The following is a 72,089-nucleotide window of genomic DNA, read 5'->3' on the forward strand; positions in this document are numbered from 1 at the left end:
TTTTTGGAGAACCAGCCATCCGATGGCCTGCATATTCTGACCAAAGGATAATCCTATCCAGAGGGAGGATCGATCCAATTTTGGGGTCAATCAGACCACTGGATCTGCTGAAGTGAACTGTCAAGCAAATCTGGCCGATTGTCAAATCTGCGCAGATTTAGATTCTGTTTTCTGTTCTGTATTACTGTGACATTCTGGACTATTAGCATCTGTGATCTGAACCTGCTGGAGGTGTTATATTGTTATTAAAAATTCTGGTTTAATCCTAAGACTGCTGCTGATTTATTTCGCTTCTGGTTACTGTTCATTGAGATCGTTTATCAATTCTGGTTTGTGGTTGAAGTCTGATTTTGTGCTATAAGTTTGCTATTGGTTTTGGTTGTTCTTAGTTTAAAAGTTCCTGCAGTTTGGGGCTGGTTTGGTTGTCAAATCCATTCCTACATTAATTATACACAGTCAGAATTCAATTGAGATTGATGAATTCAAGTAATTACTAAAGTCCTACATGAGCAATATTTTACAAGGCTTATAATAAGCCAAGAAAAATTATTCAAATTCAAAGAAGTTGCAAATTTAATGGCAAGCTATTTCATTGTAAATGTTTTCGAATTGGTACAGCAAATTATTGGACAATCCAAGAAATATACAAGTCAAAGTAATTAAGCATCCCATTTGAGAACTGTCATCAAGAGCTTCGTACCTTGTAGAATTCTCAATCTTTCAAATGCATTAGCACCCATTGGGATGACACCAAGATTTACAAGAGCTTTCCAGACAGATCCAGCAGCAGCAGGCGACAACAACAAAGAAAACCCTTCTTCAAAAATCACACCGCCAACACCCACAGTTATTGGCATTCCATGCACCTGTGAATTATAAAGATTCCAATAAGATTCTATGTTAAAAGAATATAACAGTAAACTACAACACTACATACAGAAATAACAATAATGATCCTTGGTTTTCCCTTGCTGACATTAATGTCAGCATATATCTTTATCAAGTTCGATAACTATATCAGCATATACCTTTTGTTTAAAGTGTAATAAGGCCTAAATTATAAGTCCATAGGGGATACATGAAATTTTTGCCTCAAGTGTTTGAGTTAGATTAACATACCTATTAGATAGATATAGTTCAGGTTGGAGTCTAATTAATGTTTTTAAGTCTAGTTGGGGATAGTGCATTACTGTATTAGTCCATAAGGTTACTTATTGGTTATTTAATTCTATCAGAAACTGTTTGAAGTTTACTAAATCTCGCGTTCTTTTTATCATAAGAAAAATCATAAATCAAGCAAAGAAACCGAGAAATACCCCCCCCCTTTTTTCTTTTATTCCTCGCATCCAGGATTATGCCTGGATATTAGAAGGACCCAAAGAGAAGAGCGAAAAAAAAAATATCACTACTGCGTAAACAAAGAGTTTGAGAGTATCTTACAATCTCCAAGATCTTTTTGGGAGGAAGGGGAGCATAGATTTTCTATTTTTATGCCACATATCCTATTTTGAAACCAAGAAATCAAGTGGTTTAAACACTACTATTGAGTTTTTTATATAAGGATGTAACTCCCTATCAAATTAGACAGTTGAATAGAATTTCATTTGTGAAAGTGTGTAAATTCTGAGCTCTTCTCACCTACCCCTCTCTTCTCTCTCGCTTCTCTTTTCTTCCTATCTCTTCTTTATTCTCTCTTTCTTTCCCCATTGCCGGTTGCTGGAATATCAAAACCAGCAAGCATTTCAGCCCTTGATTCAACAAAAAAATCTGCTTATAAGTGGGTCTATGTTGTGCCATTCATAGCCCGTATTTATAAATAGAGATCTTCTACATCAAAGAAGAAAAATAATCAGCGAGTATAAGCAAATTTGCAAGAAAAAGATAATAGGAAAAAAAAAAATAGGAATTTTCTTATACTAGAGTTAAATAAATTTTAGATGTGATCCAACAAATTTATAAAAGAGTAAGAGTACACACTATCAGAAAGTAGAATATGCCTCCATACGAAACATAATAAGCTATTCCATAGAAGACGCAACCACAAGAATAAAAACTCAAGCTTATTAAAAGAAAAGAGAAAAATGCAATCTTGAGGACATTAACCTTGGAACAAGGCAAAAAAGTTCAATGGAGAATGTTGAACTTACACTATAATGTAGATGTGTGCCATATGGTTTCCCAACAAGATCACCAAGGCCTAACTCCTCCATTACCTTAAGTCAGCATAATAAAAAGCATCAGAACCAATCAAAATCCAGAATCCAAAGGGGAGAGGAGAGACAGCAAAGAAAATTCTCAAAACCCGACATAAGCTGAATCAAATTTTGGAGCATAACACAAATGCAGTACTTTGTTACTCTTAGGTCCAATGAGTACGAAAAAGCATGTTTGCTTTGTGATGTCCTGAACTTCTACCTTATCAGCAAAAAATATGTACCTATAATCATCAATAAAGATAAGAATGACCATTACACATAAATACAGATTACATATTGTCCAAAGAATACTGCCATCTATAAAATTTTATCACTAAAAGCATCACATGCAGGCTCCAGGCCACTGCCGTCTTCACATATCGAAAACACCTGGGAAATAACTTCTGCAACACATCCAAAAAGCCAAACACCCCCCACAACTGCATATGCCCAAGCCAGCCTGGTTGATGTAGTTCAATTAAAGCCCAAAATACTTAATAGGCTGGCCCATAGTTGTCAAGGTGTCATCTAGGCATCCAGGCGCCTTCTTGGGGACAAGCTGGCAGCACACCTTCTTTGATGCAAGAAAGGTCAGCGCTTTAGACGCCTTGGCATCACCTTGGACGCAGGCATCGTCTTGTGGTCTTGTGACAGCAAGTCTTAGATTTTTTGTACACTTCACAAGTTTGCATTGATCTATGTTTATTGCTCCTCTTCTGCGAAGCAGGGCTAAGGCTGCATACACTTTCCCTAGCCAACCCCATTAAGTTGGGATAAGGCTGAGTATGTTGTTGTTGTTGCTTTTTTTTTTTTTTTAATAAATATGCTTATGTTATATCCTATACTTTTTTTATTATATATTGATATTCTCATATTAGGTCATTACTAGCATAATCAAAACCAGGCTCGAAACCGTGAAATTTCGGTCGAAACCTAGAAGGTTTTGGTTGTTGGTTTCGAGGCACAATGGCCAAATTAGTTCCCAAAACTTCTAAGAAATCCTATTTTAGGCCATTTGAACATAGTGGAACCCTTAGATTTTATTTAAAAATATTAATAATAATAATTAAGTAATTAATTAATTAAAAATTAAAAAAATGGTACTTTGAATTTACAATCTAGGTTAGTAGTGTACGTTGTATGATGTTGTATACACAAAATTTAGCACTAGAACACACATAATTCAGTTAAAACAACTAAAATATGCTTTAGGAATGAATAGTTATAAAATTAGAAACCATTTCATAATTATCAAATGTTATACATGGTTCATTACAAAGATGACATATTCGCGAAATTTCGGTCAAATTGCATTGATATGGCTTCCATGTTTCATAGAAGCATACTTATATAAAATTATCATATTACATATATACTATACGCCTAAGCGGGCACTTGTTGCCTAGGTATGCATCTAACGCCTTTATCCAGTCACATTGACAACTATGGGCCGGCCCATGAACACCCCCCCCCACCACCGAGGAGGGGCTTGGATATCTACCAAAGTTGAACCTTCTAGAAGAGACCTCACAGTCTAGACCTGAGGTCAGGATTTCATCAATGGTCTCTAATCAATATGAACAAAGTAAGGATTCCTGCAAATAGACCACCAAAGCTACTTAATGGACCACTCAGCTCTGTTTTCATGCATTTCATGCAGTCCCAGAGCACAAATGTCAACACAACATGACAAGGGTTTGGGTGTGGGAACATGTGTCCAACACAATACCAATAGTTGGAAACTAGGAAATATCTTAACCAATTAGTCACACATCCACCATACTTCTAATTTGGCACATTTTAGCTATGTTACTGTACCCATACGCATACCTATACCTATACCTATTTTTGGACAGATGTCCCTGTGTCCTATTTTGGGGTCAGGTGGATCTGACTCCTCAACTCGTGCTGTAACCGATTCCCATACTGGAACCCATGTAATATAACCCTAGTATGCATCCTACTGATGACTACTTCCTTCAAACTAATTCTGTTCTACAATAGCCTTGCATTCAGTTCCTCCCTCCTTTTGTGAAAAGAAGCCGTGTGCCAGAACTACATAGAAGATGTTACTTCCTTAAGAAAAACTGGTCCATCCTAAACGTCAACAGAAGCACCAGACACCTACAAGAAGTCACAAAGAAGAAATAAATGGTTGACCGACTACTGTTCACCTTATAAAGGATACCAACACAAGGAAAAAAATCACCATCCCATGTGCCTCCTTTATTCATATGAGAAGTATTAATTTTTTGTGAGTCACATCCCAATCAAGTTCTTGGCATTTGAATGGAACATGAGTGTCCAAAGGGCCTTATCGATATAAAGAACCTTGGCCAATTCTCCAAGTCCTCCAAAGCCGCAAGGCAAATGGCAGTACATAATGGTTTGGAACTGAACCTTTCTTTTAGTTCCATGCATGGTTCGTAAACTCAGAAAAATCTCTCCAAAATCTCAGATATTTCGGTCTTTTTATACAGAAACGAAGCTGCATAATAACACAAAAAGACACAATTTCGGTCATCTCACCAAAATTTTTGGTCATTTCATTTCAAAATTTCACTCATTTTGGTCCAAAAAAAATGCAATATTTCGTCAAAATTTTGGTCTTCTCGGTCATTTCATTTCACCCTTAGCCCCCCAAAATTGCGAAGCAAAACACATGGAAAAAGTATACTATTTCAGCAAAATCTCGGTGGTTTTGAAACCATTGAAACACCGAAACAAAACGAGTTCTTAAACCTTGGTTCTCCTATCCTGAGAGTCCTTGGATGCAAGCATCCTGAAGGAGTTCTAAGAGATTCTCAAAATCCAAATCCATACATCCTTAAATCCTAGCCCAAAGTCTAAACCAAGATGATTTGATTGTGAAGTAACTGAACAAGAAGCATTCCAATAGAATATAATTTGGGAAATATTATCCTGAAGGTATCTCACATATTTTATACCTCGAAACAGATCAACTATGGTCTATGGTACACCTAATAAATTCTAGACTGCTCATCAGTCATCACCTTTTAAGTCACCGTTTCAGTTGCACTTTGTTTCACTACACCAATGCATTACTGGATCCATGTGATTGAAATAACTAGCCTCTGATACTAGTTTCACCAGAATGTCATCCATTCGTCACTTTGAGGGTATCACATTAACCTTAGGATCTGCAGCTTGTCCATTTCTTTTTCTCTTTTTTTTTTTTTTTTTTTTTTCTTTTTTTTTTTTTTTTTTTTCTTCCCTCCTTTTCATTTTATTACTATTATTTTTGTTTTCAATGTGTATATGACTATATGTTGGAGTTGGAGGTATTTAGGGTCATAATGATGACCAACAGAATACCTTTAGGCTTAACAGAATAAATTTCAATCTCAATCGCTCTTTCTATCCATCAGAACAACAGCTTATAGACCAACGAGTAATGCGTCCCTGCTTTCCCACATCCAACTCTAAAAGAAACCATTACTCCGTCACTAAAGGTCACATATTCCAGAAAACTCTCTTAAGTCTTTAAGAAAAGAAGTTTCTCCAAGTTACATCTGCTTCAAGCCAGCCCAGTTCTGTAAGACTGAAGATCGCAACATTCTTCCCTAACTGTAACAGTCACTTCAAACAGAATGCTATGACTTTCAGCCATTTAGGATAAATGCTTCCTCCAACTTCACCATGGTTGACACATACTAGCAAGGTTGTGGCTGGAATGGGTGTTTGTACTTAGACAAGGTTTCTTGTAGAATTGCTTCTAGGAAAGAAGTGAAATAGAGGTGTATTAGTGCTTTTCCATCCACCATTCTGACTGGCTGAAGTTGGAGGATGGAACATATCCCGATTCTTGTGACAATCTTGGTGATCCTAACATCCAACCATGAAATTCCTATCTTTCCCAGTAAGAACGAAACCCTAAGGTGACAAATAAGACCCAAAGAAGGGATATAATAAGTAAAAAGAAACTCAAAAGGCTTGAAAGCTAACATGGGGCACAAAACAGTTCCACAGGAACACGTTAAGTAATGGAAAAAACAGCAATAAGCCGAAGGAGAAACCCAAGAAAGCAAGAGAAATTAAGGGGAAGATTGAAACAACAGTCGAAAAAATCAAGAGGAAACACAAAGATATGCAAAACAAGATGTGTGGGCAGGTTTTAAACAACTGAAACCCTAAGATCAAAGCTTCAACAGCATATGAATGATCCAGAAAAGTCCTTGATCACAAATCCCCAAAGCCCTTTTATGGTACTTTAGACCTGGAACAGCCAATAGGATTATATTATTTGGAATCATAATTGTACCCTCAACCTCTAATAACTATTCACTTGTTAAGTACAACAGGCCCAAGAACTATACTAATGATGCTTATAGTAGTGATTAAGTAATGAAGATAAATATAAGTAATGCTCATTTGACTGCCCCTCATGCTCCTATATCAATAGCCCTAGCCCAAGTTCCCAACAATGAGATGTTAGCTACATGAATACTGTCTTGCCATTCCACTACATCTACACCCACATCTAGCAACAGTAAGCAGGAAATTAACAAAAACCCATTGATAGGACTGCTTTAGTGAGGCCCATAACAACAATGTGCATGGTTTTTCCTTTTTTCCTTAGAGCATTCAATAAACTAACCCAATAGAAAGAGGAAAAGGGAAAACAAGAACAAAAAGATTCTGAAGCATGTCACTTATGTAAATGAACAACTTATCTAACCCAAATAAAAGCATGCCACAAAAAAGAAAAAAAAGATCCAATCCATGCAAGAAAGGATAGAATTTGATAAGCGTACTTTGTAAGCATTTCAGTTATACTTTTTCCTGTAAGAGGCGAAACCACCAATGTAATCGCATTTTTCTGTGAAATTTACATGAACAAATCGAGTTGATTAATAAAGTACTTTAGCAGCTACTACTTCAAGAGATGACGCTCAACGCAGATAACTAAATATTGTCAAACAAATTTGACACAACAATTACCATAACCCATGCGTGAGCAATGTCTATTGTACGAGCGGTTGGCGTAACAAAAACGGTGTCACATCCCTCCATGTGTAAAATGAAACAAAAAGGAAATAGTAGTTTTAGTTAACGTATCATTATCATGAGAACAAAATTAAATAAGTAGATGGGAAAAGTAACGTTTCAGGAACTAACCTGTCCTTCACGGAGGCTTTCAAAATTTGCTGTGCTTTGGTTTTGAAGAAACTGAATCCGGTCTTCTCCTGTGACTGCATATCAATAAAAAAACCACATTTTTTCACTAAGGAAAGTAACAGATGAAATGAAAACCAGTGCAGCATATCGAGCTACAAAAGATCCACTTGTGTATTACAACGTAACAAACACTTCACCTGGGGAAGACTCCACATCTAAAGAGAAGAACAAAAGCACTAGAACATTATGCAAAACACAACCAACATAATGCAGGAAGATATCCTCTGTACATCATCAGTTGGAACCTAAAGACTGGCCAAATTTGACAATAGTAGCATCAGGTTGGTAGCTGGCATAGAGCTTTAAACAGACTCCCATGCAAATCCCAACAATTTCCTTACAGCTCATGCAAAGCGCATTTCATAGATGAGACAATGAATGTAGTCAATAACAGGGACATTGGAAAGTGAACCCATAGAACTAAGAAGTAACGAGTCGGAATGATGGTTGGTTACTTGGTTCCCATAAAAATAATTGCAGCAGTTTCCATGTTATATTGGACAATTGCAGTAGAGAAACTGGTTCAGGAGAACAGGATTAGCTGCATCACATACAATGCGGGAGTTTGGAAGAGAATAGAAGCATATCATTGGGATAGCAACTAACACAATGTAATATAGAATTGTAGTACAAGTGAAAAGGCACAAAAACTACGGAGATTGATGGCAAAACGTTAGCATACATCAATGAACAACATGTTAATGTTGCAAATGAGTAGGAGACATACATAATTCATTAAATGTAAAATTCATTGAAGAAGTCTTCCGTACTCTAGGCAGCTCAGGTAAATCACCCTGAAGGGAGGCAAATCCACCCCCTTCCCCAAGAAAAATTCTCTTTAAGCGTTAAAGCTTGAAAGTGAAAACAATTGAAGAAAAAATAGTAGATAGGGTATTGTAATTTAGGCATGCCTTAGGTGTTCAGATAATAACCCTGATTAAGGCATATGCAGTTCATGAAGAGTTAAACAAAAGTTACTAGGTCAATCAAAAAGGAGACAAGCAAAAATCCTGAGGTTAAAGAGAAGTGGAGGAAAGTTCTCAACTCCCCTTCATTATTTGTTTAGTCCTCAAAACAAGGGGTTTTAGGTAATTTTCCTAGGGGAAATAAAATGTTTATATTTTATCTATATATATCTGAGAACCACAGCTTGGACCACTTGGATTTTTTAAACCATTAAACAGTTCAAACATTTTGGCCATCATGCTGATTAGGACGATTCCCTCACTTGACAACTATTGAGTCACTGGATGTCATAACTCATAAGAACATTGGATAGGGAAGATTCAACCAGTCAATGTTTGGGAAGTAATGATTGAACCATCAGTTCTAGCCTTGTTTCATAGAACACTGAAGCAAAGTACTTCTGCTGTTACATTAGTTAATAATTTCAGATATAACTTGTAGTACATAATGTGGAAATTTGGACAAACAATGCTGATCAGACCCAGAATTCCACCTGAATATAGTATTGGACGCCATGGTCAAGAAGTTTCATTGGAACTTTATATTTCTAGTTTCTACTTTCTAGGACTATATAGCTTATGAAGTAATCAATCTCCCCACCCCTCACCCACAATATGATAGATCCACCAATATAACATCAGATTATACAACGAGCAATCAACAAGAAACTTTCTTTGAAAGATGGCAACTACTGAGAAACTAAAAGGAATCCTGCATATAGCATTCAATCATTATCAACCAAAGTAAATAATGCAACCAATGTTGGTTCATGTTATTTTTGTTTGAAGTGCATCCCATCAGTAAATTGTCGAAGTAAATGGCACAATTGTAACGCCTTTCATGAGTACTGCCCCCAATTATATCTCATGCAATGCCCTTAAAATATAGAAATATCTCTTTTCTCTTGTTACAACTTACAATGAAATAAATACAGAAATGTCTCTCTTGCTGAATGCCTAATGTAAAACATCAGGAAAGAACAGAATGTATAATGGGGAAGAGGATACCTCTTATACGACCAAAATGTGTAAGGTCCACAACCTAAGATTGTGAAAGAAATGGAATCACAATAGATGAATAAAATTGATACGCATTCACCAAATGAAGAGTTTTCTAAAGGTGAAGCAGTAATGATTAGACGAGTACAATTTCACAAATAGATTCCACTTCAAAATTTTGGTGAAGAAAAGCAACTACATCCAAGCTGTTAAGCTCACTTAATGAAGAATTTAGATTGTCTCGTTCAATTATAAATGGAATTCATATAAATGCTAAAACTAATAAAAAGTATTCAAACATTTGGAAGTAAAAGCAAGCACCAGCTGTTAATGACCTTACAAGGATAGTAGAGGAATTAAAATGATAATTTACAGCCTCGTTATTCTCATGAAAACTCCTCATATAGAATATGATGAAGATATTGTCGGTGGTGGGGAATGCCGGATAAAAATTTTGCATTCCTAGACCGTGGATTTGTGGAACATGCAATATAGGTTTGAAAAAATACACACAAGAGGGGTTTAAGTAACCTCAAAATCCACAAACGCAGGTTATCCGAAGGATTGCAGTAATTGAACTGGCTACCCTACACGGGCAACGAGGATCAACGCAGCAGAGATGTTCCTCTGAATTAGGGTTTCACAAATTCTAGCACTCAAAACCTAGAGAGAGAGAGAGAGGCTGCCACAATTTTGGGGATTCTAAGACCCTAAAATCGTTGGCTATTAGAGAATATCATATATCTTTCTCCTCCTCAACCACATACATAACTATATACAGAGTGTCCTCTAGCAGTCTCACATGTTGAGTGTGCTAGCCAAGTGGTGTGATCCTATAGGGTGTTCCCACTGAGGTTGCACAAGGTGAGTCGAATTCTTCTTTACTAATTTTTTTTGGTTTTTTTGGGCGAACGGAAAATATATTAAAGACAGAAAAAGAGAGGAAATACAAATACAACAGACAAAACCAAATTGGCTAAACAAGGGAAAGGACCCTAACCAAAGGAAATCAGCCCACTCGGAGTGGGACAAAAACAAACCCTATGAGTAGGGCCAAACAAACCCAAGACCCCAAGGAAGGGGGGAAGAAACAAACGAAAGAACATACAAGGGATACAACAAAAAGGGGGAAGGGGAAAAAACAAAGAGAATGAAAAAGGGGGGGAAAGAACGAGGGGGAGAAAAGCGGGAGGTCCCATGAGGAAGCCAGATGTCTATTCTTGCTTGTGTTTGCACAAACTGCAGAACTTTTTTCCTCCTTTTTCAGGAAACAAACCTTAGCCCAACTTAAAGGATGAAGGAAATCAGTGCTATCACTAGCCTTCCAGTGAAAAGAAGACATAAGAGAATCAATCTTAGAAGAGATAGCAACAGGAAGGAAAAAACCCTAGACCAATAAATGTAGGCACTTTGCATGACATATCTAATAAGCTCAAAGTGACCTACAAAGGAAAGTTACTTTCCAAAGCTAAAATCCACTGGTAAAGGTACGAATGTTGTGACCTGGTGGTCAAGCGGTCGAAACAGCCTCTCGACATTCTTGGGGTAAGGTTGTGTAGTTCTCGCCCTCGGACCTCGCACATGCAAGAGCCTCGTGCACTGGGTACGCCCTTATTTTAAAGGCTCCGCAACACCCCAAAGTAAGAGAGGCTTTTGAGGGTTAATACGAAGGCTAGACATGGCAGAGAAGGAAGAAAGGGCTTCAGAAATGACATGAACGGATTGAAGATTTGCTTTTGCAAAAATCATGAGATCATCTGCAAATGAGAGATGGGTAAACTTCAAAGCCTTACACAATGGATGGATCCCTCCTCAATTTTTATCAAAAGGGATTTTGGAGAGGCCTTCCATAGCAATAACGAAAAGCAAGGGATAGATGGGACAACCCTGTCTAATACCAACTTTTTAGAATTGAAAAAAACAATGGGGGGACCCATTGACAAGCATATAGAAGTGAGTAGAAGAGATGCACTTATAAAATTTGGAGAGAAATCCATTCTCTCAAGAATCAGGTAAATAAAGTCTCATCTAATAGAATCAAAGGCCTTGGGGATATCCAACTTGAGGAGAATGGAGGGTTGATGGTTTGTCCTATCAAAGCCTCTAAAAATTTCATGGCATAAAAGAATGTTGTCAACAACATTCCTTCGCGGGATGAAAGCAGCCTAGTTATAACTCACCAAATCACCAATAGCCATCTTAAGACTATTTGCAATTAATTTTGCAATAAACTTGTATGGAAGGTTAGCAAAAGAGATGGGACGAAAGGAGGAAACTTGGTAAAACCCCTCAAGCTTAGAGACTAGGCAAATGAAGGTCTGGTTAATGTAACTAATCTGTTGTGGATTGAAGAAGCTACGCACTGCTTTAACTAGATCATCCTTAATAATATCCCAAGCCGCAAGGAAGAAGCCAAGGCTGAAGCCATCAGTCATCTACAATATTTAGTATTATTTACCCATTAAACAACACTAATTAATAACATGTACATCCTTAAGTGATAGAAAATATTATATTTAAGTACCTCCATTTCAACAAAATCACACAACGGATTTTCGGGTATATAATACAACCCTCGAAAACACTAATCTACCAAAATAGCCAATACAAAGAACCTCGACCATTGATTGGACATAAAACATTTTTTAACTAAAATTAATAATAATAATAATAATAATATACCCAAGGCCTATAATTGCCTTAAAAGGTCCAATATGCATACGTTATTGGACCTTTTGAACAAGAGTGAAAAAGATCTTATGGAAATAAAGATCTTGGCCTAGATTAAATAAAAAATTAAATTCATTTGCAAACAATTTACAAAACAACCACCAAGCAAGGAATTTCATCCAATTATTGTCAGTAAGTTCTCACAGGATATTCTCTATAATCGGGAAGTGGATTCTATGTCAAGCATCTCCTTCACTCACAAATACACATCATAAATATGGCCTACCAGTATATAGTTAGTGTAAACATCAAACATTGGCACACCAAGATGCACAAAGTATACCTATAGTGGTCAGGACCTCTCATGTAAAGGGACTAACTATCAAAGAGCCTTGATGCATAAACAACTGACAATAACCCATGCAAAACTCTCACTAAGATCATGTCCAACGCCCATACAATATGAATACTCAAGTCTATATTATTGAATCACATTCCAAGAATGATACAACGCGACAAGCCTATGAACAGTATGCCTAATATTGTACAGAGTTGTGGACACTTTAAGGTATAAACTTAGGACAACACATCGCACATAAAATGATTATGCAAATCAATATGCATAAATAGGGTTTGATGAACACATATCCAACAGATAAAAAAATACTGATTGAGGAAGATAACAAAAAACTAGTATGAAAGAAATCAAATGCAAATACAAGCAACAACCTGTAGGTAGCATCCTAAATACATAAACTGGAATATCCTCGTAAATGTCTTAGGATTCACAATCATGTGTTCAATCCACAATGCCCCAAAGGATGGCCTGTTTCCTCCTCTCCCCCCCCCCCCCAAAAAAAAAAAAAGGAGTAACGGTAGAGAGAGAGAGAGAAGAAGAAAAGTCAATTCCATAGGCCTTCTATTGAGATCTTAAACTTTAGTGTAATCAGTATGGAGCTAGTAAACCAGGCTTGGTAGGACATTTGAAGAAGATAAGGTTCAAACAACAACAAACTCAGCCTTATCCCAATAAAATGGGGTTGGCTACATGGATTCAAACAAAGACAAAATATTAAACATAATAGTTAAAAGGAAAGAACACCACTACAACAACTCATAAATAAACTACCTAAATGTTGTCGGCTACATCGATCCTTGGCCTCCAAACAGCTCTATTTGAGGTCATCTTAGGCCTGCTCCTAGCTCTTTTAGCTCCTTTAATCTGAATCAAATCACTCCTTCAAATTGGTGCATTCCAAGACCTCCGTTGAACATGGTCATGCCATCTCAAACGACTTTCTCGAAGCTTATCCTATACCATGGCAACTCCCGAATCCACTCTAATATAGTCATTCCTTACTTTATCCTTCCTAGTTTTGCCGCACATCCATCTCGACAGATTCATCTCCGCAACACTTAGTTTATCTATATGACGCTTCTTAACTGGCCAACATTCCGCCCCAATACATTATAGCCAGTCATACAACTATCCTAGAATTTTTCTTCAAGCTTTAAAGGGATACATTGATCACACAACACTCCGAACACGCCACTCCATTTCATCCATGACACTTTCATTCTTTGTGAAACATCATCCACTTTAATTCTTTGTGAAACATCATCCTCTAACCTTATCTTTATTAAAGGAAGATATGGTTATTCAATATAATCATAATGGAATGGAAATCATGGAATGCATCAACTAGACAACAGCTCCTCTCAAGTTCATCAACCCAGCTCTAATCCTACTATTACATCCTCTTCCATCTCTCCCTCCACATTGATGATTTGATCAAGGTAACAAAACTGGCCACAGTAGGGTATACTAGGTCACCAATCTTCAGCACCCCTCCATTCCTTAACCTTTTTTTTTTCCACTAATGTTGCATTCTATATATACTGTTGTAGGCTTGTAGCACAGCTCATTTACTCCCTTTAATTATAAAGCATCTCTCCACTATTCTAATTCATTTACCCGTATTTAATTTTTTCAATCAAAACTATAACATCAACAAACAGCATACACCATGACACTTCATCTTTTTCATTCTATTGAATTCATCCATGACCAATACAAAGAGGTATGTGATCAATACTAGCCCTGGTGTAATCCACCAAGACCACCATGATTGAAAACATTTTACATGTATGCACACATTCAAAAATAGTAGGTCCTATTTGATAGCATAAAGGGGTTTTGAGGGTCTAGACCTTCATTTAACTACACACCAATCTACACTTAATTAGATGCTCCCAGGTACAAACTAACACCCTCTAGTAATTCAATTCATACTTTTCAAGTTCTTTTTTATGTTTATATTCCATTTCATTGCAGCTTTCACTATCCCCTACTCTAAACATTTACATGTATAAAACATATATTTCGTATTTGTATTAGCAAAAATCAAAATAATAGAAAGAACAAATCTAGCTTTCTAGAATTGCCAAACCTGGAGAGAAGTAGGCAAAAGCTACACCAGAAATGTGTTGCCTTAATCAGATCACCTATGGCCCACACAGCTGGTATCAAAGGATTTTCTTTCATAAAAGATAAATGCAACTAAGAGACATAATTTATTTTGACTTCAAAGGTCAACACCAAATGTAATAAAACTCATCCACTTTCATGTATTTATATTTACACTTTCACATAAAGTAAAGTTGGTTTACACAACCCCCTTGCTCCTTGGCCCAAGATTGTCTGGTTCAAAGGCCATATCCCTTGTTACAGCTTTATCGCTTGGAGAGCCCTCTCCAACTGTCCCAACCCAATCCTTTCTCATCCACAAACACAGTCATGTCCTGCTAGCTTGCTGCCTCTTCCATAATGAGATTGAAGACTACAACCATCTCTTCTTCAACTGCCCCTTCTCCTCCTTCATTGGAAAATAGTCATCTCCAACTGCTGGCCCCGCAAATGTCGCATCCTCCCCCTCCTAAGAGAGTGGTCATGGGTTGACATCATGGTTTTAAGTATCGGTACGTACCGTACTGTATCGGTCAATACGTATCTATATCAGCCCTTACCGATACGATACACACTGATACGAAACATGGAATTTTTTAAATCCTTTTGTATCAATATGTATCATACGATACATACCGATACACACCGATAAGTACCGATACTCTATGAAAAATTAAAACTTGAGGTGAAATGTATGTTTCAGTATGTATCGGTGCGTATCGGTATGTATCGACCGATACATACCGATACGGTACGATAAGTAGCGATACAGTGCACTACGGTCATATATTGGCCAAGATGGGTCATTTTTATAAAAAAAACACGATTTATTGAGGGGATTTTGTCCCCACAGCCATTTTTCTCTCTACCTAAAGTGGAAATCAAGGTTGGAAACAAGGATTTTACATTTATGGGACGAACCTTATTTTCTTGGTGCGATACTCTCAATTTAGTATTTATGCATAATACATGTTATATATAGCTTTTTTTTACTATTGTTTTTGCAAAAGTGTATAAAAATGTGTTTTCTATCCATTTATGTGCGTTTCTTTAGCGTATCTTAGCGTATCTCCGATACGATATGATACCTTCCGATACATATCTTAATTTTGGCCAACCGATTCGGTGACTGATACCGATGCTTTAATCCTTGGTTGACATGACCTTTGCTGGAAGCTCCATTGTGACACCGTTGGAAAACTTGCCTTCTGTGCTACTAGCAACCACATTTGGATGGAATGCAATTTTCGAAGATGGAATGCTTTTTGACATGATTTGGATTTTTTTATGTCAATTCCAAGCTTTCTTTGCTCCCCCCATAGCCATGTAAGGAACTCCCTAAGGAACAGGCCTATTATTGTTGTTTGAGGTTTGGCCTCATCCATTTTGCACCCTTCCTCCCCCCTCCTTCCTAGGTTGCTTTGTGCTTTGCTGTTTGTGCTTGTATTGTTTTACTTTTCCCCTTGGGGCTCTGTATTATTCCTTTTTTCCTCTTTGTAATGATATTTTTATTCATCCAAAAAAAAAAAGGATGGTTTACCAAGTTTCACCTGACTAATTCAGATTGAACTCTAACAAGAGAATCACATTTTTTGTAACAACAACCGCTCTTGTAGATCACATATTAGACAGATGCCATTTCAAAGGCCAACCTTTTTTTACTATTTCAGATGTACATGGAACAAAATAACAAAAAACACAATGTTATATAACATTTATTTAGGAAAAAAGTAGAAATATACCACGACTTCATCATCAACCGCCTTGAGAGCAATATCATCATTGCCAAATGTTTCGACAGTTCCATCTTCTGAAATATTTGCCCCCAAATCTGCCATCATTTCCTGAAAAGAATCACAAAAATTAAGGTCAAATGGGAAAAAATGCATAGGTCAGACAGACTGCAGCAAACAAGAAAACTACAAGATCTACAAAGCATGTGCACACACACACACACACAGAGAAAAGCAAGCAACTAAAGTGTGGATGATCATTTCAAATGAATGTCCAAACAAGAACGTCAGAAAGAGCATCTTACTCGTAATGGTGCTATTCTTCCCACACAGGAAGCTGCATGAGGACATCATTTAACTTTGACACAAGGAACTTAAGAAGAAATTGAACAACTCAGCCATGGGATCAGGAGGGATGAGATACAGAATCTTCCCTTTAGAGATGTGTAATTTACAAAGTTTTCTCGAAAAAAAATTTTGTTGAATGGACACAAGACTCTGATAGAAGTCCTGAATCATGGCAGCAAGGAGTTTCAAATTTCAGAACTGGTTCCAGCCAAGGTTGGTATCAAAATATTTCCATGATTTGGATGAATTTTTAATCATATCGCCAATGTTTCAGTAAGTTCTATTACATCTTCAGCAGATTCTAACCAAAGGAACCAAAATATGTTGATCTGGTTCATTGTAAGACTGAAAATTTTGAAGTGCTTGAAACTGAAATTTGTCAACATTTAGAGTCATCCATGGAACGTGGAGCTGGCACCATGCACCAAAATCAAGCAATTATAATTACCAGGGTTTCTATTCTACAATGTGTGTCTGGAAAGGACAATCCCAACTTGGAATAAATAACATCTCTTCCATCTTTTGAAATATAGTGTGGAGATCCAGCCACAAAGTTTCCCTTATACTGTTAAGTTTTCTTCAGGCTTTGTTTTAGATTACAAAGAGAAGACCACTATACAACTCGTACTCATTCTGTAGTACTAGAGATAATAGGAAGACAAAAAAATAGAACACATCCATCATTACCTTCATATAAGCCTTAATCCATCAATTATATGGCATGCTGTAGAAACGCAACCCTAAAACGATGCAGAAGATAATGGAAAAACAAAACAAACAATGCACACGGATTTTACGAGGTTCGGCAAGGTTGCCTACGTCCCCGGTGAGATGAGATCCTGCTTCACTATCAATGGAGAATAGGGTTACAACGCTCATCCTCACACCTCTCAGTATTGCTTGCATTACAGAGAAAGAAACCCTCGCTACAAATATATAGCGAAAAAACCCTAATCCGGATTAAACTACAATTGCCCTCAAATAAAAAATTCGAGCGGGGGGCTGCGCCCCGCTACACCCCCTGCTATGCAGGAGGGCCTCCTGCCCCCCTTGCAACCCCCACGGCCCGCTAACCGGCTAGCGGGACCGTCGTCCTGCCTGTCTAGGTGCTGCACCAGTACTCCCTGGATTAAACTGCGATGGAATACAAAACATCATACACCAACAATCTCCACCTTGGCTTGAATTCTGTCGAGCCTCCTGTAAAGATAACTTGTAGACGTCTTCATCATTGTACCTCATTAGAAGTACAAACCCGCACCTGTTTGGTGCGTCCCTCATCTTCAACAATGAGTAATATTAATCAAGTCCAAACAGGACTCGAACTTCTCTGTAGTAACTGGCTTTGTAAACATATCTGCAGGATTGAGATCTGTATGAATTTTTCTCAAGTGAATACTGCCTTCTGACACAAGCTCCCTGATCTTGTGAAATCTCACATCAATATGCTTTGTCCTTGCATGAAACACTTGATTCTTTGCAAGATGTATGGCACTCTGACTGTCACAATGTAACACTACACCTCCTTGCTCCAACCCCAACTCACGAACTAGTCCAGCCAACCAGACTCCTTCCTTGGCAGCCTCAACTGCTGCCATGTACTCTGCCTCTGTAGTGGACAATGCAATTGTAGACTGAAGCATCGCCCTCCATGATATAGGTCCACCAGCCAATGTAAACACATACCCTGTAGTAGACCTCCTCTTGTCTAAATCACCAGCATAGTCAGAATCAACATAACCTGCCAATTCTGTAGAGCTTCCCTTGCCACTGAACATAACACCTATATCTTTAGTCTTGCTCAAATATCTGAAGATCCACTTAATTGCATTCCAATGCTCCTTCCCTGGATTACTCATGTATCTGCTAACAACACTGACTGCATGAGACAAATCCGGCCTGCTACAAACCATAGCATACATGAGACTCCCAACTGCGCTAGCATAAGGGACTTGAGACATCTGCTCCACCTCCTCATGTGTTGTAGGGCATTCCCTTTCAGATAACTTGAAGTGGCCAGCTAACGAAGTGCTAACCGGCTTAGCCTTTTCCATATTGAAACGCTCTAGCACCTTTTCAATATACCTCTTCTGAGTTACCCAAAGTTTACCTGCATTTCTATCTCTAAGGATTTCCATGCCAAGGATCTTCTTAGCGGCACCAAGATCCTTCATCTCAAATTCAGCACTCAACAAAGACTTCAAAGAGACTATATCATGTTTGTTCTTTGCAGCAATGGGCATGTCATCAACATAAAGCATCAACAAAATAATGGAATTATCACTTGACACTTTATAATAAACACAACTATCATACTCACTTCTTGTGTAGCCAATCTTCATCATGTGGGAATCAAAGCGCTTGTACCACTGCCTAGGAGTTTGCTTAAGGCCATAAAGCGACCTCTTAAGCAGACAAACATAGTCTTCCTTTCCCTGCACCTTGAAACCTTCAGGCTGCTCCATGTAAATCTGTTCCTCCAAGTCACCATGAAGAAATGCAGTTTTCACATCAAGTTGTTCAAGCTCTAAATCATACATGGCCACCAACGCAAGTAGTACCCTGATCGAAGTGTGTTTCACCACCGGAGAAAATATTTCATTGTAGTCTATCCCCTCCTTCTGTGCATAGCCCTTGGCTACAAGTCTGGCCTTATACCTTTCACGCTCCTTCTCAGATGCTGCCTCTTTCTTACGAAAGACCCATTTACAACCAATGATTTTTCTTCCCTTGGGTTTTTCCACAATCTCCCAAGTCTTGTTCTTCTGTAGAGATTCCATTTCCTCCATCATAGCTATCATCCATTTATCATGATGTGCATCACTCAAAGCATCATGGTAGGAAGATGGATCACCTGTACCTACAGTGAGGGCATAGGCAACCATGTCCTCAAACCCGTATCTCGTAGGTGCTTTGTGAGTACGCTTCCCTTTACCCTTTGCCACAGTATAGGGAACTTCTACTGTTTCCTGTTGTCCTGGTAAGTCACTTGATGACTCATTCTCTCTTATTGTTTCTAACTCACCTAACTCCACCTGCACAGTAGAACCTTCTTTATTTTCATCAACTGCTTGTGAATTGTAATTTGACTTCACTATATAAGACTCATCAAACACAACGTCTCTGCTAACCACAACTTTCTGTGAACTTGGATCCCACAACTTGAATCCCTTTACACCTTTCTTAAAACCAAGAAAGATACATTGCTTAGACTTTGAGTCTAACTTGGAACGCTGCTCACTCTCAACATGCGCATAGGCTGGACAACCAAATATTTTTAGAATAGAATAATCTACTGGTTTTCCTGTCCATACCTCTTAAGGAATTTTTCAATCAATCGCTTTTGATGGAGACCTATTGATGAGGAAACATGCCATGTTCACTGCTTTTGCCCAAAATCTCTTGCTCAACCCTGCATTCAGCCTCATACTCCGAGCCCTTTCTAGAAATGTTCTGTTCATCCTTTCAGCTACATCATTTTGCTGTGGTATCTTTGAAATCGTGAAGTGACGTGTAATCCCTTCAGCTTTGCACAATTCTAGAAACGGCTTGTATGTGTACTCTCCTCCATTATCTGTTCTCAAGTATTTAATTTTCTTTCCTGTCTTCCTTTCTACCTCAGCCTTCAATTCCTTAAATTTAGTGAACACCTCACTTTTATGCTTCATGAAGTAGATCCAGACTTTCCTTGAGTAATCATCAACAAAGGTCACGAAGTATTCTGCCCCACCTTTAGATTTTGTTGTTGAAGAACCCCATACATCGTTGTGTACATAATCAAGCACCCCTTTACTCTTATGTTTTGCAGTTTTGAAACTAACCTTGCACTGTTTTCCGAACACACAATACTTGCAGAAGTTCAGTTTACAAGTTTTTTACTCCCTTCAACATTTTCCTTTTATGAAGCTCCATCAATCCTCTTTCTCCCATATGCCCTAACTGCATATGCCACAGATAGGTATCATCTGTATCAAATACTGCATCTGTAGTCACAGATGCTCCACCTATAACTTTGCTCCTTATGAGTCTGTATAGGTTTTCTGCTAGCTGTCACTTCATGACAACCATTACACCCTTAATAACTTTGAGAACTCCACCTTCTGCTATGTACTTACAGCCATTTGAGTCAAGTGCCCCCAAATATATTAAGTTTTTCCTTAATTCTGGTACATATCTCACATCTGCTAAGGTTCTTACTATCCCATCAAACATCTTGATTTTGATAGTGTCTATCCCAATGGTCTTGCATACGGCATCATTCCTCATTAGGACAGACCCACCATTATATGGTCGATATGTATCAAACCAATCCTTATGTGGACATATGTGATATGAACATCCAGAATCTAAAATCCAAGAATCAGAAGGTTGATTCTTACCTGATGATATAGAGCGTACATCTCCATCATCTCCATCTGAATTGTCAGCCACGCTAGCTTCCTCAGATGCCTTATCTACACCTTTCTTCTTTAAGTCCGCCTTCATTTTCAAGCACTCTCTCTTCAGATGACCTCCTTCTTGCAATAGTAATAAGAGACCTTTGTCTTTGCCCCTTTTGATTTCGATCGACTCTTCCCAGATCCCTTCTGATTTGATCTCCCTCTTTCCTGCTCCTTGTCACCTCCGAAAAAACCTTCTCCTTGAGATTTCGTACTACTGGCCTTCTTCCTTGTATCATTGGACATGAGGGTAGCTAGGACTTCATCCATCTCAAGGGTCTCCTTTCCGTACAAGAGAGTCGTCACTAGGTGATCATATGATTCTGGGAGCGACGACAACAATAGTAACGCCTTGTCTTCATCCTCGATCTTAACCTCTAGGTTTGCAAGTTTACTTACGATCTGATTGAACATGTTAAGATGCTCTAATAGATCCGTACCTTCCTCCATCTGTAGAGAATACAATTGCTTCTTCACGAACAACTTGTTCGTTAAGGACTTCGTCATGTAGATGCTTTCAAGTTTCGCCCATAACTGCGGTGCAGATTCGATACCCACAATATATTGTAGGGCATCATCAGAAAGATTTAATCGAATAGCACTTACTGCCTTTTCCTCCATCTCTTCCAAATCTTCGTCAGTAATTTTTGCAGGTTTCTTCGACTTCCCTAACAACGTTTTCGCCAAACCCTGCTGTATTAAAAGACCCTTCATCCTTTGACGCCAGAGGGTAAAATTGTTCTTCCCATTAAACCTCTCAGTGTCATACTTGACATTCGATCCCTTCCTTGCCATCGTGATAGTAAACCCTAGGAAACGGAAACCTAGAGCTCTGATACCAATTTGTAGAAATGCAACCCTAAAACGATGTAGAAGATAATAGAAAAACAAAACAAACAATGCACATGGATTTTACGAGGTTCGGCAAGGTTTCCTAAGTCCCCGGTGAGATGAGATCCTGCTTCACTATCAATGGAGAATAGGGTTACAGCGCTCGTCCTCACTATCAATGGAGAATAGGGACTGCCGTCCTGCCTGTCTAGGTGCTACACCAGTACTCCCTGGATTAAACTGCGATGGAATACAAGACATCATACACCAACAATAACAACTAAAGTTAATCCATTATGTGCAAAAGCAAAGGTTCTATAAATTTTATGTAAACATCTAGATTGACTAATTGTCTCCAACATACAACAATCTATCATGATTCGAATAGGAGGCATACAACATTGTAGGGGTGCAACAGGGCGGGGTTGGACCAGACTTCTTAAAACCCTAGCCCAACCCTGAGTCTCCTTAACTGGGCCCAAACCCGCCCTGACCATTACTCAGGGCTGCAAAACTTCAACCCAAGCCCAACCCTTCAGGGTTCAGCCCAATTCTTACCCGCCCTAATTGGCCCTGATTTTTCAAGGTTGGGCCGAGATGACCCTGACCCTGGTTTTCCATCAAGAGTTGAGTATACCTTGACCTTGATCTTGCAAAATATGAAATAACTAAAAAATAAAAAAATATTCATAATAGAGATAAAAAAACACAAAGTCACAAATTACTTGTTATGAGGAGAAGGAGATCTTCCTAAGAAAGCAAATAATCCAAAAAATTTCAATTATTTGTCATGATAAACAAGGAGATCATCTTAATAAGGCAAACAATCCGAAGATCTTAAAACTTTTGTCATATTAAAAAGAGGAGAACATCCTAAGAAAAGAAAAAATCCAAAGTCAACATCAAGGGCAGAAACCAAGCTGGGTCGGGCTAAAACCAGGGCCCAAAGTCTAGGTAAGAAAATCAAGGTCGGGTTCAGGTTGGGTTGGGCCAAAGACATCAACCCTTATCCACCCTGACCCTAACTCAGGGTTAGAAATTTCAGAGTCGGGCCGGCCCTCAGGGCAAAAAATTTTGAGTCGATACTTGTTTGGGATCAAGGCGGGTTCAGGCCATCAGGGCCAAACTTGCATCCCTACACAAGAGCTCGTAGTTCAGAGAACGAAGATTTTGCTGAGCACATTCAATTTGTATGTAAGGGAAATTTTGTCATTTTGAAATCTACCATTATGGACCTCCTCTGCAGGTATCTCAACCACGGATTGTAGGCGCAAATTCTCTAAGCATTAGAGAATGTGGCACAATTCATGGATTTTTCCTTTTTTTTTTTTTTTATTTTGAAGTTTGTATCTATGCTACGCTAAGAAACAAGAAATCTATTTAAATCTTTAAAGAAAAAATCTGGGCATATCATTGGTGTAACATAAGCTAGCACCTTATGGGTTTATCTCTCTCTTTCCCCTTCTCTTGAAATGACCTCTGCTCCTATATGATGCTTCATCTCATGCCTTCATTGGTACCACCCTCTAGCCTATCTTACATCAGCGGTGTGCTTATCCCTCCAAAGATCAACATATATATTTTTCTTCTATTTCGGTCTTCCATGCCCATACAAAACATATTAAAATCATTTATGCACGAACAGGTTCAAAAAAGTCTTCTTGATGTTCAATTTCTCTCCTCCAAAGGTCAATTTACTGATATTCTCAAAAAACCTCATTCTTGTTGCTCGATTCAAGCTGTTGAGAGACAAGTTCAATATTTCACTTGTGAGGGAGTGTTAAGGCCTCCACATCAGGATTGCAACATCAGCCTTCAGTCACAACTGCTTAATCTATTTTGTTGTACTAGTAGCAAACTATATCTCAAACTATTATTTTCAAATCTTTCTGGAACTTGTAACAACAAAAAGAAAATAAAGACATCCTCTCCTCATGACAACGGCGAATGAGACTATTTAACATTATTTAAGATCTTTCTATTTTAGCTCTCAAGAACTTATCTTCTCTGTGTGCCACTAAATCCGTTTGTATGATCTCAAGCCTTGTGCCTCATTCACTTCTCCCTTCAGATGAGTGTTAGTTTGATGATCGATTTGATTGGCTATATGCTACAAACTATATATTGTCACAACCAACAAGCCTCAAAACTTAACCCCTCCTCCTACGTAACTTCAGCATTGACATTATTAGGAGAAGAAGAAAAGGAGTAAGAAGAAAAAAACCAACAAATGACTAAAGACTATCTAAACCTAAACCGAGGTCTAGATAAAGCATCTTTTAAGAAGTAATTCTGCACACCCAGTGGCCAATCAATAGCAATAATCTCTTCTTCCTTCTTCACTGCAGCATTAGCAAGAAAGTCCGCTATGGGGTTGGCTTCCCTATAGCAATGAGTTATTTACCATTCCCAAACCCGACCAACAATCTTATCTCTTATTTACCATTTACCTCGTGTCCTGAACTGTGTCTCAATCCATGGCTGCTTCATCTGTTAGCAACTTTCTTTCTTTCTCATTACCATCACAAAGATTTCCCACCATGAAAACAAGAACTCAAATCATCTTTTCTTCTTCATCTGTTACTTCTGATTCTTCTTTTCCTACAAATAGACAAATAGCGTGTTGAGTATGGAGTCTAAATCGATCACCCTCTAAGGACAATATCCAACTTCCATATAGTCCCTAAGGTAAAACTTTTCATTTGGAGATGTGCCTCTGAGGCTTCGGCTGTTAAACAACTCCTCTTTCACCGTAATTTGGCTGATAGTTCTATCTGCCCTATTTGTAAGTCTTCTGAGGAAACAATTGTTCATGCTCTTTTTTTATATCCTTTTGTGGCAACTTGCTGGTCTGTCTCTCCCCTCAGATTTAACACCTTAGAATTTAATGGTTCTTGCTTCAAAGATTGACTGAATTACTTGTTTGTAAAGTATAATTAAGGACATTCCCCATCAAAAGGATTTTGATTTTGTTTGGTCTGCTCGCTTGGTGGCAGATATGGAAGACTAGGAACAGAGTTGTTTTCGACTTTGTGGAGCCAAATCTTTTATGTACTATATCTGCTCTCAACACCTCAATTCAGGAGGGCATGCTTCACCTATCCTCTAGAGTGGCGGGTGCCCTGGTTGGTTCTCTTTCAACCTCTCTAACTCCTCCTTTTCCCTCCCACCTGGTTCTGTTCTCGGATGGGGCCTGGTCTGCGCATCTCTTAAGGGGCAACAAAGGATTTATTATCAAAGATTGCAATAGATGCTTTGTTGCGGGGAGTTGCAAAACAAGCTTCTCTTTCTCGGCCACTGCGGCTGAAGCTGAAGCTGAAGCTGAAACCATTCGGGATGGTTTACTTTTAGCTTTGAGCTTGAGTTTTAGTTGTTTGAATGTATTTTCTGATTGTTTGTCTGTAGTTAATGCTATCTCAGGAAGCCTGAACTCTATAGACTGGGCTGCTAGGGTGTTGTTGAGGACATTTGTTCTCTTGTTTCTCTGTTTGGTGCTGTAATTTTTTTTCATATCTCCCGGTCCTCCAATAGAGAGGCTCACCTGCTTGATAAGGGAGCTTTACGTCTGGGTCTTTCTCATACTTGGTGGGGCTCTCCCCCATCAGTTCTGATTCCATTTGCACCTGTTTCCCTCCTCAATTTTTGCCTAATGAATTGTTTTCTTCTGTCCAGAAAAAAAAAATCGATCACCCTCTCAAGAAACCCTTGGATTGCCTAAGAATTTCTTAAAGATATTGTAATGAGGTTCACAACAAGACACCCAAATCCCCATTACTAACCAAAAGCAATGAAGAAAATTAACCATTGTTGTTCCTCTCAAGTCGTTTCTTCAAAATAAAAGAGAGAGAGAGAGAAGGAAGATGCAAAGTAAAGATTCCAATTTCTCTTTCTCATTCATTGAATTAGAATTTTTTTTCCTTCACTTTTTTACAATACAACAAAAGGGTAAGATACAATAGATTGGACGACCAAAACTCCAAACCAGATTAGATTCCGCCATTTCGACCTACTTCACCAATAGGGACCAGATTTCAAGCCCATAAAGTTGAAGAAATCTCCAGATCGTAGAAGCTTATACAATAATCCACATAAAATCTAGCAAAGAAAAAAAAATGGGGGGAAACCCCCAACCAAGCAAACGATTCATTACCAAGATAAACAATTATTTTCTTTAACTATATTCTTTTGATTGAGGGAGAAGGGAGAGTGGTAGAGTTGACTAAAGGGGAAAATGGAAGAAGAAAAAAATTTGAACCAAACCCAGATGCATAAATCTATTGAAGCAATTGGTTTGTATTCGCACGTTTGGGGATGGATTCCCCAGAGGGACGCTTTGAGGAGCTCGCTGCTGGGTTCTTCAAGTTCATCTTCATGTTCATGCTTTTGAGGGTGAGCTTGAGGAGAATGGAGAAGTAAGTCGTGGCCCTCGTGGGTTTGGAGATGATGTTGTGGAGAAGAGGTAAGTAGAAGAGTCGGGTTTGGGTCTAGGTGAGGGTGTTGGGTAGGTTAAGTGTGTAAAAATGAGGGATCTCTCCATGGCCATTGGAGTCTAAGAATCTACATGTTGCATTCCCAACGCTCTCTAGGTGCTCTATGGACGATTCCCACTATAGAGAGGATCCCGATCCCGATCCCAATCCCAATCCCGATCCCAATTTGATACCTTAATCACGACTATGCATTATCATAGTTAATGTAATGGTACCTTCATAAACAAGTTATTACCTGCACATTCTTGCAGTAGCAGCAGGGGGATCGATCTGCCTGAAAATCGGTATGACTATGCCATGACCAGTGGACTGTTTTGATTTCTTATCCTTTTCATGGTTTGCACCTGCAATACCATATATGTTGATATATTGCTTGCTAAATAGAAATTTTTGAACCATTTGTAAAGTTTTCCTGGAATTCTTAACCCATTTTCAAGATTGACTCGATCTGACATATTTTGGTGGCGACCCGAATGGAAAGTTTTCTTAGATTTGTGATGTACTGTTGTCTTGTTGAGAAAGTCATTGTATTTTGGGGGTTTATCGAGCTAGGGTTTCAGGGCGAGTTTTCTCGCTGCTGCTTGGGTGTAATCTCTCTTCTGCGTAGTGAAACATCCTCTTCTTCCCCCGAGGACGTAGCACACCACACTGGTGTGTGAACCTCATTATATCTCTGTGTTGTGCGGATCTTTTGTCTATTTATTTTCGTATTTCTCGGTATTTGATCTAACACCATCAATTAGTTGACTTAAACTCTGTTACAAGGCAGATACCTTCTCTGTAAGCTGGGTTTTAGGAATCAGTGTAGTATCGATAGTCCATATCAATACTATCCGACACCACTACTGATACCTAACAAATACTGGATTGATGGTACAATACAGGTACAGGGTAAAATGGTCAAAATACGATAAAGACCATTACATATCTATGTCGATTCGACTCCAATTCTCCAATTGTCTTTACATAGACACAATTCACTTTTTTCCCCTTAAATACAGAATTTGTCCTTTTTTTTTTTTTTTTTCAATTGACAACATGGGCCGTCCCAAAATCTGTTGAGGCCAAGCTGGGTTGAGCTAATCAGAGCTTGGACAAGCTAGGCCCAATTATTAAATGGGAAACAGAAAGCCATGCCATGCTCAGCCCATGTTCATTAACCCTGTTCCTCCCACAGTGGCTACAAATCTACTCTGTTTCTGACTACAGATCAGACTTGGGTTCACCAGCCATAATGTAGAAACAATAGTGGACTTGAAGGGGATCGAGGCTTTCTTTTGGTTTGACTGTCAATTTCATCCAAGAACATGGAATCTTACTTAGAAACGACAGTCATTTATCCAAGCAAAACTTGGATTTCTATTATGGCAGCAGGGTTCACATTTCCCTTCTGATTTTTACTGATAACTCTAGTTATCTCCCCGCATTGCAATCATAACTCTCTTATTTCTTGAAATAGGAACAAGATGAGAATTTTCAAGAACTAATAACCATTTAAGTGATACAATATCATTCATAGGAACTCACACATACAATACAGGAAAAGCCACAATCCTCACTCAACTACGACAAGAAGACTAGTATTAGACCACAAGTAATAATGCAGGTCAAGACACAAACGACTTGGAACAACCTGGTTGGGGTTTTATAGAAGCAGCATCCCAATAGACAGAAAGAAAGAAACTGCAGCAATAGCAACTCCCAATCGAATCATCACTATAGCCACGGATGGAAGCTTGTAGTGTATAAAGATACCTAACAAGTAGACCAAGGAGGCTAGCATGAAGGCAAAAAGACTGAATCGGAGCAGCGACGGAACATGTGGACGTTCTTGATAGTAAAACACCACAAGAGGTGTTGTAGCTGCAAACCAGATACCAATATCCATCCTTGCTAACTTGATATGATCGGCTTCAGAAGAGGAAGAAAAACCAACAATGGGTGGTGTTGCTTGGATTTCTAGATCAACATCAGAAGGAAGGGGTAGAGGAAGTGCAGTTCCTTCCATGTTTTCTTTAGAACTTCCTATAGCTTAAGCTTTTGGCTGAAGAGTACGTGAACCTGGTTTGCTTGTGTATTTATAGAAACATGGAAGTAAAATTGTGTAGGACATAGATGAAGAGAGAAAGAGAAATTTCTTGTCACCTACTACTTCTTTATTGACCCAAATCTTATAAACAAGTCTTTTCCACAAAAAGTAAGAAGTTGCATCCGTTGGTTTATCATCGGGTTGAACCGATGTATGATAGAAACCTCGTGATTTGTCATTTTTATTATATCAATACATTTTCTAAGTCTGGTATGTACAGGTAAACAGATATTTAGAATATTCTCCATTTGAAGATGATGGATTTAAAAAGATGGAAAAAAGATTAGAGGTGCAAAAGAGAAAGTCCCTCTCTATCCACACAAAGGTAGCAGAATCTTCCTTTTAGCAGAATCTTCATTTTCAGAATTTGTATGGGTCAAGAAGTAAGTAATGAATGAAGAGATGATGAACCAAATTAAAGAAGGTGTTGCATGGAACCATTGAAGAGGTTTCCTTGTATTGTTCCTTACGGAGTACGTAATTGAGGTGGGCCATAGGGTTGGTGGTGACAAAGGTGTTTAGTAGTTCTTGAACTAGCACTTTAAGGCTTATTATCCCACATAAGTTCGTGAGTCTTCCCTCATTATTATTAGGGATACCATGAGTACTGCTAGGGTTCCTTTGTGGTAGTCAAAGAAATAGAATCTAAATGGGTATTTTGAAAAATATTATAATTTAAGAGTGTATTTGTGAACTCTAGCTAGGGGGAAGTGAATTATTTCATTTCTTTTGTTGTCAATAGATTGGATTGACTCGATATCAACCATAACTGATCCGTGTTATTTGTCCTTAGGTAAAAGAACTGATCCGAGTTGATTCACCAATCTCTCTATTTGATGAAATTACTATTTCTGTACTTCCGACTCTTAAATCCTTTCCTTTCATGGTCAGGAAAATAGTTGAGATATAGACTGAAAGGAAAAATCACATGATTTCAACCCCACTATTTCCTACACATGCACTATGCACCAAACCGGCTATTGATTGACTATTAACTATCTATTTCCTCCACAAACTATTCAATGTCAGTAAAGAGAGATATTTAATTAAATGCTTGGATCAATATATGGACAAATGTCATTAAAAAGATGTTGCACCAAGATTCTGGACAAGTGCCAAGTGACAGACTGGGAAGGTGTTAGGCACCCAGTCTGCCCCGCACTAAGGCCGGTCTCTTTTTGTTTGATCAAAATTTGTTTGTACCCTACTAACTAGTCCAAAATCTAGGTCACTGAAAACCCTAAACTAAGTATCTAAGTATGACATGTGAAAATCCTAAGCCAAGTGTCTAAATTATGCTAGTTAGGTTATGATGCAAATAATGAAATGATTACGCTAATTAAAAATTAAAAACCCTAAATGATTTAATTGATGTATTATGAGTCTTAGATTAAGCTAATTAAATAAGTCTAGACCTAGGATTAGTTCAGCAATTTATGAAACCCTAAATTGAACTAACTCGATTAATTGAGCCTAACCTAGATGGTCAATTAATGAATTTATGAAATCCTAAATTGAATTAATTAAAATGATTAATCATAATCCCTAATAATTTGTGAAATGAATTATTGCAATCCTAATTAATCTATTAATCTAATAGGTAAAAAGATTTTTTGAAGAAAGACAAAAACTTGAATTGAATGGTGAAAGCTACCCAAATCTAACTATTCCAGATGGAAGTTTTGAAAAACCTAATCAATTTAATAATTTAAACAATTAAGACCGAATTTTAAGAGTCAATTAAATGCATTATGAACCTTAATTAATCAATGAGTTAAGACTTTATTTAATTAATTACCATAATAGACTCAATAGGAATAAATAGTTAATCAAACAAAAATAGTTAATCTAATAATAATAATAATAATAAGGGATCAAACGGAAAACAAGAGATGTTGGCCTTGAAACTAAATGATATCCGTTCATCCTCATGGTGCTAAGTGCCACCTTATCAACAATGATCCAGGAGAAGACGGCATAGTTTCTGTCATGAAAGATCAGAAATTTAAAATATGAATTGGATAATAATTTTAAATTTATTTCTCCCTATAAATAAAACCTATCATAACTCTTGATCTAAGTTGCAAAAAGATGGATGGCTTTACAAGATCCCTCAAGAACTTCTCTTCAATTTGCGTAACAAAACTCGTCTCTTTCTTCTCATCTTCTGCATCATCTCCAAGCATTGCACCTCCTCTGTCTCTTCCTCCTAATGATTTAGAAATGCAAGCACCACGAGGAGCAATAGCGCACAACTCAACCACCAACTTGAATCCCAACAATGTTGATGCTACTATCTCTTCTAACACCAACCATATCGAGAGTGCAAGCATGGAAATTTGTATCTGGTTAGCAGCTGCTACACCTTTTACAGTCTTTTACTATCAAGCACGTCCACATGTTCCTTCCACACTTCGCTTCAGTCTGTTCGCCTTCATGCTGGCAGAGTAAATGAAACTAGACTTAACAAGAGAAGACACTTTCTTGTTTAGACTACCCATTTTATTCCCCATTCTTAATGAAAAATAGAACCAGAACCCCTTTCTGCTTCAACTTTTTACCACTTTCTAATATTCTTTCATTCAAAAACTAATAGGAAGTGTAGACCATACCCAATGGACCTTTTTCTTAAAACTTAACTTATTCTTAGGCTAAAAATGGGTTCTCACTATTAATGTGACTCAGGACATTATGAAAGAAGACATAATCAGGCAAGACTAGGGAAGAGGCCAATACCAGTTCTGTGCAACCTATAAGAAAATATAATTTTTTTCCTTTACCCCTCTCCCCTCCCCCCTCCCCTTTCCACTTTCAAGTATACATTTTAAGAGAGTCCTCATTTGGTCATCTTCAGGATAAGCCAATTCAAGACTCTAGATGTATACGTGTAATTAGCCAGTATAATTTCAATAATCCTAATCTCCTTCAGCAGAATATTAAAATTGAATTATTAGGTTAGAAATATAGTCTTTCAATAACGACATAATAAAATCCATCATGAGATTAGCGGGGTTAAGCTGATGGAGGAGGATATGCAAATTAAGCCACTACATGCAATGAAGATCAAGAAGGAATACGAAATCTTAAAAAAAAATAAAAAAATAAAAAAAAAATAAAAAACAATGTAATCATCAATCCTTTGCATTACCGACAAAATTTAATTCTCATTTTTAACTCAGGAGAGTTCTCTGTATTTTTAGGTACCAATTCTCAGTGTATACCTAATTTGCTAGAAACTACTATAATGCAATCTAACAACTCTTTTTTTTTTGGATAGAATAAAAACCCATGTTAGATTCTACTCCTTATAGGTCTTCTTTGACACCATGCCTCAACAACTTTTACTACATTATTCCCCAACAAATGGAAGAGAACCAGCTCCTAGTCGACTGAGACCCATAATCATTCCCCTAAATATCACTTCCTCCTATGCCTTCCCAACAGCAGGAAAGTTTTAACAGAACTCTGGGTCACCAAGTGAAGCCAATCCACTGTTGGACATAGAATGGACCATATGAGACACCACAGGAACTCAATCACAGATAAAATTCGCAAACCCCTCCGATGTGCTCTCAACAAATCAAACAACCATACAAACAACCTTACTTGATGAACTACTCAGAGATGTGGTTTACAACTTCTTTAAAAGTAATTCAGGCAGAGCAGGCCTCTTCAAATTCCTCCCCCCACCCCTCTTTTTCCTTCCATACTTTGGTTTCTACATTGCTCAATAGATTGCCAAAGAATGTAGAACACATTAAACATGACCACCAGAAAATTCATTCGAAAGTCAGTCCTGCAACTTACAACAGATGTGCCATTATCATTCCAGTGAACAAAATGACCCAAAATAAGTTCATTTTTCTGTTAAAAAAAAATCAGTTAGACCTCAGAAGGTCAAACGAGTGATGATACCCTATTCCATCAATAACAATCAACAGGTCAACTTCTTCCTCTTATTTTATAAGATACAATTCACCCAGTCTGCCACGAGTGACTGTTCCTGAATGGAAGTAGGCATAGTCACCCTATTCTACATTACATGATTCAATACAACTTTGCATTGCTACCTATAAAATCTAATGCAATTTCTAACTCCCCATACCTGTACCTCTACTTAAATAGCACTCTCGAGAAATCAACCACATCCTAATAAACTTCTTATACGGATAAATTCAAGGAGGATCTTGATGATTGAGCTGAAGTAAAGTGGAATTAATGTCTTCTCACAATGTGCAACCGAAAACGTTAAGAACACAAAGAAAATCAAGCAACATTGGAGAAATCAATAAGGTTCAGAGGGCATTAAAAACAGAGACACGGAGAAAACGATCAAGACTTTTAACCGAAGAAGAGAAGAAATCAAACAATGTAGGAGAAAAGAGAAAAAGATTATTTACAAGTGCGACGAGGGAGACGACTGCGTAAATGCCGCAGAGAGAATAGAAGATGCCTCCCTGCCATTCTTCGGAGTTGTTGATCTCATCCCACCACTTATTCAATGCGACTCCTTCGTCTTGTCCGCGGCTGTAATTCCTTAATCCTTCATTGAAAACGATTCTCTGCATCCGAATCAGCGACGCCATTATGGAGAAGTAGGAAATAGAAATTGAAAACGAACAAACGATGTAAACCTTTTCAGCTCTGTAACAGAGGAAAGGAACACATGAAACAGAGTTCGTTAGGGTGGGATCGGAGAGGCGGCGAAGAAGGAGAAGTTGAAGATGTACGTGGCGGCACTAGCTACGGACACGTAGACGAATAAAACCGCTAAGTGACGTACTGTAACGGTCGCGGGTCGCCTCGACCTCGTGTCAATAGAAGGAATAAAAGAAAATAGGCAAAATAATCGCTTGATTCCGCTACGGCAACGCCAGATTGCCACACGCTTATTTAGGACTCTTAAAACTTCTATACGTGATTATATTATACCTTAAAAGATTATAAGATCGAATTTCCCTTCACCGTGGGTGAAGAGATTTCTTTTTCACCAACTCTTGTTATTGCAATTGGATAGGACCCTAAGAGTCTAAGGGCATTCTAGAGGTAGTTTTAGACTACGTAACAATAGTGGGTAATATTATGGAATGATTATTCTTACTATGTGGTGAGCATTGGATGGCTGAGAGCATCCGGGCATGCACTTTGAGATCCTTTCAACCATCTGATGCCCCTCTTATATGATGCACCGTCCCAACTGTCTCCATATTTATCATAGGAGGTCACATATTTAAGAAATATAATCTCGATACACATAGAATTTAGGCTATGTTTGATAATCAAGAAAAGAAAAGAAAATATGGCAAATGGTGTTTTCGTAGAATCAACAGGTGATAGTTGGGCATGTTGACTCAAACTCACAATCAACTAACTAGATCAGTGAAGAAAGTAAAAATTTTCTTCCACTAGAGTACCAACCCAATTGATATTAGAGAATATACAATAAGTCCATAGAATGTGTTTAATAATGAAAGATGCAGGACAATGGAGAATACTTTTATTTTGGTAAAGGGCTATGGAGAATATAATAGAAGAGACAATGTCATGCAGCTGCCAGTTGTTTGAGTTCAATGGTGAACCAACAGAATTGAGCACTAGAAAATCCCTACAGAGTACATTCATCAATGTTAAGATTCTTGATTCTATCTAGGGTTGTGTGGCATACCAATTCACATGTGTCAACTCAAACAGTTTTTTTTTTTGGTAGAAACTCAATCAGTTTGGGTTCTTAGAAAATGGAGACAGCATTTTTTTTCCCAGGAAAAGTAGTAACCAATCACCATGGATTGTTCCAAATGATGAGGGATTGTGGGTATTAGGACATTCTATTAAAATGGTAACCAAATATGCAATCAAATGGCTAGATGACTTGATTCACCCCTTTTGCTAACCAGTTTAATGGGGTTTTCGAGGCTCAAGTCCCATCGCAAAGTTATCTTGAAAATATCTGGTCCTTGCCCATTAGCACTTGAAGTCGGGCCAACCTAGGCCTGGAAGAGCAGCTGTCTAGACCACTTAAAACGAATGTCTTGAAGTGGATCAAAAAGAAGGGAAGAGAAGTGAAATTGATATAGGAAGAAAAGAAAACATTCTAACAAGATTTTTGGCTGGAATAAAGTACTATATAATAATTTAAAAAAAAAAACTCACTTTGCTTCTCACCAAACACACAACGTTTTTAAGTGCAAACACATGCCTGCTGATAGCATTTGTGGTCCATTAGGTTGTACATTGTCACCAATCTTCAATGGCAATAGATAATGTAACTTTCAAAATGAAATATTAAAGAATGAACTTGTTATTTCAATGCATATTAATTAAATGATTCATAAAAATAAAAAAAGAGAACAACCCAATACACGAGGCTTTTGTTACAATAAGGTCTAGGAGAAGCAAGTGTACGCACCTATATCATTACATTAATTAACAAAAAAGAAAAAAAAAAATTGAAAAAGGACAGTATTAGTAGTAGGTTATGAACCACTATGGCCAAATAGGATCTGTGATTGTTGGGGGACCATGATCAATAATTCATTACATAAATGAACCTATATTTTAGTTCTTAAGGTGCGTGTAGGCTTACCTTAGGAGTCATTAATTATTTAAAAACGAGCGTAAAATGCAGGAGATATGGTTTTGTATCCCAATAAAAACATTCTAGCTTAACAATGCTAACTTTCTTGGCATGAGGTATAAGAAATATTCTCCCACACAATTTGTTTGCTTACATGGAAAAGTAATCTTGGTATGATTTCATTTGACTGAGATGATAAACAATCTAGACTAGAGCATTTGTTTCTTAAACCAGGATATTAAATTTGTGGTGGATACAAAGCTGTACAAGCTGTACCAGGTCAACTAAATTGACTGGGATGATTAAGACAACTAAGTCTTTGATGACAATATATAAAAAGAATAGATAATTTGGGAAGCCTCTCGATGTATAGTTACAAGTTTTACAAACTAAGAACGTCAATTCGAGGAAACTCAAAGTCACTCGAGAATTTGCCTGCCCATGGCTCAATCTCCATTAGATTTGCAGGCTTTTTCGTTTTCTTCAACTTTATTTGTAAGCCTCCATTTGGTTGCAAAGAAAATATAAAAAAAAAATATACATGTAAAATAAATTATTTCTTAAAGAGAAAATTTATTTGGATGTTTTCTTTCTGAAAAGATACTATTACATGTAAAATAAATTTCCCTTAATACGTTGGCATTTTTCTTTTTTATTTTACTATATCGTTGAATTTGGGACCCTAAATAGATTGTTAATAATAAGTCGGACGAAGGTGAGGATGATATAAAGTCATCATGCCCTTCATTCAGTGGGTTTATAGTTCAATCGCTTAGAGCACTGCCTTGTCAAGGCTTTTGCGTGTTTCTCTCTCCATTTTATGTGAGAAAAAAAAGAAGAAAAACACATGTAAAAACAAAATCCAACGAAAATTTTTGAACTTGAGGTGTGCTTTGACCATGAATAAGCCAATTTTGGAGAAGAGTTGAGTGAATATGGTGGACAACAATTTTAATAGAAATGCTGTTATTGTTTTGTGACACATTTATGAAAGGTGACTTGGTCATTTCTTTGGAAGGTTCATTGTGTGATGTTTCAAATTATGTGAGGCTTCAAAACAGTGCAGTACAATAATCACTCAACCTTTCCACCATATTAATTTTTTGGTAAAGCCTTCCCACCATGTTATTCTTCACTTTAATGTTTGAAACATTATATTTATTGCAAGTGATTTAAGTCTTTCTCTTGGCCAACGGGGGTCTTTTTCTGTTATTCAAATTAAGGTGCAAGAATGCTCTTTGGTTGCATAGCCACCTGTATCATCATAGGGACAATAAGAGGGTGCACATGGGGGGTATCAATAAGAGGTAGGGTTTCACAGGGGTGGGGGTGTCATTTAGCTATCCTCTGTTTATGATGCAAGGGGTGCGTGATCAAGGAGCGTTACCTTCAAATAAACAATTGGCGAATTCACAAGGGATAAGAAAACAAAGAAACACACTCTTTTTGTTTATTGTATATCTTTTTTCATCCTCGATAGTTATGAAATTTAGTATTCAGACTAATACTGCAAGGAAATCGCTTTAGCAAACGTTAAATTTAAAGAAGGGGGTTTTATGAGCAAACGTTACATTACACAATAACCAACATGTATTACAGTTGCTATATAGGGGTTGAAGATGAGAGAGAGAGTGTCACGAGGAAAGGACGATGTAGTCTGAAAAGTTTATTCATGCAATTGGTTTAGTCTATACCAAAAAAAAAAAATAATAATAATAAATAAATAAATAAAAGAATGTTTCTTTACATAATTGGTGCAATCTGTACCTTCTGTAACTGAAAGAACTTTTTCCTTTATTTATGGCGCAAAGAGGAGATAAAGTGTCATGTGAAAAGAATGAGATAGTCTCTTAAATTGGGATAAGTTTCTTTACGCAAACGGCGTAATCTACACACACACACACACAAAAAAAAAAGTCTCTTTACGCAGGTGTAATTTATTAAAAAAAGTCTTTACGCAAACAGCATAGTACCGTACATTACTCAAAAAATCATTTCCTTTAATTTAAATTAGGAAAAGTCTCTTTAAGCAAAATGTTGTAATCTATATCTCCTCACATTTTTTTTTATGGGAAAAGTTTCTTTGAGGGGAGGAGACGTACATTGGCACCTCTCTCTCTCTCTCCTCACATCAGATGACCTTGTTACCCTCTTATGTACAAAACCATTCCATTCCCATTGACACTCCTCTTTGCCGTTTACTTAAAGAACTTCCTCTTTAAAAATTAAATAAAAAATATCTATGAATCGTGAAAACCCGTAGACTACCCTAGATGGTAAGGCAACCCTCTCCCACTTGGGTTAGAAAGGGAGGAGAGGACCAAGACAAAGAGAAGAGGTGACAAGTTAACATGTTAACGAGTAATCATAATTATGAGTATGGAAAAGTTATGGTCAAAGAGTCCACAAAAAGTCAACTCGGTGGAGCTTTTTTTTTTTGGGGGTTTTGTGGAATTGAGAAGTGGATGAGGGCAATGAAATGTGCAAATTGGGTATATTTGAATTTACAGGGCCAAAATAAGAAATACAGAAAAAAGCAGGGGCTTTTTGGTATTCTTCCTTTTAAGGAAAGAGAAATGCAAGTGGCCTTTTCTCTTTGCTTGCAGTTGAATGTACCAAATAATCAACAAAGACACAGACAGCAAAGTCAACAGGAAGGAAGTCTTCAATTGTAGGCTTTGTAACAGCTTTTTTGCATTACTGAATACCCCAAAACGGTTACAAAGTTGGGGAAAACACAACAATTGCGGATTCCTCTCATTACCATTTCTTTATTACATATACTGTTTGTGTCTTCAGAGTGGAAAGGTTTTACATGTTCTCACCCCTTCTTCCTTTTCTTTGTTTCTATATTTCCATTTATCATAATAATTCTTTGTGCGAAAAAAGAAGAAGAAGAAATTCTTCAGCGGCTTCGACAACCCAGCTGGTCTGTGGTCTTTCTTCTGCCTTAATATTATAAAGTAAGGAGATTGGTCGATCGGTAAGAGAATTTCTGAGATACCTAGCTTAATTTTGTCCTTACTGCTTCATCTTCTTCTTTCCTCTCTGGGTTTTGTTATTTTGGGGTTTTGGACTTGGTTTTGATGGTGGGTTCATGTTTTTAAGATCGGATTGCTGGTTTTTTGTGATGCAGTTTGTGAAATTCAGAGAGAAACCGTGGTTTGGAGGAAATTTTTCGATTTGGAGTTTTGCAGAATTAGTAGATGTTTAGAATTTAGTGGAAGAGGTAGAATTGGTGGAGATTTTTATGGATAAACTATGCTGCTTTAATGGTGCCTATTCTCAGGTGAGCAAATTTACCCAGTTCCGTTTTCTTCCATAGTCATTTTTTCCCTTCTATAATTATCTGCGATGGAATTTAGGTTAGACTCTAAAAGAGCATGCAGTATGTGGAGTGGTTTTGTTTTTTGGCCTTTTTGATATTAATTTGGGGTGGAGTCTATTCTCGCTCCACTTTATTTCGGTCAGGTTCTCTGTACTTCATTTAGGGTTGAAACTGAATTGTGGGGGGTTTTGACGAGAGTTAATATTATTGAGGGGAATTTTTTTATAGAGGTTGTTTTCTATCTAAATGGACTGGTTCTGTCCTCTTACACAAAGCTTTCTGCTTGGCTGATTTTATAATAGTGCTATTTTGTCTGTCTGGATGATGTTATTAAACGCATAAAAGTTTTTGCCTACTTGTTTGAAGTTCAATTTCCACCTTACAAGTAGAATACTGTTTTTGCCTGTGGAATTGTATTTTCTGGTTTCAACACTCAGCTCAATTTTGAGATAGGTAATGCCGGAAGTTGAAAACAAGTCTCTCCCTCTCTTGGCTTATTTTCAATGGGGTTGCTTTGTTGTTTTGTTGTTCAAGTTAAGATTTTTAGCTTTATTTAGTGTATACCTATGCCTTTCATTTCATTCTACAAAGATTAATCACCCCCACCTTTGATGCATGCCTTGATGATTATCTGGAGTTCATATTTCATAGTATAACTTCTCATTCTCTCAATGTTAAAGTTAGAATTATGTCTTTAGCTAATAGGAGGGCACTCAACAAGTGGCTCCGGTAAGGGGAGAAGCAATCAGGGACCGATTAAGTATGGATTTAACCTCGTGAAAGGGAAAGCAAATCATCCCATGGAAGATTATCATGTTGCTAAGTTTGTTCACAACAAAGGACATGAGCTTGGGCTGTTTGCTGTTTATGATGGTCATTTGGGGGATAGTGTACCAGCTTACTTACAAAAGCATTTGTTTTCCAATATCCTAAAGGAGGTAGGTTGTTTGTTTGAACTATGATGCTTGAGTATAAATGTTTGGGCTACTTATATCAACTTCTGGAGGCTTTAATCGTATGTTATGTGTGTTTATCAATGTAGGAAGAGTTTTGGACTGACCCCAATAGATCGATTTCAAAAGCATATGAGAGGACTGACCAAGCAATTCTTTCCCATAGTCCTGACCTTGGACGTGGTGGGTCTACTGCTGTTACTGCAATTGTCATAAATGGTCGAAAGTTATGGATAGCCAATGTTGGAGATTCACGGGCAGTTCTTTCAAGAGGGGGACAGGCAATACAGATGAGTACAGACCATGAGCCCAGCACTGAAAGGGGCAGCATTGAGAACAGAGGTGGCTTTGTGTCAAACATGCCAGGTACGTCAAAACAATCATTGAATTTTAAGTCTACTACTTCTCATTCTTGTGATTGTGAGGAATATTGGTTATACATGAATTAATTATTTGGAAAAAGATAGACAGGGTCCTAAGTGGGATATTGCTCTCTCTGTCTCTCTTCTTGCCTTTTCTTTTGCTTTCTTTTATATTTTACTGCTATTGGAAGCAGAAATGCTATACATTTATGCATGCCAACATGAGGGCAGTCATCCCTTGCACGAGGTTACCAAAGTTACGAGAAGGTGTCAAAACATATATATTAATGTTCCAATAGGGTGGACTACCTATTTGTGTCAAACATGTCTGTTGATACCATCGATCTCCTCCAATGCAGAAGCCAGTCAAGCAAGAGGATAATGACATCTCCAAGAGTCCGTACACCACTCTAGCCCTGTCCTAAAAAATCCTCCTAGATCCCACAACATAGCAAACAATATTGGCCCTCAGGCTATCTACTCTTTGTTTCAAACCTAAATAAAGACCATGAACTAATAAATAATACAAAAAACTCAATCGTAAGATAAAATGATAAATAATACAAATACTCAATTGTAAGTCTGAATTTCTTTTGTGGGGCGGCCAGCATGCATTCTTGTGGTATTTACTGTAGAACACTCAATATTCAACTTACTTTTTTCATAAAGAAAGTTACCTAAATAAGGAGGTTTGTTTAAGTGTCTTTTCCATATACAATGTATTATCTTGAATTATGACTAGTAATTGACCTTCCCTGCCCTTCCAAGAATAAATAAATAAATAAACAACATACATCTGCCTGCGCCAAAACTTGGATATCTCTCAATTCCACCCTTGACTTCAACAGATCTCAGTACCACACCCCTCAAAATGGGACTCGTGTTCCATTTGTTTCATGAATCCTTGGGTGTATGCTGATGGTTTGCCCTTGGAATCTGCATTTAAGAGTTTATGCAACTTGTTCGTTGGATGGTATCTTTACCTTATCTCTATAAGATTTTTTCTGTTGCCATAATTTATGTGAGGTTGACACTGATTTCACCTGTATTTTGAGGAGTTATTAAGTGACATATTTTGATGGAAAACTGTTAAACTTCTTTCAACCCTGCTTCAATCAATCAATTACTTATGTAGAGCCTACAAAGCTTGAGGATGGAGCCTCCCCCCTTAAGGGTATTACTGATTCTTGTAGGTTTTATTTTTAATGAGTAAACATCCAGAGAAAGGCTTGATTAGATTATTTTATCCTTATGACACATATTATTCTGCTTTGTATTTTCTTAACTCAACCCAATGAAGCCTTATCCCAACTACCTGGGATCAGTTACAAAAATATTATTCCGCCATTCCACTCCCTCTAGGCCATATCACCCATCAAACAATGAGAACTCATATTTTACTTCTTGCTGCCACTGCACAAGTTATTTTGACCTTCAACTTTCTCTGTTTCTTTTATCGTGGCCATCATTCTACATGAAGCTTTTTAGTTGCGACATTTTTTTTCTTTTTGGGAAGGGGGGGGGGGGTTGATTGACAGGCAGGATCCCATGCTAGCTCATGTACATGATATTGGTATACAGGTCAAGGAATGTATAAATAGTGCAAACATTCAAAGATAGCAACCAAGCTTTATCTTGATTAAGAGACGATGGACCAGAAATATTCAGCCCATCTAATCCTTTGGAAAAGGTTGTCAGTAGAGCTGATGACAGTCAATATGGCTTTTTGCACTAAAGTTGGGGCTTTATTTGGAGCACCTAACGTTTCTTTTATTCCTACATATTCCAACTGATCCATGCTGAATATAGCTTCCTTACTCCTTGTCCTCTACAGTTGAGCCAGATGCAGGATAGAGTGTAACCCTGATTTTGTTCATTATGGGGCCTAAAAAGCAAAATCCAAAGTAGCTAGGGTTGCTAGGGAATCAAGCGGATGTGAAAAAAAAAAAAAAAAAAAAAAAAAAAGAGCAACCCATTGCACGAGGCTCCCGCTACTGTAGGGTCTGGGAGGGGCAAGTGTAATAAAGAGGTTCAATTATGATGTGTGAGAGAATAATGGAGGATTGGGAAATGTTATAAATGAGGGTCGAAGAGCGAGAAATTAATGAGGGATAATCAAGTCAATCCCAAATTGAATCAAACTTAGAACATAAGAAAAATTGGGTAATCAATTCTCCATGTCTAAGGGTGGCCGGTTGTCTTGGAGATATTTTTTGAGAGAAAAATCCAACAACAGAACAAAAAATGTAATCGACTGGCAAACGATTTGATATTGTTTGTTTGAATTTAATTAAACATTAAGATGGATTCAGAACTTGATCAAGATTTAAAGAAAGACCGGAAGAAATAAAGATTCTAATCCTACAACTGATGAAGAAAGCATAAAGCAGATCAGGACCTCTCTTTGAGAAGCCACAAAAGACCAAGATTGATGAATATTACCGAAAACATTAAAAAGATGACAGAATCAAATCGTTATCTTGAAATCTAATCATATACATTAACAAAGAACATCAAAGTAGTACGTTGTAGTGAGAATTAATCAAATAGTAGCATTAGTGGGAAAGTGACTACCAAAACAGTAGCAAGTCAACCATAGTTGTCATGGCAACTAGGAGACTCAAGGCATTAGAGGGGTGCCTAGGCAACAAGGTGCCCACCCAGGCGGCCTAGGCGTGTATTATATGACTTTATGTAATATAGCAATCACAATTTTATATACTTCTGCTTATATGAAACATAGAATCCATATCAAAGCATATCAAAGCAATATGATATAATTATGCTGGTAATGACCTGATATGAGAAAACCAACATATAATAAACATAGGATATAATATAAGCATATTCATCAAAAACAAAGCAATAAACATGCATCAACATAAATCGTGAAGTGTCAACAAGGCGTGTTGTCAGCTTGGACCCAAGAAAGAGCTTGGACGTAGAGGTTTAAATCGGTTTGGTTCATGGTATTCGGTTTGGTTTCGGTTCGGCCCAACAGTGTTGGTGTGAACCGAATCAGTTCTGAAAATTGATACTCAAACTGGTTCGGTTTTGGTTCTTGTTCAATTCTTACATGGTTCGGTTCTAGTTCTTGTACTCAGTTCATATAATATAGAGGAAATTACCCTCCCCTCCCTTGTATATTTAGAAATGACATCCATCCCCATATTTGCTAACGATGTTAGAGATGCAATTCAAAAGACAACGTTACTCTCATCTCTAATCTCTAAATATGAGAGGTTACCCTCAACTTCAGCAGTTGATACCTCTAAAGTCTGCAATTTTTCCCCATTTATTTGGTTCTGTTTCTGCAAAAATAATATTTAATGAAACAAAACAAGAACAAACCCATCTAAAAATATAGAAATTAACTTAACTTGAGATTTTCCATATAAAAAGTGGGTTGGATGCATCAGCACAGGCAGGGATCCCTCTTAAAACCCTCAGGAAGCTTCAAATAAAACCGCTTCAGAAGTCGTCGGACCTTGACAAACCCTAACTTTCCTTCTTAATGATCAAGCTCAGGGAGAGAGAGAGAGAACGGGAAGCTGAAACAGCATCCCAACCTTACGCTGAGGGCTCGGCACATCCAAATCACTTATATCTTTGCCGTCCAGAAACACAATTTTCGCCCGCGGTTCCCAATACCCACAATATCGACTTAAATCACTCTTCTCCATCCATCCCTCTTTCCCACGGCACTACAGCAGGAGCAGAATGACCAACACTTTTGTCTGCTTTCACAAACCCTTCTTTTCTCTCTCTCTCTCTCTATATATATATATGTTCGCACTGTCTCAACAACAATGCCAGTAGGGGCTAACAAGCTATGGTTGCGACAGCCTTTTATGCTATTAACCTGTATCTCAGAGCTTCAACTTGCAGGTGACAGTCTTAAGAATGCTGGAATGAAGATGAGAGAATGCCTCAGTTCTATTATTATGAGGGAGGGCAATCCTGGAATCTGATATCATATAAGGGTAGTTTGGGGATTGAGAGGAAATGGTAAGGCTGATGTCATCACTTAACAGTGGTCATCTCATGGTGTGGGTACAATTGAAAGAATCTTTAAGTACGTTGGGGAGGGATGTCATTTTTAAATATACAGGGGAGGGGAGGGGAGTGAAATAGAGGCAAAGTGCTGGGGAGGGAATTGTAATTTCCTCTATAATATAATACAGTAGTATTATAAAATATGAGTATATTAATGGGAAAAGGGTGGGTGTGCTTGTGGTACACCCACTCTTGCGTCTATCTCTTTCCTCCTTCCCTTGGAAAGGTCTCCTCTACCCCTCCCATTGGCTGAGCCGCTCACCTAACCTCCTTCCTATATTAATATAGTAATATTATGAAATCTAAAATACTATTTTTTCACTATAATATATCAGTATTATAATATAGGGAAAATGTTTTTTGTCTAGGAGCGTGGCCCCTGTCCCAACACCCCGGTCAATGAGAGTGCGTGCTCGGGCATTGACCAGGAGGGGCATGATGGTCATTTCACATCCTCCTTTGTCTAGGCAAAGGGGCGTACTCCTGGACAGAAAATGCATCCCCTATGATATATTACATCAACAACAACAACAACAACAACATAGCCTCATCCTAACTAAATGGGGTCGGTTACATGGATCCTTGCTCTTCAATCAGCTCTATTCGAAGTCATACATGGTAGAGGGCCTGGGCTATGCATGTTCCCTCACCACCTTTCCTAGGGTTATTTTAGGCCTACCTTGGCTCTTTTACCACTTTCGATCTGAATTATATCACTCTTCCGAACTGGAGCATCCAAAGGCCTTCGTTGAACATGGGCATGCCACCTGAAACGACTCTCCCATAGCTTATCATGGATCTTAGGTACTCCTAACTCAGCTCTGATGTGGTCATTCTTTAATTTTTTTAATATATATATATATATACCTTTATTTGTCTCTTTTTATTTTTATTAGTTAATAAGTTGAGTTGGAGTGAAGCTTTATTTTCATATTAGATTTAGATTTTATTTCCATTGTAGAGTTAGGATTTGTTTCCATTATTGATTCAAGATAGGATCTCAGTTTCAAGGTACGGTTAGAAGTTATTTTCCCTTTATATATTTGGTAGTACCAACGATTGAGTTAGTGTTTTGATAATTGAATGAATGTTTGTTTGGTTGGAACCATGGTTGCCATGAGCTATGTGAGTAGAATTAAAAGTTACTTTCCCTTTACATTTGGTTGTACCAACGATTGAGTTAGAGTTTGATAATTGAATGAATGTTTGTTTAGTTGAAACCATGGTTGCCATGAGCTACGGGAGTCTCTTACTTCTCTGATCTTCTTGTTTTTCTTCTTATTCTTCTTTTCCATCTCTTATGTTCTTCCCCCTCAATTTCTGTATTGTGGTTATGGTTATCTTCCCTGTACCGGGAAATACTCTGTTTCTGGGTGATAGTTGCAGCCCTAATCAAGCAGATCGATCTCCCTCTTGGTTGATCTGCTTGGACTGAAACTTTTCTTGAGGCTTCTCCTTCACTAGGTGACCATAACCCCAGAAGATCATCTCCTATGTCACCTCCTGTAGCGAGATTCAAATCAACAAACAGGGCTGAAACCCTAACCTCTGCCTGGTTCAGAGTCAGTGACTGATTACTCCATCTTCGATCGAGCTTTTGAGTGTCTATTAGTCAGAATCAAGAGGCCCATTAGTGAAGAACCTTTGACTGGAATTTCAGGCCTACCAAGGAAGAGCTAAAGGAGATCTCTCCTTTGCAAGCTGCTGGTCTTTCCACCATTGCAGGTTGTCCAAGGAAGAAGTCTGAATCGTGGTTATGTCTACGTGACCTATTTCTAATTTGACCATATTACCCTTTCTTTTTTCCATTATTCTCTCTTGTCCTATTTTTATTCCTAATTCCCGAACTACCCTTTCTACTAGCATCTTGTGAGCCATTGCTTATGTCTTGAAGGTCAATCAAATTACAAGTTTGCCACTCCTTTCTAAACTTTCATCTATTTACGGTTCTTCCACTTTGATTTAAAGCTTGAGAATAATAACATATTTTCCGTTCTCTCTTGTAATTTGGATGGATGACCCCATGAGAGATCTGATTCTTGTTTTGGAACCCGGATCCACATCATCTAGGCGACCAGGAGGTTTTGTCCGGATTGGTGCCTTGATCACCCATGCGACGCCTTGGTGCCTTGCTGGTGTGACCTTAATTTCTTTTCCCTTGACCGCCTTGGTTTGCCCAAGCGCCGTGACAACTATGCATTCAGTATCGGTATTGTTTTGGAACTGATAACCGATCCGATACTGTTCACTAAAACCATGATCTAGGCAACATGACTGGCTTTTGGATGAGTTGATGCCTGATGACTGCTGATTCCAGCTTGGGAAGTCCGTCCACTCTTATAATCCTCAGGCTTTAAGGGCAGGATGTCGTAGATCAAAGTCCTTCCCCTATTGACAGTATCTATGGCTTTAGAGAAATTCCTACTGTTATTGCGGTTAGTGGCTTGGCGATTCCAGCAGGAAAGTGACTTCTAGGCCCATTTTACTTTGTCTTTCATGCTCTAGGGCTGCCCTTGTCTGTGGTGAGAACCAGAGTACATCGAACTAAGGGCAGGAGTCTTCTTCATCTGTTGACTGAGGGTGCTTTGGCAGGGGTACTAAGAAGACAGTGGGGTACGTAAATGGACACCTGGTTTTGTACTGTTCAGCTTTGGGCTGGAGATTGACGATTGACTGAGGGTGCTTTGGCAGCTCATGGTGGAGTACTCTATGATCGATTTGCTCTATTATTGCCTCCTATTTCTTTCTGAGCCCAGCCACATTTCCATTTGGTTATGCTATACGCTAGTACTTGTTTCGGGGGCAGGCCATAGACCTAATAAGTCACTAGCTATATATATATAATTTGCTCAAGTGTGAAAGCAGAAGGTCTTACACATAAAAAAATATTCCACTGCAGAGACCTTTTAAAACCTTTGATTATGTGGTCAAGACCCGGTAGTACGGGTATGGAGATGTGGCAGAAAATATCCAGAAATGGGTGTGGAATCAACTCGGAGAAATGCCCGGTCAAAGAGAAGGGCTTGCTAGAACTCTGAAGAAAGGCTTAAAGCATAGATTTCTCATTGACTCAGGAAAGGCTCAATCATCAGAAATGGTTCAAGGAGAGCTTCAATCGAAAAAAAGCCTACTTATTCTACTTGAAATCCCTATTAGGCAGTAGTGGCAAGCACAACAGAAAGGAGCTTTCCTAGATGTCAGGCGAGGAATCCTCATTGTGTACTACCTAGCCAACTCTCTTAGTGTATCACCGGATTCTATCTAATGTCTCCTAATCCAGCTACGAAGGGCAATGCTTTGTGGAAACCGGGCACTGAAAGAGATATTTCAATGGATACATAAATAGAACTGATGCAAATCTCACTCCCATGATTTTGAGGCACGACTCATGATTTCAAAGGGCAGAGAGACCTAATGGATGGCTTCATTGCAGTTGTTCCTGATGAATACAGGGTAGTCATGAATTTCGTTAGAAATTTGAAGAAACAGACGGTCAACGTGGAGATTATTATTTGTACAGGAGGTGCTTCTGTTAACATGCCTTCCATACATGTTTCTGTTTTCTGATTCAGAAGCACTTCTCAAGTCTTGTTTTCTAACACATTCCACTCCCGTAGAAGTACTCATTTGAGAGAGGGAAAAAAAAAAAAAAAAACACTTACAGCACAAAAATACTCCCACGAATCAGAAGTGTTATCAAAGGTAACCTTAGTTTCTGTTTATGAGTCTTTAATTATGCATGTAATCATTGATATGAGTCCTGGTCCATTGCGTGGACTGGTGGCAGCTTGATGGTCGACTGCTTTTCTCTGTCTTCTTTCTCATTCTCCCTGTTCGATTCATCCTTGGTTTCTCTTCATCAGGTTTGATTACCCTCCCTTTCCTTCTTTTCCCCCTCAGTTATTATTCCTCTATTCTCTGTTTCCTTTTTTTTTTTTTTTTTTTTTATATCCCAGTTACAATATTTTCCTGCACTTGCGTTACTGGTTGGGTTGGGAAGAAGTTGTTATATCACCCTGGTTACGAACCCAGTCAACCCCAGATTTTGGGAGTTAGTTTGCATCCCAAGGGGACCAAAATATCGTTTTTCGTCCAGTATTTAGTTACTTGTTACCAAAAGGAGCATCTTACTAAGCATACAAAAATGAGAGGAAAAACCAGTTTGAACAACCCTTTTTATATTTTTAATTATCACTAAATGGTATTTGATCTAATGCTGTAATGGGAAATTTTGAAAGAGAGCTTTAGTTGAAATCATCCTCAATTTAACTATCTAACTGAATGGTACTGGACTAAAATAACGTCTTCTTAGAAATATAACCGCTGGAAAGAGGAATTATTAGGCATGTGTTTTAATATCTCACCAGTCATTTCCTCCATTACTTCTCTTCATCACTAGAACAACATCAGCACCTCGCTGTGAAGTTTTAAGGAAGCATAGTTGTTAAGGTGACGCCTAGGCATTCAGGCGCCTTGGTCGCCTAGACACCGTGCAACTATGTATGAAAGAGTATCTGTAGCGGATTTGATTCTTTAGCAATATCTGTTTAGGTAACCAATGCTATATGCATATTGATATTAAGAGAATATGGCGTTCATGAAAAAAAGAAAAGGGAAAAAAAGTGGTTGGTGGGCTGTTGATTGGTGTGATGTTCTTCAATGTAGTTTCTTTCTAGAGCAAAGAAATCTTATTGTGAATCGTGGAGCAGATAATATGTATGCACTTTGGAGCAGTGTAGTTTTTGTATTTTATATAAGTAACTATCTTTGTTCTTGTTTTTTCATTTGTCATAGGTTCTGTCTTCCTCTTGAATATAGTTTTAGCTTTACAATCATGTATGTAGATTATGACTCGTTATTTTTATGTGTCACCACTCTCATGGTGATTAGAATTTATGAGTCTCGTCTCCTTTAGCAAGCACTCTGCTAGAATTGTCTGCTAGGCATATGAATGTAACCAGGTTCTCAACTGGGTCTGCAATATGATTGGGAGCTTGCGAGACACCATAGGCTGAAATTTTTTCCCTCCAGACATGAATTTACATTAGACAAAGTCCTTTCTTTGATGATTAGGTCTTGAAGAACTCTTGTCGAAGTGGTAGAGATCTAAGTTCTTGTAGTCACAGCCTCCACTCTACTTTCCTGGGGTCTATTCACAGGTGTATATCAGTGATAGAATGCATGGATGAGAAACTAGCACTTGATATTTGATGGCTTGGGGAAAAGTGTACTTTCCAGAGCTTAATGTCCTGAAAAGATATGTAACTTCTAAACAAGGTTCCAGGTTTCGGTTTCAAGCCAGGTTTGAAATATTTCATGAAACTGCGAAATTACAACCAAAACCTGGAAGGCTTCAGTGGATGTTTTCAGGCCCAAAAGCTAAATTAGGTCCAGAAACTTCTAGGAAACCCTATTTTTGGCCCTCTAAAACATAGTGGAATCATTGGATTGTAATATACAATGTATGCTGCTGTATACATTCTCCAACATGGCCTATTCCAAACAAAATGTATGTAATTTAATTAAAACAATTAAAATATTCATTTAGTAATGAATAAACATAAAATTATAAACCACACTTGTATGGGAGTGATTTTGGCCAAAAATCACAAAAAACTAAATTTCCAGTCAAAACCAACAAAATGGGTCAAAATTTCAACCTATTTTGTTCGACACTATGCCCTTTATATAGAAGGATTATATCGTATTAGTTGAAACGATACCGAAATGACACATACCATTGAAAATTCACCAAAACAGTAACATTTCATTTGACAACTTGCGAAAAAACAAAATGTTTTGTGAGCGAAATTTTGCGTAACCTGGAACCTTGCTTCTAAATGGCATTAGCCTCTAGGGGTTTGGTTGAAACAAATAGCTTATGTAGACAAGGAGTCGTATAGAAATATTGCTGCAGCAACAATTGGGGCGCATCAGGTATGTACCAGTCATGGGTGGGGATATGGAATGATATCTTTTATTTGAGGGTGTAGACACCCAATTTTGTCACCGTCCTCCGGCTATGATAAAATATAGATCTTGGACACGACTTCTGGCTTCCGATCAATGGAGATGATGATGGAAACATTCCCCTACCCGAAACCTTGAAAACCCCCGTGCGGGAGAGAAGAGGGTCCAGTTTTGACTTTTTATATACAGAAAAATCTGGTCAAGATGACCATATAGATGAATAGTGCTCAGAAATATGATTTTGAAAATATATGACAAGTCAAAATCAGACCGACGGATCTCTCGCAATCATCCTCGAAAATTACACTTTCCCGCACGTATGTCGCGTGCACGGACAATCTCGCTGGAAACTTGGAAAAATCCCCTACCTACCCCAAACACCCTAAAATTCATCCCTTATCTACCCAGATAACCCGGAAACACTCCTGGATGAAACCCTAGAAACCCTTGAGCGGGAGAGAAGAGGGTCTAATTTTAACATTTTATATACGAAGGAATCCGGTCAAGATGACCATATGGATGGATAGTGCTTGAGAATACAATTCTGACAATATACGGCACGTCAAAATCAGATTTATGGATCTCTCATAATCATCACCAGAAAAACCCATGAATTGTGAGCGCTACGCGCTGGCCACTAGGCCAACCCTCACGCAGCAGCACATGGCTGCAGCATATGCCACCCAGGCCAGCCCACCCCATGTGCACCTGCCCCCTGCCATACACACCACCCTACCCTTGCCATACATGTCCATAGCCCGTGCTCCTGCGCACAGGTTCGCGCCCCCGCACCCTGTAGACCTCGGCCATGCACATAGACCCGCGCCCCCGTGCCCAATGCTCGCGGCCTGGCACCAGCCTGCCTACGCCCATGCCTCATAGGCTTGTGCCCACGTACCCCCTGACCACGCCCCCACGGCCACTGGCCTGTGCCCCTGCCTCATGCCTGTGTGCTGACCAGTAGGCCAGCCTGCACCAATGTGCACACCATGTGTTGCCCAACTTTCCCACCCACACGCCACTATCCGTGCACCATGCGCCGCACACCCATGACATTGCCCGCACTGCCTGCCCCCATGTCCTGTGCACTTTGGTCCAATCATTCGAGCCGTTGACAATGGGCGAGATGGTGTTTCCTCTGGCCCGGTAGGTGAAAGGATTCCCCCTTCACCCACTTGAAGCCAAAAAATTTCTTTTTTGATAGTAGTTCTCTCTCCCAAAAACCCCTCTTTTACCTAGTGGACAAAAGCCCTCCCCACCCATTTTGGTCCAAACCCCTCTTTTACCCAGTGTATAAAGGTCCTCTTCCCCCACTTTAGGCAAGAACCCCCTTTTTGTCCATCGGGCAAAGAGGTTCCCCCTTTCCTATTGGCCAAAAAAACCTATAAATACCCCCTCCTTTGGAAAAAAACACACCAAAATCCCACCTCAATCCCTTGTAGTGAAACTCTCCTCCCCTCCCCCTCTTGATATTCTTCGAGTCTAGAGCGATCCTCATCAAGATCCGAAATCTTGTTCGGATCTTCGAAGTGTTCTTCGGGACTTTAAAGATCTTCAATCCAAGTTCTTAGTCCGATCTAGTTTTTTTCCAAAAGTAGTATGTTCTTCAACCCCCTCATTTGAGTGTTCTTGAGTTTTACCCAAAGTAGAAACCCCCCTTTGAGGTTCTTCGGGTCTACAGAGAGATTTTTGTCAAGATCCGAAACTCTGTTCGGATCTTCAAAGTGTTCTTTGGGGCTTTGGAGATCTTCAATCCATTTTTAGGTGAATCCATTTCTTTCCAAAAATAGTTGTTCCTAGCGAAAGCCCTGTCCTAGTACCCCTAGACTCTTTCTAGAAATAGTCATTCTCAGTGGAAGCTCTATCAAAGTGCCACCTCAGCTTAGCCCTCCCTAGCCTATCCCCAACGGAAGCTCTGCGGGAGTGCCACCTCAGCCTATCCCTCCCATAGCCTATCCCCAGCGGAAGCTCTACCAGAGTGCCACCTCATCCTAAGCCCAGAAATAGCCTTCCTTAGTCAAAGCTCTGTCCAAATCCAAATCTGAAAATAGCCTTCCCTAGCCGAAGCTTTGTCCGAATCCAAATCTAGAAATAGCCTTCCCTAACCGAAGCTCTGTCCGAATCCAAATCAGAAAGTAACCATTCCAAGCCAAAACCTTGTCCGCACACCATCACAATCAACATCTCTCAAGATTGGAAGTTGGAGGTCAAGACCATCTTCCCCTGAGCCAGAAGAACCCGAAAGATAGTCTAACCCGGTACTAATCAGGAGCCCACCCCTCTTGACCTGAAATAGGGGTTAAGATCAGGTATATTTTATCAACCAAATCGTCATAATGTAGACCTTATATTAACCATGTTTTAGTGTACATAGTTATTTAAATTTAGTCAATGTATATATGTGTGATAACTTAGCCATACAAGTGGAATATGAATAATCATGAAAAATGTTCGTTCTTAAGCATCTAGTAAGAAGACTAGCTGAACCGGGTAGATTGGGTGCCTAACACTTTTCCAAATCTACAACCTGACACTTATCTTAAATCTCTGGACTAGACCAACTTTCGGGCCCTTTTCTCTGGAATCAGGCCACCCTCGAGTCCTAGACCAATAATCCTAGGTGGTGACTCTGAACCCTTTTGTATGATCCCGATCCTCGTATTGGACCATCATCAAACCCCTGTCTCAAATGATGAACTTTATACTCTTACGAAATAGGCCTCCACGTATCTCCGAGCTGTGATACGGTAGTGTGGGGCCCGTAAATAAAGCACACACGAAACACCCCCTTCCTCATCAAAAAGAGAAAGAGAAGAGAGAGGACGGAATCGATGCCAAAGTTCCTTTTTCACAAAGAGGGCGGAGGCATTCTCCTGCTTCTACCCTCACAGTGACGACTCCACTGAGGATAAATGTCAAGCTTTCGATACTAGATGCTATCTTTAAATGTAAGAACATTTTTCACCACATTTGTTTGAAAACTTGTTTGGTTAACTCTATGTTTGTAATTGTATTCACTAACCGCATCATACATCGTGCTCGAAGTGAAATCATTTGGTGAGTGTACTTCCTGTCGGGCCTGCACCCTCGAGGAGGTCAGTGTATGAGATACTAAGTACTCTGAAAGCAAATGATACCTACTTCCTATATAAGAATGGAAGGTATCATCAAACGATGAGGATGTTGTATTTATGCTAGCACCCTCAAGGAGGTCCGCGCACTTTATGACATTTTGAAATTGAATACGTCATCAAACGGCGAGCACCCTCGGGGAGGTCCGTACACTTTATGGCATTCTGAGATCGAACGATGATTACCCTACATTACACTTTTGCACACAATCACTCACGGTTCCACCACCCCATGGCCAATTGCTTAACCTCGTGTGTAGTCACGAGTAATGAGCAAGGAAGTCATCCCCTTGATCTTGTACCTACAGGTATATCAAAAGGATCACGTACCTTCCATATATAGATCCTATCAAGGAAGCCTTCTCGGTCCTATTGCATCCACCGCATGCTCACATCATGTAGGAAATAAATGAAGAAGCTAAGAGTGCCACAAGCTAATTGTAGAACTTGTTTGCAGTCTTGAAAAGAAATGTTCCTACATTATATTTCCATTGTAAATAATTGCTTTCCTAAGTGGGTTTCAGATAAAAGGTGTCCCTCCTCTTTAAGGAAAAAGTCCAGACACATAACTCAAGGGAAATCCTGTTGCAGTCACGTAAAGTCCTGAGAGGTTCCGAGAAAATCAGGAGAGAGAAAGGACACCTAGTGGAAAAAAGAGCAAGGAAAGTATGACTTTATTACATGGAATGTCTTATGAGAATATTCTCAATAAGCCATTTGTATGAATTTCCCACTTATGACATTGGGTGGACCAGGGGCATCAAACCCTATCCACCCCCTATCATTAAGCGGACTAACTTTGGATGAATCATTGGTTGTTAATTTGGTGAATGTGTGAATAAGGGATTGGAAATTCAAGAATGCTAAAATAAGCCACTTTTGATTCAGGCACAATTCCACACCTTAAGTATTCTCTGCGGTCCCTTTGGATGCGTCAGGGTAATCGGTTGACTCACCTAAGTCCAGTATCACCTCCGTCATCTCTCTGAGATTGTCTATTTCCGAGTGATTACAACCTAGTTAGTATGGATCCACATGACTCTGAATCACCTGAACAGGCCTGGGTCCGTCCAGTGGAGACCTTACAAACATAAATTGCTGAAGTCAAGAGAGGGATAGCTCAGATATTGCATGCACTTCAGAATCCTCCCAGAACTAATCCCAGGAGTGAGCCGGCACCGGCCACAGGAGATGTGGAATAGAATAAAGCTACAGGTTATCGTGGGAACTCTTCCCGAGTTGACTCAAGAGAACCATAGCATGTCAGACCAATCGGTCAAAGAGGATCTTCACCTACCTATCCAAATGGTTAACGAGGGGCCTATTCCAAGGTTCCTCCTCCTAGGGTGGTGATTGAAGATGAAGAAGAGGAATTTACAGCAAACGTCCACATTGAGCCTCCAGAGACGAAGAAAGAAAGGAAACTCAGAGAGCAGTTAGAGAAGTTGGAGAACATGATTTGAGCAGGAAAAAGCTTAGAAGGCTAAGCAGTGGATTCAGAGGAAATGAGTTTCTTCCGTGGGGCAAGAATTCTCAAACAATTCAAGTGGCAGACTGATAGATTTGATGGGTCAAGAGATCCCAAGGCTCATCTCAAAGTCTTCCTCAGCATCGCCAAGTCTTGGCAACTGGCAGATAACTAGATGGGGAAAGCCTTCATGCTAACCCTCTCAGAGCCAGTACTAAGGTGGCTCACACAGTTGGAGTCATCTCAAACTTAAATTGGGCGACAGTGGTGAAAGCCTTCACCAAACAGTACTCATATAAGACCGAAGTGGATGTGAAGCGACAAGAGCTTGAGATTTTGAGGCACTAGCCTAGAGAAGGATTCACTGCCTTCTTGATGAGGTTCAGGGATAAGGCCGCCAAGATGGCAGATCAGCCTTCAAAAGCAGAGCGAGTGGAGATGTTGATAGAGAACCTATCAAAGCCCTATTATGATGTTCTTTACTATCAACATTTACAAACTTTTGATTCTTTAATAGCCATCAATACACATGGAGAACAGAATTCTGAGGGAGGCCCAGTATTAAGGGTCCTCCCAAGATGCAAGCAAGAATTTCCGAGTCGGACGTGGGAAGAGTCTAGAAACTAATATGGTGAGTGCAGTTCAGTAGTAAGGCTTACCAGCCACTTCTTCACAACCAATCATAATACAAGCGGATGCACCCTCCCAGTAAGCCTCTCATCTGAGAAGGCAATTTTTTGACTTGGGAATGCCCGTAACGGCAGCATATGAGAAGTTAAAGAAATAGAGATTACTAGGGACAGTGGCCCCAAGAGTAATCAGCAAACCTCCTCTAACTTGCTATAGGGATCGTGAATATTGTGCCTAGCACACTCAAAAGGGGCATAGCACTGAAAGATGTTTGGATCTATAGCATGCAATTCAGGACTTGGTAGACAATGAAACCATTGAGGTCAAGGTGAAGCAGCCTCCCAATGTCAATACCAATCCACTCCCTAATCATGTGAACAATCTGAATGAAGAAACCACAGAGAGTGACCCTACGGAACTCATTGTACCTAGAGCTCAGAAGAATCATATGAATGCCCGCGCTTATAGGAAACTCATGGGTCAAAGGGCTGGAGTCATAAGGGCCTCTAGAAGAAGAGAATCATTAGAAGAAGAATCAGAAGATCGGAAGCCTGCTGTTCATCCTTCCCTATCAATAGAAGGATCCATCGCACCACATTACCAACCCCCACCATATCTTCCACCTCCTCCATATTATCAACCTCCATTATATTATCAGTCTCTACCATATCATCAACCTTCCCCCCACCATCAAAGTGAAGGAACCTCCCCATCCTATCACCCTTAATCTTTATATTATACCTCTCACATTACATCATCTTCATACCATCCTACTTCATATCCCTCATCACCCTCATACCAATTCCATTCTCAAGGTTTGGTGTATAACCCAGAAAATGGATGGATGGATGGGTATAATTGGAAGGATATGCTTGCACTACTGGATTCTCCAAAGATGACTTCATCAACAGGGTCAGTAAATGCATTAGGGGAAGATCAGGAGAGTGAGCCCACTTCTCTAATTCAACCCACTGCATCTTCAGAAAGCAATCCAGAAGTAATTGAAGAAGTCACAGATGATTTCCTCAGGGCATTAATAGAATTTTCAGTAGGAGAACAAATCAAAGAGCATGTCCCCCTAATCCACATAGGGAGTGATACAGAGAAAGATGAGAGTGAAGATGAGAAGGATGGAGTATCCAGATTAGGATGACTACCTAGGGCCTAGGTACATTGATAATAATGATGAGTCAGAATACTATCCACTAGATGACCAGACATGTTTCTCAGTCTATGCCATTGGTGTTGATGATTTGATAGCTGATCCGACAGGTGGCATTTACCCTTTCCTTTGCATGGAAGGAGATGATTCTACATCAGACTCAGAAAATGATGAAGGATCTAGAGAGCCAATGCAAGTTTATCTAGATGAGCTAGTATCTGTATTAGAAATAGAAGAAAAGCTATGTGAAGTGTACTCCACTACACTGAAGATGTAGGAAAGAGTGGAGGAAATTGACAACATGTTGGGTGAAGTAACTGTCAGCGACTGTTACTACTATGAGCAATTGGATGATCTAGAGGAAATAGGGTCAGAGACACATTCTCAAAGGCAGTAGACGCTGCATTCCAACAACTTTCTAATGCGATAAAAAAGCTACGAGCTAGGGCTGTGGACATTTGTGGAGGACCTCAATGTCCCACCCCAAGCAGGGAGAGAGAATCGAAAGAAGAGAATGACTCTATGGTAGGGATAATTACCCTAACAAATAGTGATGATGAAGACTACTATCCCACATAGATTATTGTAAAGAAACATGTCAATGTGATGGAGACTCGAAGTGGGAAAGACTAAAAGGACAAGGCTCTAGCAGTAGAACAGCCAAGTGCTAATGAGGCCAAAACTAATAGCATAAAGAAAGAGCCAGAGAACCAGTCTTAGCTCAACTCAAGAAGTCCTAAGGAAACATCTCAATTTGAGGATTGTTGATGGCATCCCCTACACACCATGAAGCAGTCTTGAAGTCTCTCACCAATGTGCAAGTACTGATAGAGATAAATCCGATGCATCTTGCACATATAGTAGGGCAACAAATGCGGTAATATCCTTGATGTTCTTAAAATCAGAGCTTTCCAAAGGAGTCCTGTATAATCGAGCTCTCCATATCATGGTAGAATGTCTTGACAAAGTGGTTCCCCAGGTTCTTGTTGACAACAGGTCCGCTTTGAATGTGCTACCATTGAGGTCGACAAAGAGTATTGGCATCAACCTAGAAGAAATGAGGCCAACTACCCAGACCATACGGGCATATGATAATATCAAGAGGAAGATCCTTGGCATCATTACCCTTGCCAAACAAATTGGCCCGGTGAAGTTTGATATTGATTTCCAAGTCATTGATATATCGGTGGCCTTTAACATGCTCTTGGGAAGGCCTTGGTTGCATCCTGCGAAGGCAATGTCCTCTAGTCTTCATCAAAAAATGAAGTTCATTCATGAGGGAAAGGTGATCACAGTAACTGGAGATCCTGAAGTGGTTAATACAATGGCCAATATTGAAAATGGGGAAGAACAAGACCAGGAAGTCCAACTAAATGGTTTTGAATTGGACACAACTTGTGCAGCCATTGCCAAAGAAGCACTAAAGGAGGAAATCCCAGCTAACTATGAAGCCATCTGGAGTCCACTGGTGAATCAGAAGATGAAGAATATGTAATATTTTTCTAGTATGGGGCTAGGGAAATATCATCAAAGAGTTTTAAAGTAGCCTAGTTTGGCAGTAAACAAAGGAAAGATTGATCTCGGGTACACTCCCCCAACCGTCAGAGGGCAGAAAGTGCTGAGGATGACTAGGAAGATCTCTGTCACTTACTACCCTACTCTCAATGGGTATTTCGTAACAGGAGAAGATTTTCCTTTTTACATAAATGTGGAGCCATGGTTTGATGAAACCACCGCCAAGATGCAACCAGGATTTAAGATGTTCTTCTAAGACGAGTTTGACTAGGTGACTCATAAAGTGGAACAACAACAAATTCTAGTTAATGACAGTAATCAAGACAGCTACATTACTAGGATAGCGGAAGCTGTAGTGATTAAAGATGGATTCTCCTCTGATAACCCCACGGAACTAATCCAATCTAAGGAATTGCCAAGTTCTCGGGTCCTCCTGAAAAGAGAGTGGGAAAAGAAGATAAGGCTCACATAGAGTCTACAGTTTCCCACGGATCTGAAAATCCGTATTTTCTCCCTCTTACAAGAGCTAAGAGCCTGAGAGCTGCACAAACTCAAGCCTTGTCCTTTCAGAGGAAGAAGTACGAATGCGAAGCAAAGAAGAGCACAGAGAATGATGGTCTATATATATGCACTGTGCCCGAACCAACTGCAACGGTAATACTCGTGAAGGTAGTCAAAATGTGATCGAGGCAATGGGATGGCATCCCTCAAAAGGCTCGAGAAGATAGATTTCATAGAAAATGGATTGAGCAGTCTTCACCAATCTTTACCTCTTAGAAAGTTCAGTTTCCAAAAGCATGAGATTGACCAGCTAGTATTCGTGAAGAAGCAGGCACCTATTCAGAAGAACCATTGCTCCACTGAAGAAGTAGCAGCAACTTTCTCAGAAGGAGAAGAAGGCCCTTTGCCACATCTCATCATCCATGAGGTGATTGAACCACTTTTAAACTGGACAAGCATTGGAGAAAACTTCAAGTTTGCTCATGCTTTTGAGTTAACCAACCTGAATATCCCTGGCAAAAGCATCAAGCCAGTTATCGAGTTTGTAGTCGAGTCTATTGTTTATGATTCTGTGTTGATCTCTCCTCTTGAGGAGAGTCTAGAGTCCTTGTATGTCAAGTATGTTACTCATTCTTTCATGAATGAAATTTTTTATTCAGAGTATGACTTGCCTTCTTTTTCTGATGATGATCTTAGTAAATACCAAGAATTAATAAAATAATATAAACCAAAGAAAGTCCAACCCATCCATGAGGATACTCGGGTTATTAATCTAGGAACCGACCAATGCCTTCGAGAGGTAAAAATTGGCACCACCCTTGATGACGAAGAAGTGGAATAGATGATTAGTCTTCTGAAGGAATTCGCCGAAGTCTTTGCTTGGTCTTATGAGGATATGCCGGGTATCGACCCTAACATCCTACAACATCGATTGCCAACTTATCCTAGGATAAAGCCAGTAAAACAAAAACTCTAAAGAATATAGCCAAAATGGAGTAAGAAAATCAAAGGAGTTGTGAAGCAGTGGAATGCAGGATTTCTATAAGTTGTGAAATACACCCAATGATTGGCCAATATTGTACCAGTACCAAAGAAAGATGGCAAGGTACGAATGTGCATGGACTTCCGAGATCTTAACAAAGTAAGACCTAAGGATGATTTTTTATTACCTCACATTGATGTATTTTGGACAACATGGCAGGGCATGTTTTGTTATTATTTATGGATGGATTCTCAAGATACAACCAAATAAGCATGCACCCAGAAGATTGTGAGAAGACAGCCTTCCCACTCCATAGGGAACCTATTGTTATAAGGTGATGCCTTTTGAACTAAAGAATGTTATAAGGTGATGCCTTTTGAACTAAAGAATGTTATAAGGTGATGCCTTTTGAACTAAAGAATGTCGGGGCAACTTATCAGAGAGCAGCTATGACCATACTGCATGACATGATGAACAAAAATGTGGAAGTTTATGTGGATGACATGATAGTGAAGTCAAAAGATTGGCATGGGCATATTCCCGCACTAAAGTATTTCTTTGAAAGAATCAAGAAGTATCAACTGAAGTTGAACCCCTGAAAGTATGTATTTGGGGTAACAGTGAAAAATTTGTTAGGCTTCTTGGTGAGTGAAAGAGGCATTGAAGTCGACCCTATCAAGATCAAGGTAATTTAGGAAATGCCCACACCTCGGACTGAGAAGCAAATACGAGGAATTCTAGGTCACATCCAATATATTAGTAGATTCATATCTCAGTTGACTACAATTTGTGAACCAATTTTTAAGTTGCTGAAGAAGGATCAACCCACTAAATGGAATGACCAATGCCAACAAGCTTTTGACAAAATCAAAGGATACCTTATAAACCCACCAGTATTGACATCGCTGGTGGAAGGAAAGCCACTTCTGTTGTATCTGTCTGTGGGAGAATACTCCATGGGTTCTTTGCTAGCATAGAAGGAGACAAAAGAAGGGGCAGAGCATGTCATATATTATCTCAACAAGAAGTTCCTGGAGTATGAGATGCGGTACACATCATTAGAAAGAACTTATGCTGCTTTGATTTGGGCAACGAAAAGGTTGCGACTCTACATGGTTTCTTATCCAATGCACTTGATCTCAAGGATGGATCCCATCAAATATCTCTTCGAGAAGCCTGCCTTAACAAGAAGGATGGCCCGTTGGTTGCTTTTACTATCAGAGTTTGACCTCACCTATGTTACTCAAAAATCTATCAAGGGGTAGGCCATAGTCGATCATTTGGCTACCCACCCCACAGAAGATGGAAGATCCTTGGATGATGCCTTTCCCGATGAAGGAATCACGGCAATGGAGGAGGAAGACACAGTTATTGAATGGCAGTTATTCTTTGATGGAGCAACTAATCAATAGAGGTGTGGTGCGGGAATATTGCTCGTCACTCCTGATGGCCTTTATTTGCCTTCATCATTCCTCCTCAATTTCCCCTGTACTAATAACATTGCTGAGTATGAAGCTTGTGCTTTGGGATTAGAAATGGCCCTGACCATTGGGGTTAAAAGGATCAAGGTGTGTGAAGATTCATCCATCGTCATTTTTTAGACACAAAGAAAGTGAAAGACTAGAGATGAAAAGTTGAAGCCATATCAAGAACATCTGGAAGAGGTTATTGAACACTTTGAGAAGATCTCGTTCGAATACTTCCAGAGAGACAACAACAGGTTTGCTGACGCACACCATCACAATCAACATCTCTCAAGAACAGAAGTTGGAGGTCAATCTTCCCCTGAGTCAGGAGAACCCGAAAGATAGTCCGAACCGGTACTAATCAGGGGCCCACCCCTCTTGACCTGAAACAAGGGTTAAAATCAGGTATATTTTCTCAACCAAATGGTCATAATGTAAACCTTATATTAACCATGTTTTAATATACATATTTATTTAAATTCAATCAATGTATATATGTGTAATAACTTAGCCATACATGTGGAATAAGAATAATCATAAAAAATGTTCGTTCTTAAGCATCTAGTAGGAAGATCGGTTGAACCGGGTAGATTGGGTGCCTAATACCTTTTCAAATCTACAACCTAACACTTACCCTAAATCTCTAGACTAAACCAACTTTTGGACTCTTTTCTCCAGAATCGGGCCCACCCCCGAGTCCTAGGCCCTAATGCACACACAATTCACACCCTCCCTCATTAAAAAGAGAAAGAGAGGAGAGAGGATGGAATCGATGCCAAAGCCCCCTTTTCACAAAGAGGGCGGAGGCATTCTCCGACCGTTACCCACATAGAGGGTAGTTTTGTATTTTTTTAGATTAGGGTTTTTCGCTATATATTTGTAGTGAGGGTTTCTTTCTCTGTAAAGAAAGCAATGTTGAAAGGTGTGAGGGACGAGCATTGTAATCATATTCTCCACTGATAGTGAAGCAGGATGTCATCTCACTGAGGACATAGGCAATATTTTCGAACCTCATAAATCTATGTGCATTACTTGTTTTTATTTTTTCATTATCTTCTGCATCATTTTAGGGTTGCGTTTCTAAAAATTGGTATCAGAGCTCTAGTTTTTCGTTTTCTAAGGTTTACTATCACGATGGTAGAGAAGGGATGGAATTTCAAGTATTATATCACGTGATTTAATGGGAAGAACAATTTCACCCTCTGGCGTCAAGGGATGAAGGATCTTCTGATACAACAAGGTTTGACGAAAACATTTTCGGGAAAGTCGAAGAAACTTGTAAAAATTACTGACAAAGATTGGGAAGAGATAGAGGAAAAGAAAGCAAGTGTTATTTGATTGAATCTTTCTGATGATTCCCTATAATATGTTATGGTATCGAATATGTATTGTAGTTATGGGCGAAACTTGAAAGCATCTACATGACAAAGTCTTTAATAAACAAGTTATTTGTGAAGCAGTAATTGTATTCTCTTATTCTCTATAGATGGAGGAATGTGCAGATCTATTAGAGCATCTTAACATGTTCAATCAGATCGTAAGTAAACTTCTTAGAGGTTAAAATTGAAGATGAAGACAAAGCATTACTATTGCTATCTTCACTCCCAGAATCATATGATCACCTGGTAATGACTCTCTTGTACGGAAAGGAGACTCTTGAGATAGATCAAGTCGCGACTGCCATTATGTCCAATGATACTAGGAAGAAGGCCAATAGTACGAAATCTCATGAAGAAGGTCTTTTTGGGGGTGACAAGGAGTAGAAAAGAGGGAGATCAAATCAGAAGGGATATGGAAGAGTCGATCAAAATCAAAGGGGGCAAAGACAAAAGTCTCTTGTTACTATTGTAAGAAGTAAGATCATTTGAAGAGAGAGTGCTTGAAGAGGAAGGCGGATATGAAGAAGAAAGGTATAGATAAGGCATTTGAGGAAGCTAGTGTGGCTGACAGTTCAGATGGAGATGTATTCTCTATATCATCAAGTAAGAATCAACCTTGTAATTCTTGGATTTTAGATTTTGATTGTTCATATCACATGTACCCACATAAGAATTGGTTTGATACATATCAATCATATAATGGTGGGTCTATCCTAATGGGGAATGATGTTGTGTGTAAGACTATTGGGATAGGTACTATCAAAATCAAGACGTTTGATAGGATAGTAAAAACTTTAGCAGATGTGAGACATGTACCAGAATTAAGAAAAAACTTAGTATCTTTGGGGGCACTTGACTCAAATGGTTGCAAGTACATAGCAGAAATTGGAGTTCTCCAAGTTATTAAGGGTGTTATGGTTGTCATGAAAGGACAACTAACAGGAAATCTATACAGACTCATAGGAAGCACTGTTACAGGTGGAGCATTTGTGATTACAGATATAAGATCTGATACAGATGATACTTATCTATAGCATATACAGCTAGGGCATATGGGAGAAAGGGGATTGATGAAGCTTCGTAAAAGGAAACTGTTGAAGGGAGTGAAACTTGAAAACTAAACTTCTGTAAGTATTGTGTGTTCCGCAAACAGTGCAAGGTTTGTTTCAAAACTGTAAAACATAAGAGTAAATGTGACTATAGATGCATGATCTAATACATATCATATTTATCTGTGGAACATGTGGCTAGGGCATAAGGGAGAAAGGGGATTGATGAAGCTTCATAAAAGGAAACTATTGAAGGGAGTGAAAACTTGTAAATTGAACTTCTGCAAGTGTTGTATGTTCGAGAAACAGTGTAAGGTTAGCTTTAAAACTATAAAATATAAGAGTAAAGGGGTGTTTGATTATATACACGATAATGTATGGGGTCCTTCAACAATAAAATCTAAAGGTGGGGTAGAATGCTTTATAACCTTTGTTGATGATTACTTAAGGAAAGTCTAGATCTATTTCATGAAGCAAAAAAGTGATGTGTTCACTAAATTTAAGGGAAGGCTGAGGTAGAAAGGAAGAAAAAAAAGAATATTAAGTATTTGAGAACTAATAATGGAAGAGAGTATACGTACAAGCCATTTCTATAATTGTGTAAAGCTGAAGGGATTACACGTTACTTACAGTTCCAATGACACCACAGAAAAATGGTTTAGCTAAAAGGACGAACATGACACTTCTAGAAAAAACTCAGAGTATGAGGCTAAATGTAGGGTTGAGTAAGAGATTTTGGGTAGAAACAGAGAATATGCCATGTTCCCTCATCAACAGGTCTCCATCAAAGGTGATTGATTGTAAAATTCCTGAAGAGGTATGGATAAGAAAACCAGTAGATCATTCTATTCTAAAAATATTTGGTTGTCTAGCCTATATACATTGAGAGTGAGCAGCGCTCTAAATTAGACTCAAACTCTAAGCAATGTATCTTTCCTGGTTTTAAAAAAAGTGTAAAGGGATTCAAGTTGTGGGATCCATGTTCACAGAAAGTTGTGGTTAGCAGGGACATTACATTTGATGAGTCTCACATATTGAAGTCAGATAGCAGTTCACAAGTAGTTGATGAAAATAAAGAAGGTTCTACTGTACAGGTGAAGTTAGGTGAGTCAGAAACAATAAGAGAGAATGAGTCATCCAATGGTTTACCAAGACAATAGGAAATAATAGAAGTTTCCTATACTATGGCAAAGGGTATAGGGAAGCATACTCACAAAACACTTGTGAGATACGGGTATGAGGACATGATTGCCTATACCCTCACTGTAGGTATAGGTGACCCATCTTCCTACCATGATGCTTTGAGTGATGCACAGCATGATAAACGCATGGCAGCTATGATGGAGAAAATGGAGTCTCTGTAGAAGAACAAGACTTGGGAGATTGTGGAAAAACCTAAGGGAAGAAAAATTATTTGGTGTAAATGGGTCTTTCTTAAGAAAGACCGTGCATCTGAAAAGTTGCGTGAAAGGTATAAGGCTAGACTTATAGCCAAGGGTGAAACTAAAGGAGGGTATAGACTATAATGAATATCCTCTCCAGTGGTAAAACACTCTTCAATCTAGGTACTACTTGCTTTGGTGGCCATGTATAATTTGGAGCTTGAACAGCTTGATGTGAAGATTGCATTTCTTTATGGTGACTTAGAGGAATAGATTTACATAGAGCAATATGAAGGTTTCAAAATGCAGGGAAAGGAAGATCATGTTTGTCTGCTTAAGAGGTCACTTTATGGTCTTAAGCAATCTCTTATGCAGTAGTACAAGCACTTTGATTCTCACATGATGAAGATTGACTACACAAGAAGTGAGTATGATAGTTGTGTTTATTACAAAGTGTCAAGTGATAATTCTATTATTTTGTTGATGTTTTATGTTGATGACATGCTTATTGCTGCAAAGAATAAACATGATATAGTCTCTTTGAAGTCTTTATTCAATGCTGAATTTGAGATGAAGGATCTTGGTGTTGCTAAGAAGATCCTTGGCATGAAAATCCTTAAATATAAAAATGTTTGCAAACTTTGGATAACTCAGAAGAGATATATTGAAAGGTTCTAGAGCGTTTCAACATAGAAAAGGCTAAGTTGGTTAGCATTCCGTTAGCTAGCCACTTCAAGTTATCTGAAAGGGAATGCCCTACAATATATGAGGAGGTGGAGCAGATGTCTCAAGTTCCCTATACTAGCGCAGTTAGGAGTCTCATATATGCTATAGTTTGTAGCAGGTGGAATTTGTCTCATGCAGTCAGTGTTGTTAGCAGATATATGAGTAATCCATAGAAGGAGCATTGGAATACAATTAAGTGGATCTTTAGATTTGAGAAAGACTCAAGACATAGGTTTTATATTTAGTGGTAAGGGAAGTTTCACAGGGTTGATGGGTTATGTTAATTCTGACTATACTGGTGATTTAAATAAGAAGAGTCTACTACAGTATATGTATTTACATTGGCTGATGGACCTATATCATGGAGAGAGATGCTTCAATCTATAGTTGTATTGTCCACTACAAAGGCAGAGTACATTACGGCAGTTGAGGCTGCCAAAGAAGGAGTCTGGTTGGCTGGACTGATTTTTGAGTTGGGGTTGGAGCATAGAGGTACAGTGTTATATTATGACAGTCAGAGTGTTATACATCTTGCAAAGAATTAGATGTTTCATGCAAGGACAAATCATATTTATGTGAGATTTCACAAGATCAGGGAGCTCATGTCAGAAAGCAGTATTCACTTGAGAAAAATTCATACAGATCACAATCCTAATAGATATGTTTACCAAGCCAGTTACTACAGAGAAGTTCGAGTCATGTTTGGACTTAATTAATATTACTCATTGTTGAAGATGAGGGAAGCACCAAACAGGCGCGGGTTTGTACCTCTGATGAGGTACGGGGATGAAGACTTCTACAGATTATCTTTACAGGAGGCTCGACAGAATTAAAGTCAAGGTGGAGATTATTGGTGTACGATGTCTTGTATTCCATCATAGTTTAATCCGGGGAATACTGGTGCAGACACCTCAATTGGATCATAGATTGTTGGTGTATAATGTCTTTTATTTGAGGGCAGTTTTGTACATTTTTTGGATTAGGGTTTTTCGCTATATATTTGTAGCGAGAGTTTATTTCTCTATAATGCAAGCAATTCTAAGAGGTGTGGGGATGAGTGCTATAACCCTATTCTCCATTGATAGTGAAGCAAGATCTCATCTCACCGAGGACATAGACAATCTTGTCGAACCTCGTAAATCTGTGTGTATTGCTTGTTCTTGTTTTTCTATTATCTTCTGTGTCATTTTAATGTTGTGTTTCTACAAAGTGGTATCATTTTAACAACACGAAAATGCATGATTCAAAGATTCCATTTCAAAAATCGAAATTCCAATAACAAACACAAAAGGCAGCAGTTATTGTCAAGCCTGGCTATTCGTCTTGTTCATCTTCACCCAGCATGTGACACCAAAGAATAAGGCAAGTACTAGACCCGCTAGGAGATCAATGATGTGTCCCCACTAAGAATACAACAAGTACCAAAAAGTTTGGGAGATCGGTGAGGGTGTGTAAACTATAGTCTCACATCACCTAAGGAGAGATTACTGGGCTAATTAATAACCTCTAGCCTCCTTAACATGGCACAATGCGTTTTAAAATCTTGAGGCCCATGGGCCAAAGAGAGGATAATATTGTGCAAGGTTAATGGGCCTGGGGCATTACACAACATATATCTTCACACTTTCAGAATCCCCACCGCACAAATGGAACAATTGTGAAATAACTTAAAATTCTTTTCGTAAGGCACTCATTGTTCTCGTCCCAAAAGGGTCTAAGCGAAAATCCATCAGAATCCTCTCATCCACCATTTCTCAAAAACTACACAACAAACTCAAAAAAGTAAAAATAAAATAAAATAAAATACTCAAGACATAACAAAATTTTATAATAAGCAAAAAGCGATTTTCTTAGAATCTTTTCCTGATCTTTTTATGACACTCATTATGATTTCAATATTAAAGGACGAAGAGAAAAAATCAAAGAAAATGACTACTTTTAAGGGTGAAGGAATTTCTTCATGCCTCTGTTTTGGGGAATTTGTCAATGTATTAGAATCCTTTAGCCTGCAAAGGAGATGTAGCAAAATCTACAATAGATATTTTCTCTTCCTTTCCACTTCTTCTCGCCTTAGTGGGTTATGGCTAGTGTTTAATCTAATCGATTTTTGGTCAGAGTGACTGAGGTTTCCCAACTCCTTTCTCTTTACCCAACTCTCTTATAACACTCTAGCCCCATTAACTTTGGCACAATATTGTTGGCCCATGGGCTTCAAGGCTTTAAAATATGTTGCACCATGTTCAGAAGGCTAGAGGTTATCATCTAGTCCAGCATTCTCCTCTTAGACTATATGAGACTAAAGTTTACATATCTTCACCGATCTCGTAAACACCCTGGTATTTTCCGTATTTATGGTGGGGACATATCGTTGATCTCCTAGGCAGGTCTAGTAATTACTGTATTCTTGTGTATCACAATCTTTTACCCTTTTGGTATAGCGTCCCTATTGTGGTCCTACACGTTATCAGGGTCCATTCTGATACCATTTGTAAAGCCCCAGTCCTATTAATTTTGACACAATATCATCCTCTTTGGCCCATGGATCTCATGGTTTTAAAACATGTTGTACCATGCTAAGGAGGTTAGAGGTTATCATCCAGCCCAACATTCTCCCTTAGGCGATATGAGACTAAAGTTTACACACCCTCATCGATCTCCCAAACACCCTGGTACTTGTATTTTTTGTGGGGACACCTCACCGATCTCCCCGGTAGTTCTGGTACTTGTTGTATTCTTGGGTGTCACATCTCTTGTTCTCCATCTCCCTTTACCTCCTCTTTTCACAAACAATAAGTATTTAGAGAAGCAATGGATATGGTAAGAGGTTGTAACGATTTGCAATAGGTAGGGGCAAGCAGTGGCAAACTAACTTGGGCATAATGGAAATGTTTTTACCTCCAACTATCAAAATAGGTCAAGACTCACGAAAACAAAGGAAAAGAAAAACTTGGGAAAAAAATCACCTCATTTAAGTAAATTTACACTATTACCTTGACAATTGTCAAATGTTGCTTATGGAAGCAATTTAAGAGTTATAACTTAAATAATATATTTATCCCTATTTGATGTACAATCCTATAAAAAATATAGGACCAATGAGGAATTATAGGTTATGTTACAATATCAATTGTAATCGAGCCCAAATACTCTCTTGGATGTAGAAGAGTACTCTCTTCTACATCCAATTGTGGCATCAACTGAATACATAATTAATAAAGCATTTATTTAAGAAAAGTTGATCATTCTTGTCTTTCTTTTGAAAAAGTTAATCATTCTCATAGTTGACAAGTAAGGAATTAAAGTATAAGGATTCACACGAGCAATAATTTTTAATCATACATGAAGGCAAGTGAATGATGAGTTTATGTTTGATAAAATTGAGGAAAAAATTGATGTTGGTCAAAGATATTTTCAAGAAAAAGTTGAATTACAATTAAAAAGAAAAAAAAATTTGAAGGTACAATTAGTATCAAAGCATAAAGTCTTCAAAGTTTTACAAACAACTGAATCCTCAATTGACCACATAGCTGATAAAATCTCTTTTGAAAAATTAATTATTCATATAATTGATTAAAAAATGATTGAAATAAAAAATAATAACTCAAACAATAAAATGATACAAGATTTCTACAAGTGTGGCATACACATTTGAATTGATTTTCATCAAATATGGTGATAATTTTAAATTTTTCATTATTATTTAAAAGAAATCATGAATGCTTTAGACAATTGAGCTGTGTGAGATAGTCTAGCTAGTGGAAGTTACAACTAATGATAACATATCTAAATACATTATCGATAAATGATATGAAGTTTTCTTAGATCGTAAAACTATAAAAATTGACAAATAAAATCTCAATAATAGGATTGGGGAGCTAAAAAATAATGTTAAAGTAAAATAGATGCTTTAAAAAAAATAGAGATAAAAAAAATATAAACATTAAATGTGAGCAGTAGCTATAAAATAGAAGAAAACTCATTATGAAAGTTAAATATATAAAAACAAATATGACTATAAACCTAAACATATCAAATCTTAATCAGTCGGTGATAAATGATCTTTAATAGCTTAAATGTATTTTATTTCAAATTAATATAAATTCTTAACAGTTTCAACCGTATATCTGTGATATCAAAGAGTAAGATTTTTAAATTTGCTGTATAAAAAACTGAGTTCTCAAATGAAAGTATAGTTACTAAAGTATTTTCTTTTATAAAAACTAATCATTCTCTTAGTTAGCAAATTAGGGATTGAAATAGAATGTTTCAATTGAGAAATTATGCCATGAAAAAAGCTAAGTGAATAATAAATTTATGCTTAATTAAAAAAATTGATGTTGGTCAAAGAGTTTCTCAATAAGAAATTAAAAAAAAACGATTCAATGGTACAATTGGTATCAAAGCATGAGGACTTCAAATAACTAAGTCCACGGCCCCATTAACCTTGCACAACATTGTCCTCTTTGGCTATGGGCCTCGAAACTTTAAAACGCGTTGTGCCAAGTTAAAAAGGCTAGAGATTATTAACTAGCCCAGCAATTTCTCCCTAGGCGATATGGGACTAAAATTTACACACTGTCGTCGATCTCCAAAACTTCCTAGTATTTGTTGTATTCTTGGTGAAGACACCACACCAATCTCCTAGATGGGTCTAGTACTTGCCGTATTTTTGGGTGTTATAATTTATAATGTCCTGGCCCGATTAACCTTATACAATATTGACATCTTTGGTCTATGAGCCTCAAGGCTTTAAAACACGTTATGCCATGTTAAGGAGGCTAGAGGTTATTAACTAGCCCAGTAATCTCTACCTATGGATGTAGGACTAAAGTTTACACACCCTCATCGATCTCCCAAACCCCTGGTACTTATCGTATTCTTAGTGGGGACACATCACCGATCTCCTAGGCGAATCTGATACTTGCCATATTCTTGGGTGTCACAAAAAGAATCATGAATATTTTAGACAATTGAGCTGTGTGAAACAATTTATATGATAGAAACTATCACTTATGAAAATATATCTAAAAATATGATTGATAAGTGATATAAACAAATGTTTTATTAACGAATGTTTTCATTAACAGGCTTAGAAAATTAGATAATATTTTTGAAACCAAAATGCATGATTTAAAGTTGTTAAATAGTGAAAAAAATAATTGAAGCTACTATTAATAAAAATAACTTAAACCCAAAGTGGTTCAAGTAAACAATTGGTTTAAGGGCATGATGACTAAAACAATTAAATCATCAATAGTATTTTATGAAAAACTAACTATTCCCATAATTGTTAAACGAGAGGTTAAAGTAGAAAGAATCACTCAAATACAAAATATATATATATATAATTCTGACTAATATGATATACACATTTAAATTGATTTTTTTTTATTATGATGCCAAATTCAGAAATTGCAATGTCATATAAAAAAAATCATGAATACTTTAGAATACTAAATTGTATGATATAGTTTATCTAATAGAAGCTACTATTTACAAAAACATATCTAAAAAGATATGATCGATAAGTTATATGCAATTTGCTTAAATCACAAAACTATAAAATTTGATAATGAAAGTCACAATAATAGGGTTAGGAAGCTAAACAGTATTATTAAAGGCAAAATAAAAATTTTAATAGTAGAAAATTGATAAATGGTATCATAACATAAAGACTTTAAAATTATTGTACAAAAAATTAAGTCATCAACTGGCCACACAATTGATTAAGCCTATATATATATATATATATATATATATATTTTGTAAGAATTAACTAATCTTAAATTTGATAAACAAAAGTTTAAAGTAGAAAGACTCTTTCAAATAATATATGGATATAACATTTCGACCAATACGATATACTAATTTGAAATGATTTTTTTTTTGTTATAGTGATAATTTAAAAAGTTATATCATTATAAAAAAATACGAACACTTTAGACAATTCGCTTTATATAATAAAACTATCATTTATAAAAACATATCTAAACAAATGATAGATAAGTGATATAAAAGTTTCTTAGATCATAAAACTGTAAAAATTAATAATCTATATTAATAGGGTTAGAAAGCTAAATAATATTGTTAAAGGTTAAAGGAGAAATTTCTTGTCACCTTCTATTTCTTCTTTATTGACTCATGATTGAGAAATACCGTAGTACCGCAAGCGCATAGGTTGTGTGTAACTATAGGTCAACCACAAGGAGGTAAATTCTATAGAAATTCAGCCCTAACCTAGACAGAGTGCAATATCTAACAAGGTGGTCATGATTGATTTAATCTAAACTGATAATGGTGAAAAGTAATAAATTAACAATGGAATTTAATTAAACTAATTTAACTAGCATGAATTACCAAGTGAAAATAAAATTAAAGTAAAAACAAATTTAAAATTTAAAATAAAAAAACACTTAGAGACTTTGAAATTAGAATTGGGAAAAACATTTATGAATTGAAATTCATCATGAAATTTTGAGTAATTGACAATCAACCTAAACCTTATATCACATTTTTTTAATTAAGTCAATAAAGAATACAGATTTTTAACTAATATATTCTATGTGAAATTTGAAATATGCATATCATAAAAAAAATTATAAGCAAGACCATATGGGAACATCTAAAATTATGCATACGAATGAACATCAATGGCATTCATGATTTTAATATTACAATATGGTTTTGGTTATATGGAATGAAATTAACGGGTATCAATTGTTCACAAACTACTCTTCTCTCATGATTTCATCCAATCTCCAAGCTGTGAGATTTAGTTTATCATGGGGATGAGGAAAGATGAATAAAAACTAAAATATGGATAAGACATGATATTGAATTAAATCTGAAATTAAGAAAATAATAAAAATAAATACTATACTAACTATGTACTATAGAAATTCAAGCTTCAAGAACTCTAAGCATCAACTTCAATCTTTACTTATAAATCAAAAGAAAAAAAAAATCTTATAATAAAAAACTCTCAACAAAGTAATCCCCCCTCAATTGTGAATTATATTTCTATATATAA

General features: G+C 38.1%; 2 protein-coding genes across 3 annotated transcripts; one reads left to right on the forward strand and one right to left on the reverse strand.

Annotated features, from left to right (window-relative positions):
* Positions 1-341: 341 nt before the first annotated feature.
* Positions 342-28,344, reverse strand: LOC122064381 (putative transferase At1g60990, chloroplastic). The gene is made up of 9 exons (XM_042628095.1): positions 28,021-28,344; positions 16,238-16,339; positions 9,368-9,401; positions 7,335-7,408; positions 7,158-7,223; positions 6,971-7,035; positions 2,350-2,437; positions 2,148-2,213; positions 342-866 (listed from the first exon to the last, which is right to left on the reverse strand). The coding sequence occupies exons 1-9, from the start codon at positions 28,342-28,344 to the stop codon at positions 660-662; spliced, it is 1,026 nt and encodes a 341-aa protein (XP_042484029.1). The 3' UTR covers positions 342-659.
* A 9,264-nt stretch (positions 28,345-37,608) lies between these two features.
* On the forward strand, positions 37,609-39,744 carry LOC122064375 (probable protein phosphatase 2C 9). 2 transcript variants are annotated; one of them, XM_042628085.1, is made up of 4 exons: positions 37,609-37,982; positions 38,136-38,288; positions 39,026-39,265; positions 39,370-39,744. In XM_042628085.1, exons 2-4 carry the CDS (start codon positions 38,250-38,252, stop codon positions 39,727-39,729), a joined length of 639 nt encoding a protein of 212 aa, XP_042484019.1. In that variant the 5' UTR covers positions 37,609-37,982; positions 38,136-38,249; the 3' UTR covers positions 39,730-39,744. The 2 variants fall into 2 exon arrangements, with proteins under 2 accessions (XP_042484019.1, XP_042484020.1); XM_042628086.1 differs by having other exon boundaries at positions 37,609-37,962.
* Positions 39,745-72,089: the final 32,345 nt, after the last annotated feature.

This window comes from Macadamia integrifolia, unplaced genomic scaffold, assembly GCF_013358625.1.
Source record: "Macadamia integrifolia cultivar HAES 741 unplaced genomic scaffold, SCU_Mint_v3 scaffold164, whole genome shotgun sequence".
Classification (NCBI taxonomy): domain Eukaryota; kingdom Viridiplantae; phylum Streptophyta; class Magnoliopsida; order Proteales; family Proteaceae; genus Macadamia; species Macadamia integrifolia.

What these genes read in the sequence shown, in the direction of transcription:
- LOC122064381 (XM_042628095.1), bottom strand. Translation starts at nt 28,344, where the DNA reads ATGGAAGGAACTGCACTTCCTCTACCCCTTCCTTCTGATGTTGATCTA. An exon ending in ACATTTTGGTCGTATAAGAG is followed by an intron (nt 7,409 to 9,367) that starts GTATCCTCTTCC and finishes ATTGATATGCAG; the next exon opens with TCACAGGAGAAGACCGGATT. An exon ending in TTGCTCACGCATGGGTTATG is followed by an intron (nt 7,036 to 7,157) that starts GTAATTGTTGTG and finishes TAAATTTCACAG; the next exon opens with AAAAATGCGATTACATTGGT.
- LOC122064375 (XM_042628085.1), top strand. Translation starts at nt 38,250, where the DNA reads ATGGATAAACTATGCTGCTTTAATGGTGCCTATTCTCAG. An exon ending in TTAATGGTGCCTATTCTCAG is followed by an intron (nt 38,289 to 39,025) that starts GTGAGCAAATTT and finishes TTATGTCTTTAG; the next exon opens with CTAATAGGAGGGCACTCAAC. An exon ending in TTTCCAATATCCTAAAGGAG is followed by an intron (nt 39,266 to 39,369) that starts GTAGGTTGTTTG and finishes TTATCAATGTAG; the next exon opens with GAAGAGTTTTGGACTGACCC.